Raw genomic sequence first — 72,089 nt, forward strand, 5'->3', positions numbered from 1 at the left:
TTACGTTGCATGCTATCTTAATTCTCGTGTCTATGTTATCAAATGTCTAATTCTTCTGGAATTCTTGTAGTTCATGCATCAAGATGTAGTTTTAGTAAGCGACTGCCAGTCATTAGAGGATTTTTTTTTCGTTTAGTTGAAAGAAAGGAAAATTCCATTCTATCAACTAATAATAGTTTCCAGCGATGAAATAAGCATAACAAATTTACATCGCTTTTGCATAAATTGCAAGAGTCAATTAATTTAAGCTAATTTTCGTTATGTATTTGAAAAAAAAAAAAAAAAAAAAACATCAAAGCTGTCTTCTGTCCCAAACCTTTTGTTTTGTACGTAGATAGATACCAAGTTACTCTGAACAGCGTCGCTAGCAAACGCTTCCTACGCAGTCGAACCTCAGGATTGTAAAAAAAAAACACTTTGAAAGGGTCTTGCTCTGTTGAAAGTATTCAGGTAAAAGGCAAGATTGTGAAGTAGAATTTGATAATTGCTTTTAGAAAGTTGTCTCAAATTATGTAGCAAACTTTTTAACAGTGACTATGCGCATATTGTTCGTGGTATCTTAGAATATTTATAGTTTTGATTTGATAGATGTAGGAGAGGTTGTGTAAAAAATGAAAAAAAAAATAGAGAGAGTATTGATACTCATTCTATACATTATTTTAACCCATCTAAAGGATATAAAAACTCAAGAAAATAGGTCAATATGCATATGATAGAATTAAATAGAAAATCTTTTTAATAAAGCATAGACTTGCAGGGTTACTAAGCAATGCTTTCATTTGTGGTGGTCCATGACTGCTGCCTAAGAAGCTAGTGACAAAATGGAAGATCAGAGCAGATACTTGAAATGTTGGTAGCCTACACTAACTAGAAGGATTGAGGGAGATAGCGGATGTGATGGAGAGGAGGAGGATACATATCCTAATGTGTGCAGAAGATGGATGGAAAGGAAATGGAATTAGAGAGATAGGAATTGGGTATAAGCTCTATTATAGCAGTAGGAGATAGGTAAGAAATGGAGTTGGGGTCTTAAAAGGTAATAACTCGAAGGAAAAGTAGTGGAAGTAAAGAGATTCCAGTAACAATAGGGGATCAGATAGTAAATATAATTTCAGCATAAGGCTGTCATGGCCAAGAACAAGAAAAAATTATATTGACAAGATTTTAAGGCAGCTATAAGAATAGTGAAAGAGGAGGAGAAGTTATTCAAAGGAGCAGACATGAGTGGCAGAGTGGTGAAGAGAAGGGATTGATATGAAGAGCTCCATGGAGGCCATGGGTTTGGAATTAGAAAAGATGGGTAGTGTTAGAGCAAGCCATCAGGTGATACTGGGAGGAGAGCCGAGTGAAAATAGCTTTATTTCAACAGATAGTGAGCTTTTATATAAGAGTTTCAAAGCTAGAAAGTCACAAAAATTCAAACACATCAATTCATGAAAAGACAGGCTTAAACTGTTTCTGTTAACAGTGAGCTGTAGAACGAGATATACAGTAAAGAAGAAATGTAGGCGGCTCATCTTGCAGGAGATACACAGGTTTCAGGCTATCAATGGAGACCCAGTATTCTTTGCCACACATGTTGATTAAGAAAGCCTTCAGATTGCCTGGGATCACAAAGAAAGGGCCCATTAGCAGTGACTTGCTATTGTCATTACGTTGCGGAGTACAAATCTGTCGGTATATGTTGCTTAGCTAGGGGCTTGTAAGTCTGGCAGCATGGAGTCAGTTTTCCCACAATGTGACATGGGCACTGGAGATTGTCGGGAGGAGGTTGCAGACCGAAAAAATTCGGCAGGGACGAACAATGGGTTGCCATACACCATTTCAGCTGCCGAGTCGTCCTTAGACCCAAGAGGACCCAGAGAAGCTTGGTAAACCAGTTGAAGTCCTTGTAGCTGGACATCAAAGCTGTTTTGAGGGCACAAAGTAAACGAACAACCATTCCATTGGCAGCAGGGTTGTAGGTGGTTGTCTGAATAAGGGTTATTCCCAAGAGATTCGCTAATGATGTCCACAATAGAGAGGTGAAAAAAAGTACCCCTATCAGAAGTAATATGCTCAGAGATACCAAATTTCGCTATCCATCCTGAGAGTGAGGCAGATGCACATTGGGCGAACGTTGCAGTTTGATATTGTTGTTGTGGGCGTGGAAGGCATGAGCTTTTATTGCACCTTGTTGAACATGACGAAGGGAGTACCTTATAAGAAGTAGCGAAAGTGGAGTGGAATATCCAGATTCTGCCTTGGACAGTTTTCTACTGAAGAAGGCCAATGGGTAGGGTAAGCCATTGATCACCTGCTCGAGTACTGCACCAATAGCAACGTCGCTGGTATCAGTGGAGAGAAGGAGAGGGGCATGTGGCATGGGAAAAGTGAGAGCAGCAGCAGTTGATAGGGCATTCTTTGTGTTGCAGAAGGACGCCTCTTGAATGGGACCCCACTTCAGGTCTTTTGGCTTGGCCTTGAGGGAGTCGTAGAGGGGGCCAAGAGTGGCAGTGGTGGCTGGCATGAAACGGTGATGATAGTTTATCATGCCCAAGAATTATTGCAGTGCTTTGACAGTCAATGGTTTGGGGAAGTTCTGAACGGGTGTAACCTTCTCAAGGCCGTTCTTTTGCCAGCAGTTGAGCACGATGCGTAGATGACTTGGGGTGTTCCTCTTTGGAGAAAGCGAACCTAAGTATGTCATCCACTTGACTTATACAGAAAGGAACGTCCCCTAAGATGCCATCCATGAGGCGTTGAAAAGTGGCCCCAGTGTTACAAAGGCCAAACAGGAGTAATTGAATGTTTTATACCAAAGGGGGCAGTGATGGCAGTCTTGCGGATGTCTCCTGTGTTCATGGGCACCTGATAATACTCCTTCAGGAGGTCAAGCGTGGAGAAAACCTTCACTTTGTGCAAGTAGGAGTTCATGTCAGCGATGTTTGGGAGGGGGTAGTGATCTGGATCTATCTGCATGTTCAGGTGCCTCTAATCCCCACACGAACGCAGAGAGCCATCTTTCTTTAGGACGATGTTTAAGGGTGACGACCATGGGCTTGATGCCTTTTGGCAAAGGACCATTTCATCCATTTCGGCGAATGTTTGTGTAGTAGCTGCCAAATGATCTGGTGCCAGATACCTAAATCTGGCGAACACTGTAGCCTCTGTAGTCTTGATATGGTGATAAATACTATGTTTGGCATGAACCGTAGGCGTTTACCAAAGTTCTGGACAAAAAACTTCCAGGTACAACGTAAGGAGGTGGGCATAAGCATCCGTGAGTGCGCTGTTGTGGAGAGTGAGGTCGTAGGGGCCGGGTTGAAGAGGTGTCGACGAGTGAGTGTCTTCGTTGACTAACCATCGGTGAGCAACATCAACCAGTAGGTGGGAATGAGAGACGGTCCATACTAATTACAGTAAGTTCAACCACCAGACATCAGGAGTAGAAGCCAAAAAGACAGTTTGTCTCTCGCCATAAACCCAGTCCGTCACCCTGCTGCCTGTAACTTCATTGAGATTTAGGGTGGCATTTCATCCACGCCCAAAGTTCTCGTTACTCCATCAGATTGTTCATCAGCTTATAAAACTGTTGGCAAACATGGATTACTAAGATATACTGCCTAGTACGGTAATATACTGCCTAGCACGGTACATATCGCCGAGCTTACTTGTCCAAAAACAACACTCCACTTGTGAGAGAAAATTGTGAGATAAACAATGGCAGAACTTTACAGCATTCCAGGGATGTTACCAGCAGTGGCGGCACCACTAGAAGACGTGTGTGCATTTCCAAGAGGAGTACTTTAAAGGTGATTACATAACATTTGGGAAATGTAGACAATTCTCTTCTTTATGAACCAACGTCGGATACTTTTTGAATGGACCTCGTATATAGTATATATAGTATATATAAAGAGAGACTCATTTAGAGACACACATATATACTATATATATGCTGCATTGGAATCTCAAAAATGAATCAGAATTAAGAAGGGAATATACAGTATTCAACTTCAGCAAAATTTTTACATGTATCCATGTCAAGTAAATAAAAACAAGAAGAAAAATTATTCTTGAAGTTATTGTGTAAAGAAACTGACACATGGTAAAAAGGTAATAGCATTTTCTTCTTGTAAAGGTTACATAAGACACTATACCTGATGACTTCAGAGATTTACTCCAAACTTACCAATACAACTCAGAACAGGGACCTTTGTGGTGCTCCTGATTGCTCAACAGTGAAACCGACTTCCTTGCCTTACATAAAGATCTTCCTAACACCTTTTACAGCATCAGTGATGGATTCACTATGATGAAAATATACGGGTCATTTGTCAGAATTCTCAATGGCATCATAGATAACAAGCCAATTTGTGACCAGGAACAATTAGGATATTTTGTATCTGAAGCAGAGAACGAAAAGTTAATTGCTGTTAAGTTTTCTGCTATTCAGCAGAATCCGTCTTTGATGCAAGAAGTCCTTTCAAGCGCAGAAGACAAAGGCCTCGGAATCCCTCCACTTTTAAAAGTTGAACCTCCTCCTGAAGGAGAAGATAAGAGCTACATAAAATTTGAGCCTCCTCCTGAAGGAGAAGATAAGAGCTACAATTTAAGGCACGTTTTAGACAAAGACAACAGAGAGATTCACTGAGAAATGTAAGGTGGAAAAGGTTTCAATTAATTCTGGTTTTACAGCCCTTTTTAATGCATCCTTGGTCGCCTTTTTGGTAGAAAATAAGTACATCAAAAACTCTTATAAGATATACAATGGTCATGTCATCAATTCACGTCGTTACTGGCCACCGGATCATTCTGATGTCATGGGATGCCATGCCCTTGCTCCTATAAGATAATGGATAAATGTACCCCGATACTTGCATAATAAGTTTTGGGAATTTACTCGAAGTCTCCATCAGGATATCCATCATCACGTAAGGGAGGAAACGGTTCTACTGTGGGAAGCATACAAAAAGTTAACCAGAGGCAAAGAACTTGATTATGATAAGATTTTCTACCCGTGTAATCCAGTGCAAGTTGACTGTGTCTTTTCCAATTTAGGAGATGTGACTCACTTCTTTGAAAACATTGGATCTTATTTAAAGCCTCAACTTTTAGTTCGACAATCTCCACTATACCGTACTGACCTGTAGAACATTGCATATTTTTTCCATACTTTTAGGGGAAGGCTCATAGTAAGCTTACTATATAATTCTAAATTTATTAGAAAGGCTGTAGCTCAAAAGCGCCTGAGTCAGATTTTTAGTATGATGAAAGATGTAATAAACGGTAGTTTTTATTAAATAATAACAAATAAATTGCATGCCTTTGGACTTATATCTAGATATTTTGCACTTTTTCTTCTATGGTAATTTCCATACTGGTAAGGTTCAGGTGATGAAGATTTCCTTTTATCCTAACTGTGGCTGATAGAAAGGTATATAAATAATACTTTGAAATAGTTATTTTCTAACTAAGTTGTCTTGGATGATCGTGTTTTCAAACAAAAGTAAGACTAGTGACAGGACTGATAGGGAAGATCATAGATATTGTAAATGTATGGGAGATGTTTGAAAGCAAAGGGGAAAAGTTTCATGTGCCATGCATAGTCCAAGAGGTGGTCAACACTAATCGAGATGACATTAAATTTCTCAACATAGTTTGAGAATTCAAACTTGGTTACTTAAAGTGCAACATGAACGTCCATGAAGTTGAGAACCCACTGATTCTTGTTAGCCAGGTACATACACCACCTACTGCTTGGTAAAGAAGTTGATGTTAATACTGCCACTATACATCCTGTCGTTCTATAGCAATGCATCTTTTACAGAATTCCTTGAGCTACTCCATAGATATTGTAAATGTATGGGAGATGTTTGAAAGCAAAGGAGAAGAGTTTCATGTGCCATACACAGACCAAGAGATGGTCAACACTAATCGAGATAGCATTAAATTTCTCAACATAGTTTGAGAGTTCAAACTTGGTTACTTAAACTGCAACGTGAACGTCCATAAAGTTGAGAACCCACCGATTCTTGTTAGCCAGATACACACACCACCTACAGCTTGGCAAAGAAGTTGATGTTAATACTGCCACTCTACATCCTGTCGTTCTATAGTGATGCATCTTTTACTGAATTCCTGGAGCTACTCCATATCAACAATGCTAATGTAATTGTAGCATGCTAGTTACCATGACCATCAAATACATCATCAAAAACACTTATGAAGTTGTTATGAAACTCCCATCAACATTTTACAAGCAACCCTAAAGGTTCTTCTTGTCATATGTTATAGAGGCTCCCTATGCATTCCCATGGGCTTGATTTATCGACAAATAATGGTTTTGCAATGAATTCTCCTTAGGTGTGCTCTTCTTGAACTCCTTGGATTACATAAAAAGTAATTCTGGAAAAAAAGGAACACCCCATAACATACTGCTGATACATCATTGTCATCTTTGGGAACATAGCTGACAGACATGCCCTCTCAAATTTCAAGGACATCATCAAAGCTGAGTCTGGTCTACTCTTTCCTATATAGGTGAGTGACAAAAACCAGCTCCTCTACCCCAATGTCCGTCTGATTCCTCTTTTCAATAACAATAGTACCACAAAAAAACCAAAGGCCAACAATTCAGGGCAGGGCATTAACATTTCCATCGATTGCTCCATACATTACCTGAAGCTAACTGATTGGGCATACATCCATTGTGTTCTGAATTGCAGCAGTTGGGCATCTGCTCTCATGGAACTCAGTAGGGCTGCCCAACATCTTATAGATGGTGCCATACTCAAATGCATGGGGAAGAGTACCCCAAAATAGACAGTTAATCATTGATATGGTAAGCAGCTATATGGGGAGGAAGAGAGTTTCAATTTAAATGGGGAGGTTGGAAACTCGAATAGGGCCCAAACCATGTCTGAAGCTGGGATAAACCCTGATGCTATATCACTTCAATGTTTTCTACCAGAAGATGCACAATCAAGCACGTCAACCGAAAATGAAGGATGGCGAGTACTAATAAGCCTCTGCAGCCCTCCCAATCGTACTGAAATTTGAGTTAGGGAAAGGAAAGTTTAAAACAAAACTGAAGTCGTATCATCATCACCCTACAAAAAGCAACTTCTTTAGGTCAATCATTCCTCATATGCTGCTGTAAAATGAGATTATAAAAAACAAATTCTTGGTCAATTTCTTCGGTAGATGAGGATTGTCTTAATCAGGTACGTGGAAATATATTCTCTTTCATTAAAGCCTCTGATAATGGTTGCAATGCAATTAATGCAAAAAAAAAAAAAAATGGTCCCATAAGGAATGCAGAAATAGATAGCCTCGGTAGCTTGTGCATGTCAACTGCAAATCAGATGATGAATGATTAAGAATAAATTAAAATTCATTTATGGGATAGTCCTCTTGATGAGTTAAAGAAGTTACTCTTTTTTTTATTGCTTGTGTTAATCGCGCTATAGTTTTCTTGTGTGCTATTCCTACTGTTATGTAAAGCAAGATTATAATTATATTTGTTTAATTTGTGTTATTCTTGGAGCTATGTAATGAAAGGCACTTTCTTTTTACCTGTTCTATGACAGATTTCATATAGAGGAAGTATCACTTTCTATTTTTGTTAATTCCAGTTCCCATGAATTTAAAAAGCTGTTGTTTACAAGACACTAAGAATTTTAAGTTATTGCTTGTTTATTTCAATATTATTTCTAAATCTATTTTTGTGGAAGATAAAATTTTTTGTTTGGCGAAATAAATGCTTATTTTTCAATATAGGTGATTGAAAAAAGCACTCTCCTTGGGCTTCTTATCCGAACCATGGGATAAAAGTTCTCTTGATTTTTCTTTGTCATATTTTTACTAAAATAAGTTGCTAACAGCGTCTCATAATTCTCAGGGCTGATACACCAGTAACACATCTGTTTTGGAAATATTTCCATTAAATCAGAGGCTGCAATACTGAAGATAAATTAGCAATTTGGGTTATCTTTATGGCGGGCAGCTGATTGTGTAACCCAAATGTTTATACATTAATGTCTGGATTCTCTTAACGACCTCGGGATCAGAGACCCAGGCGAAATCACACAGAGACAAGAGCTTGTGACTGGCCGGGAGCCAAACCCTGGTCCGGCAAGCTTGTACAGACAGTGACTTACCACTTGGCCACGAAGAAAGATAAAAGTCAATGACAATTCTTCTGTACTTATACCTGTCGAATTCAGGATCTTTGTACTTAGAATTGAAATCAACCCATCTTCACCATCGTAGTTAATTGGTAGTTTGTTACTTGGCATTCGATTAACGATAAATTTTGCACATTTAGACGTGTTTTTCATATTCAAATAAGCCATATATATTTTGCCAAGTGGTAAGTCACTGTCTATACAAGCTTGCCGGACCAGGTTTCAACTTCCGGCCGGTCACAAGCTCTTGCCTTTGTGTGATTTCGCCTGGGGCTCTGATCCCGAGGTCTTTAAGAGAATCCAGACATTAATCTACCAAAAATAAAGGGCTTATTTTGAATATATATATATATATATATATATATATATATATATATATATATATATATATATACATGTATATATATATATATATATATATATATATATATATATATATATATATATACATACACATTTATATACTATATGTATGTTCATGTGTATGTATATATGTTTACTGGAGGTTTAATGAGATGATAAGTAATTTTCAGCCCTCGAGTGGTTTGAATTCGCATCCAAGATGCTTATATTCAGTGTCACATATGTCCTTTCCTTTTACCAGACCACAGGATAGGAAGTGGAACCTATGTGAAGACTTAAGAAAACATACTTTTAGTGGTTATCGCATTGGGGTGTAAGGATATCAGTGATTTCAGGTCTCAAAAACAGAATGTGAGAAAATCTTTTGTTTTCATATTTTAGTATTTTGTTATTAACTATTGTTTGTATTTTAATGATTTTACTAAGTCCCTTTTATTTTGTTTACTCCATTTATAGCCCTGATGATGAGACAAAAAAACAATTTTGTCCCAAGAATCTGGTGAGCCATTATTATTGCGAAACGTTACGCTGGCTTTATTCTTTACTGTTCGTGCTTTACATAGACGCATATATACACATATATATGCATACACACACAAACATATATATATATATATATATATATATATATATATATACACACATATACATATATGTATATATATATATATATATATATATATATATATATATATATATATATATATAATATAACGACGGAGCCGGTATCAAAAGTAACTGTAGGAGAAGTAAAGAAAGCCTTCAAAGGCATGAAATTAGGCAAAGCATAAGGAGAAGATGGCATAACAATTGTTTTTGTAATAAATGGAGGTGGAGGATTTTTCATCGTATTAAACTCGCTGAACTTTACACAAATGCCTGTAAGAATGCTCTATACCTACAGCTTAGACAAAAAATTATCATTATACTAATTCACAGGAAGGAAGACATAAAAGACCTGAAAAATTACCGCCAAATAAGTTTACTCCCCGGTAATATATGAAATATTTACAAAGACCATGTTATACCGCATAGAAAGAAAGCTAGGCTTTGATCAACCAAGAGAGCAGTTATGCTTTAGAAGTGGGTATTCGCAACTGACCATATCTAAGTAATTACCTGCTAATGGAAAAATTAACAGAGTATGACAAACCACTGCTATGTATGGAATTTTTAGACTATGAGGAGACTTTTGATTTTGTCAAAACTTCATCAATAATGAAAGCACTTCAAAGCCAAGGAATAGATGAGTATGAAGTTAGAACACTTGAGGGACAACAAACTCTAGGGCTGAGTACAAGAAGGACCAATGTCAAAAAATGGCCGATTGAAGATAAGACCACCACTAAACTAAAAAATTTCCTCTGTATCAGTGCTATAAGGGTTAATGTCGTCCGTGGGTTCAGGGAGCTACACTTAGCGCTCTATTCTAGCCAAAGTGAGGTAACAAATTAAAATATTCATGCTAGAAAGGCCAATGTTGTGATTGGCCCTTGTTATATTCATTTACTACAACCATAGAGGGCCACGTGAGAGGCCAATGTCAACTTCAGCCTTTCTTGCACCAAACGATTTTAACAATTTATATGCGTACATAACTTTATAAATCGTTTCTGTTACTAACGTGGTTGGAAGCAATTACTATTTATTTAATATCAAAATCAGTATTAATGTGCGTAATATCAGTGAATGTATGTTAGAGTACATCAGACATTGTCAAGATGCAACATGAATGAACCTCTAGCCTAATTCCTGAAAAAGGAAGTATTCCAAAAGATATTTTTATCTACCTTTGGTATTACGCTCACGAGAGCTAGGGTTGTTACAGAGAAGATGCGACAGTCTGAAAGTGGCAATTTAGCACCAGATGGAAGAGGAAAACATGGGAAACAAGAAAATATCCCCCAAATCTGTAGAGATGATCAAGAAGCATATCAATCAGTTTCCAGCTTAGAAAAGTCATTATGCTAGAGCATACTCAGAAAGAAAATATTTGAATCCAGATCTCACAATAGCTCAGATGTATCGATTCTACCAAAAATACTGCCATGAAAACAATTTACTACCTGAAAAAGAATCAATGTAGAGAAAAATCTTCAATGAAGAGTTCAATCCGTCCTTCCATCACCCATACCAGAACACTTGTGAAAAATGTGATGCTTTTAAGGCATCCCTAATGACTGCTAGTGAGGATGATAAAAACTGCATTGAAGGAGAGAAATCAGAACATCATGAACTAGCAGAGATGGCTTACAATGAAAAGAGCTGATAAAAGAGTTTGCTCTTAAAAACAAAGGAATTGTTACTGCATCCTTTGACCTCCAGAAAATATTGCCTTGCCCACTGTTGCAGACAGGAATAGTTTACTACAAGAGACAACTTGCTGTTTATAACTTAACCATTTTTTAAAAAAAAGTATGGATGGAAATAGAGCACACTGCATGAAGTGAGATGAAACGATTTCAAAAAGAGGTGGCCAAGAAATAGGTTCATGTGTAATGAAATAGTTGCATGGCCTCTCAAATGACATTAAGAACATTCGACTATATAGTGACTCTTGAGGTGGCCAAAATATTATTTGCAGCCATGCTTATGCATGTTTCCAGGAGTAAGGGAATAAAAATAACGCATTCTTTCTTAGAACCCAGCCATACACACATGGAAGCAGACACAGTACATGCTTTGATAGAAAAATATAGAAAATCAGCTACAAACATTGAGGTGCCACGGGACTAGAGCACAACATTCAGAGCAATCCATAGCAAAAATAAGTTACAAGTGACTGAAATGCAAACAGAAGATTTCATTAATTTTAAAAGTGTGTATATGTCTGCTGGCCCCCTGGTGAATCGCCATAAATATAATAATGGACAACAAGTAAATGGGATGAAAATTAAGAAGATGGAATATAATCAAAATGAAATTGGTCAGATTATGTGCTGGACATCCTTTTTTCGAAAAAGGAAGACCACCCATTTGGATTCTCCCACAGCTTGAACAGGGACCAAGGAAAATTCCACCCAGAAAGTTGAAGGACTTGATTTCTACAGGAAGCAAACATTTTACAGAAGCCTGCAGGCGGCAGAAGATGCTTCAGATGATGTTTATTTAGATGATGAACCCAATATGTGAGTGTTATGGCGGATGACACAATTACTATGTATCATTACTTTCCTATTGGAACTCAACATGTCAAAAACTAATCAGATTTTTTTCCCTAAATTTAATTAATCTACTTGTTTGTAAATTAATCACTCATTTTTTTCACTTTTCTTTAGCCATTGATTTAGGATGTTAACATGCTAAAAATTGTATCAATTTTTGTTTAGTGAATTTGATTAATCTACTTGTGTTTGTAAATTAATCAATGTAATATTTTTCACTTTTCTTTAGCCATTGATTTAGGATGTTTTTTTTTTTTTTTCATTCTAAGCAAGAATATTATAGATATTGTAATGTATAATAGCTACTAGAAGGATATAGATTAACTTCAAAATGTTTGAAATACTTTTTTCCAATAATGCAATTTTTTTTTACACAATTTGCAGGCAATAAATTTTTCAAAGCTTGGTCTAATATATTTTTTTTTTCATCGAAATGAAAAACAATAATGCAATGCCTTGGTCTGTAAATAACAGTTTAAAAGACAAGCAGTCTAAACAAAAAAGAGCTTTCGTTTGCTGTAATTGCCTGATTTTTAATATAGGAAGCAATCTTTCAAATGCGTTTTTCTCAAAACATGGTTTTATGACATTGGCGCTTCTTGTACTCAGCCCTAGAACTAGAGTTACGGATGAACCTATAGAGATACTAAATGAATATATATACTTAGGACAGACATCAAGTGTTTCCCTAGGACAAAAGACCAAAATTAAAAGAAGAACAAGCATTGGATGGTGAGCTTTTAGTAAACAGAATTAAATTGAATTAAAATGCTGTTTTCTCCAAAAAGAAAAGTATTTAATCTGATAGTCATACCAGTATTGATTTATGCATCAGAAACTTGGAGACTTACTAAAGTCTTACAACATAAGCTAGTTACAACTCAAAGAACAATGGGAAGAATAATAATGGTAATAACACTAATAGAAAGAAAAAGAACAACATGGACACGATAGCAAACTAAAGTAGAGGATATTCAAACATGTAAGAAAAAGAAATAGAAATGGGCAGGACATATAATAAGATTAACAGGTAATAGATGGACATTAAGAATAACAGAATGTGTCCTTAGAGATTGCAAACGAAGCAGGAGAAGGAAGAGAAGACGATGGATTGACTAGCTAAGAATTTTTTTCTTTTTGGTATAAACTGGCATAGAAAGACATAAACAGACACGAGTGGAGGGAAGGTCATGTCTGAGGCCTTTGTCCTGCAGTGGATTAGCAACGGCTGATAATGATGTTATATATATATATATATATATATATATATATATATATATATATATATATATATATATATATATATATATATGCACATCATCTAAGTCTAACTATTAGAGGGGCATAAAATGTATAAATTATAATTGATGAATTCTAAAGTATAAGCATGTTTTTTTCATGTATTTATTTAATTTTCTTTCTGTAAGGAACCGTACGTATCGGTATATAATAGTGAAGTTGCCATCGTTTCTATTCTAGCAATCTATAAAACCTAGAATCTGGTTGAGATTAGTTCTTTACAGCCTATAACAAATACCAATATGTAAAGATGAAACGTGAAACTAGGGCGTGTCTAAGTCTGTGAAGTTTGTAATAGCTTTAAAAGGTGAAGAATGAAGTAACCAAGATAAACCCATCTGGCAACTTGATCACCAGCTTATCGATAAGTGCAGCACGAGAGGCTGGTTTCTGTGCCACATAACATTGTTTACTGTTGAGATCGGTGGTAGGTCCTTTTTTGCACAACAGCCAAGGTTCAGGTTTTGGGAGGAACATTGTCGAAAGTTTGTGTTTTTTAGATGTTTTGTTTGTGCTAGTGGTAGGAAATTTAACGAGATATTGATGATTGTTTTTAAAAAAAGGATAAAAAGATTCGATGTTCATTGTAATGATAATAATCGTATTATTTATCAAAAGTAGATAATAGCCTGATTGATTAGATTTGGACTTTAGTTATTTGGAAGTGTAATATTATGGTCTAAACTACGGCACAGTCGCACACAAACACTCAAACACAATTTTGCTGTGTGGAAATTTCGTATTCTCTGTGATTCTCAGAGCGCTGTTATGTTTCGGACCTTAATTGACAATGTCTCCTATATGGACATTGCAGGTGAACAAGCTAGGTTATATTTTATTCCCCTACTCTTGTTCAAATGGCTTTCATCCTTATCATACATAAGTCATGGCCCTTATACAAATCGCATGTCAATTATGGGAACTATAGTAGTTCAGAGTAACGTGTGCTGTAGCTTTTAGGCTACTCTGAATGTTAAAAAAAAATGTGATTCCATCTATAAATTTTCTTGGAAATTTACCTAGTAGAACTGATTATAAAGCCAAATAAACTAACGAACGTAAGACAAGTTGTGATGATTATCTGGATTTAGATAACGATTAAGTCATGCTCACTCGACAGTCTGTTGATATTCCGGGTACTATCAGTAAACTTACATTCAATGTTATATAGATTCTGAAGATAAAATTTTGTTTTTCAACAAAATTTCTCTGATTCCGCTGTGTCGTGTTTTATGTTAATCCGTTCTTGTATGTACCGAGTAAGGCCTTCAAGGGTATATCGCCATAAGATATAAGATTAATTTTGGGATTTTTTCTCTGACGATAAATGATTTGAAACATTATGTGTCGTGTCCACATGGAGAATAATCATGTTTTCGCTCCAAAGTTTTGAAATCTACTTAGAATTAATTAAGAATATTATTTTCCTTTCATCATATTTGATAACTCGATATTTGTGACTACCTACTTCTTTGCAAGTCAATGGCACGTGTGATAAGATTATGGGAATCATGTATCTTGTGTTTCTTTAACAAAAATAACAAAATCACACACACAGCTCCGTGAAATTAAGGAAAATTTATGTTTACATTAGTTCCCCTTCTAATATTATGTTTTTATAATATTCTCTAGTATCAAACTTTCTTTTTTTTTTTACAATAACCTAATACATTAATTACTATTTTTCAGCTTTGTGTTTGCATTTCACCGTTTAATATATGTAGTAAGATAAGCGTTTCATATTTTTATAGTGTGTTTAAAAAAATAACTTTTTTCTCTTTTTTTTATTATATCAGTATTTTTTTTTAATACTTACGACCATAAAGAGGCTTTTATACTATACGTTTGCAAGAAACCTATTGCCCAAAACATCGGTATCATTTAATACCAAAGTTTTCATGAAACCATCTTGTCTTTCTTATTCGTACACTTTTATCGTCAATTCGTTTGGAAGTTTAAGATAAGAGTTTTAGTTATATATTTCTTTTAAAAAGAATTGGCATATTAGGCAGTTGACTGCTTTATGTAGTAATTGCGCATCACTAAGACTTATGGTGTCGATGCTTTGGAAGGGTCTTAATACTATTTACGCTAACGGTCCAAAATGTTTCATAGAAATAATAAGTTCTGAAACTGTGAAGACCATTCATTTATGCTATTCTTCTTCCGTGGACAGAAAGCTATTTTGACCTGATTTAATCAATATGGAATCCGAAAAGGGAGAGTGGATCAAGGAAGCTTCTGATATTGAGAGGCTCTACGAATTGAGTCATAAAAGGAGAAGTTTCTTATTGGCTTATCAGTTAAGTTTGAGCAGTCTCCAGCCCCTTGAGGAAGGACATGTAAGAAAGGCCCTTATTCATCTTCACAGGTAATTATTACTTGTTCCTATTCAATGATACAACGCCTGTCGGTGAAACATTGCTTTTAGATGTATACATTTGCTATTTTTCAGCAAATATTATTTTATCCTTAGTTTCATTGCTTGAAATGAAAGATTTATTATTTCTTCCATAATGTTTTCAGGAAATGCCCCGCTCTCCGCATTTGCTTTGGTGAACGTAACGGTCAAACTTGGCTTCGATACATGAGGAAGGAGGAACTCGATTTTCAGGTACAGGTAAAAATACATCATAGAAAGGGATGGTTTTGAAATCAAAGTATTACTCATTATCTGATAATTATATTGGCCAAACTTCCCAATAACCGAGGTTGATGACTGCAAGACATGCAATCATAAAAACCCTCTGCCAAATTATAAACCATGGCTAATGCAATTAAAATTTTTATGCGACTAGGGCATCCCCTGTAAGTGATGCGCATCAGGATTCCCCTATTGGCGTGATAAAAGGATGAGGGGTACCACAGGGTTCATGGCTGTGACTAAATGCGCTAGTGACAAAAGGAAAGCTCTAAGTAGGTACTTGGAATGTCGGTACACCAACGGGAAGATTTAGGGAGATAATGGATGTGATGCAGAAGAGGGGAATACATGTCCTTGGAAATAGAACTAGAGATAGGAAATGGGTATAAACAGGTCATGAGATGGAAGAAGTGGACTTGGGGTCACAATAGGTAATAATTGGAAGGAAAAAGTGGTGGAAGTAAAGATAATAAATGATAGATTTTAAGGATTCCTATAATAATAGGAGATCAGATAGTAAGTATTTCAGCATATGCCCCGCAGATGGGTTGCCAATAACAAGAAAATAAATTATTTAGACATGAATTTGATGCAGCTACTAGAACAGTGAAAAAAAGGGGAAAAGACAATCTTAGGAGCAGGTATAGATAATAGATTGGGAAAGAGAAGGTAGGTTTATGAAGAGCTTGTAGAGGCCATGGGTTTGGAATTAGAATTGAAGATGTGGATAATATGTTAGAGATGGCTCAGAGTTTTGAAGTGGCATGTATGAACACCTGATTTCAGAAATTGGATAAGCAACTGATGACTTATGAAAGTGCAGGAGTGGAAAGCTAAATAAATAGCATCCTGGTTGGAAGAGTTAATAAAAACATTGTGATGAACTGTAAAATGATTTTTGGGAAGCATTTGTTAAAGAGCATAAACTGGTAGAGATGAATTTTAAAATGAGAGGTAGAAAACCGAAGAAGAGAAAGAGGTGATCTAGGTTTGGGATCTTAAAAGAGAAAAGGGTTTGCAATTTATGAAGATTTTGAAAGAGAGACGACTAGAGAGGTTGAACTTTAAGAGTGTACAGGTTAACCGAGTAGAAAATATTAAGGTGGGTATGAAAGAAATGTGTCGGGAAACAGGAATTAGTGGGAAGAACCAGTGGATATGGTGTGTAGAAAGGAGAAAATTGGTGATGGAATAGAAAGGTGCAAGTCAGTTAAAATAAAATCGATGGCATATAAGGAATTGAAAGTAAGGCATATACAGGGTGCGGAGGAACGGCACAGAGAAAAAAGATTCATCGAGGAAAGTAGTTATAGTTATTGGGAGAGCAGTAGAGTAATTAAATGAAAGCATAGGAACAAGGAAAGGAGAAAAGGACTACTAAAAGATTTCAAATTTGAGGTAAAGGTAAAGACAGGATTTGGGGCAACTGGGAATTATCAAGGATAAAGAGGGAAATATATATCGCATAGGGATAAAACCATCAAGAGGAGATGGAGAGAATATTATTAACAACTATGGAATACTGAGAGAGAGAGAGAGAGAGAGAGAGAGAGAGAGAGAGAGAGAGAGAGAGAGAGAGAGAGAGAGAGAAGCTGGGCGAAGCACAAATGGTGGAGGGGCCAATGATGGAGATATGGAATACAGAAGTGAAGGGGGCATTGAGTTAAATGAAAAATGGTAAAGCACCAGGTCCATCAGTGTTTCAAATTGAAATGGTCAGGATACTACCTACAGAGGGGGAAGAATGGATGCTATATTCATTAAGAGTTATATTGGGAAAGGAAATAATGCATAAAGACTGGGAAGAGAGTCTAATGGTATTTATATTTAAGAAGAAAGGTGATGTCATTGATTGTGGTAACTACATGGGAAGAGGATTTATGAGCGGGAGAGAGACTGAATGTCATCTTTATAGCAAACTACAAGAAAAGAGGCTAGAGGAAAACCAGAAGCTCTTTTGTGCTTTTGTAGATATAGAGAAGGCTTGTGATAGAATACCAAGAGTAGTGATGTTTTGGTAATTGAGGAAGATTAAAGTCCAGGAGAAGTTGGTTAAAATGGTAAGAGATTATGTACAAAAGATCAAGGACAAAATAACAGTTGTTGAGGAAACAGAAATCTTTAAAGATAGTGTTGGATTACATCAGGGGTCAGCTTTGAGCCCTATTTTATTTGTGGAGGTCATGAATGTGTTAAGTGAAGGGATCATATGCAGATGATTTGGCGATTACCGCTGAAAAGGAGGAAGACTTACAGGGAAAGGTTGTAGAGGGGCAAGGGACTGGAGAGTGGTAGCTTGAGAGTAAATCTGGATAAGACAAGCTATGGTGATCAGTGGGGAAGGTAATGACAGGATAGCTATGCATGAAAGTAAAGGCTTGGTTATAAAACAGGTGAAAGAATTCAGATACATGGAATATATTATAATTCAGAAGGGAGGATGTGAGCCTAAAATTAAGAATAAGATAAAAGTAGCTTGGAGGAAATGAAGATAGTGGGAGTGGTATGTGATAAGAAAATGCCAATTAAGCTAAAAGTTGAGATATATAGCACAGAAATAAAACCTGTGTTAATGTATGTATTGGAAACGTGGGCTTTAAAACAAAAAGAGAAAGCAAATCTTGAGAGAACAGAGATGAGAATACTTAGGTGGATTATGGCACAGTTTCAACTTATTGCTTTAGTTTGGTATAGAAATTTCACTTGGGGGTTTTTATTTCATACAAAAGTAAGCAGCAACATTTGGACACACTCCTTTTTTTAAAGTGTTTCAAGTAAAACTAAATAGGGAATTGTTATGATCTTTGTTGAATTCTTATAACATGATAGTGCTTTATGGCAGTTTTTTAAGATTAGTTGTGAAACGCAATTTTGTGTTCTTTTCCATAGGTTGTGAAAGATGCAGAACCTGACGAAATTAGAGATTTGTTACAGACTTATCGGTACAACTCCGAAGAAGGCCCTTTATGGTGTGCCCGATTACTATTATGTGAAAATGATCCTTTAGCCTTGGATAAAGAACTCCCCTACATCTCTCACTTATTCATTGGAATACATCACGGCATCTGTGACGGATTCACCATGATGAAAGTCTGTGGAGCTTTTGTCAGGATTCTGAATGACGTCATAGACAACAAACCTGTGTGTGACAAGGATCAGATTGGCTATTTTGTACAAGATCCAGAAACAGAAAAAATTGTTTCTGCCAAGATGTCTGCCATTCAAATGAACCCATCTTTAATGCAGGAGATCATTTCAAATGCAGACGACAAAGGCATTGGAATCCCATTGCTTTTAAAAGTTCAACCTCTTCCAGATGGAGAAGACAAGACTTGTAATCTAACACATGTTTTAGACAAAGACACCACATCAAGATTTCTTGACAAATGTAGAGCCGAAGGAGTAACATTTAGTGCAGGATTTTCTGCCCTTGTCAATGTGGCCATAGCATCGTTCTTGGTAGAAAACAATTATATCCAAGATTATTACAGAATATGTAGTGGTCAGCTCATCAATTTACGTCGGTACTGGACAGCTGATCGAACCGAATCTCTGGGATGCCATATCCTGGCTCCACTGTATTTATGGGCAAAAGTACCGATAGATTTTAGTACAAAGTTTTGGGATTTTGCTCGAACTCTTCATCGAGATCTTCTCCATCATATTAAGATAGAGTCGATTTTCGTACGCGAAGCTTATGCTAAGTTAACCAACAGCAAAGATCTCGATTATGATGATATATACTTCTCATCCAACCCGATGCAAATAGACTGTACGTTTTCTAATTTAGGAGACGTAACTGATTTTCTGGGGGACACAGGAGGCCACGTAAAACCTTATTTTTTGGGGCGACACATTTCACTCCATTATTCAGATATCAAAAACTTTTCATATTTTATCCATACATTTAGGGGTCGGTTCATAGTAAGTATACTATATAATACTAAGTTCGTTACAAAAGCTGTAACTCAAAAACACTGTGACCAGATCTTTACCATAATGGAAAAGGTCTTAAATGGTACTATTTATTAGACTGCCCTTTAGTAAATTAAACGTTGATATATTTTCACTAAACATTTTAGCTTCTAAATAAATTTGTACCTGAAAAGTGAATTATGATCAGAACAAGATTTTTTAAAAAATTCTTGTTCAAACACTTAAAAGGTCCTTTTAAATCAAATTTCCTTCTAACATATTTTGACCAGCTTTTGCTTTAGAATAAAACACAATAGATTACATGGAAATATTTTTTTCTTAGCAACCATATATTAAATCCTTTCTTCCTGAGTTTATCCTGTTTTTATTATATTACTGGCATAAATCAATGTACTCATTATGAACTATTAGTATTTAATAAAACTTTCAACATCATAGAAAATTACTGTTTATATGTTTAACTTAAAATTAATACGCTTTAATAATAAACCACGTCACTGGTCGTCAGTATTATGCAGAATAGATTAGGAGGTGAAAAATAGTTTTAAAGAAGTGGAGAAATCTATTTTTTACTTCTTTAGGCCTGTATTTATTGGTGACAAAAATGTGTAAAGCTTAGGTTACCCGTTACTATTTAAGAGAAATTGACTCAACTGCCTCTTCATATGAGAACCCAATAAATCAGACTTCATCAGTCACCCAGCAAACATCTGGAGCCTATCCCCTTTTCTCTTTCGTTGATGGGTATCTACCAGTCCTTTTTCTCTCTTCCTCATTGTCTATTGGAGCCGTTTGGTGGTTGGCTGTATTTATCCCACACAAAAATTTGCCTTGTATTCAAGAAAGAGTATAAGCATTCTTCAAAGTGGCACCCCACTCTAATATCGGCAAAACCAATAAATTTCTGCTGTTGACTCCAGCGTTTGTTCCAACACCCTCTCGTTGCCTTCTTGACCATATGAAGAAAAAATCATAAAGATGAAAATCTTCTTACGATTCACTTGGTAAAACTTTAGTCACATCACATCCCTAAGGAGAAAGCTTATGTACGATTTCTTATCAATACTGGTTTTAAAATGCTATGATTTATGAGTTCTTCATACTTTCTGGTGTTTTATAGTAGTTGAATGGGCTGCTTCGCCACTTGATATGTAGCTATCGGGAACTTTTTTCCAGTGTTCGTTGAATCACGCTTAAATATGAGTTTTCTTCCCTTTATTTTGTTTCTCTTTACATAATTAAATATCACACTTGACATCAACATATTATGATTCATTTTGTGCATCATATCTTATAATGCATAATCCTACTAGGAACTTTTAGGTAGGTGTTAAACCGTAGATGATATATAAATTGACTTAATATTCAAGATTAGGGTCAAATATTGACTCCTAAACTAAACTTGTACATAAACCCAGTAGACAAATACCACACATATGAGACCTTTTATTGTATTAGCTACTGAAGTATTTTTGAATGAAGTGTTGTACTCCTCGCTAACTTACTCAAAAGTCCACACATGCATAATCATACTTTACAACGAAAAACTTGGAACTTTGCATTGTCAAACATCTTCATCACTAAATAATTGTGTTATCTATACCATGCAGACTTTGTATTTACACCAGGCCCGTGTCACATATGTTTTTTAATCGTTTAAATGTCTCATTTGTCACCCATTTTCTCCACCACTTGACTTTTGTGATACTTATAAATTAGCATAATTACCTGCAAAACTTGATTTTGTATCTGATGGTTCCTGATTTGACTGTTGCCTCTGTTTGTTTGATTCTTTTTTCTCGAACCCATATGTTTGAGATGTTGTTGAAAAAAAAATATGGTTTTTCATTTCTTTCTGTCTAAAAATTTCATCGCAAACAAAGCAGAACTTTAGCTGAAAGGAACTGGAAAAATTACCATAGTAAATTCTCTGGCCTTGCAATCACAGGTAGCTAAGTTACATTTTAGTGTATTTCAGTAGGACACCCTCTTTCATACATGTTTCATGGAACAATATGGCTGCTTCAGTGATGCTAATTTTGTTAGACTCCTTTTCTGTTGCTCTAATATCCTTCATTTCAACAGCACTGCTTTCTTCCATTAACTACGCTATTCTCATTCTCAGAGAGGATATGGATATTCATGATTAAATTAACTAATTCTTTAACTTTAACCCTAGATAGGTACGGTCCTCGGACACCCCTTTAAGGGTATACTCGGACGCGAACGACCCCGACGCCAAAAAAATTCTTGAAAAATCAGTTTTTGCAGTAACCTCCTTTTTTCTTTTGCCAAAAAAAACTTCAATGAATGCTTAAAACAACTGTAAAGATAAATACTACTCATCTGCAAAAAAACTATTTATTATAAATATTTTAAAAAATTAAGTAGAAAAAAAAAAAGACCTGACATAAAAATTCATAAAAAAAAAGTTTATACATATATACACAAATCCTTTTAGGAATTGATTCTTGAATGTTTAGGACACATCTTGATGTATTTTGGATGAAGTCAGACCCATGGAGGTGAAGATCTGAAATGAGAAAAAAAGGGTAACTTTTTTTGGCCAAAAAAAATTGTCCAAATTTCATGAATTTTTTTGGGTACCCAAATGAAATAGGAAGTGGCTAATTTTTTTAGGGAATAAACATATGTTATCCTAAAATAGAAATATGTAAAAAAATCTTCATTATTTTGTAAATTACATTTATATCAGGGGCCATATCTAAAGGTAATTTTTTGAGTACTTGGAAATTTCGTAAAAAAATACATATATTTAATATATAATATGATATTTATGCAGGTAAAAATATACCAAAATATCACAAATTCTATAGGGAACAAGAATATATATAGATAGGGCAGCTTACGCTTCGGATATGTCCACAAAATGGCCCCCAACCACACTGTCTCAGACTCCCTAATCTGCCACTTGAAATGTAGGAAGGGTATGTCAATTTCAAGGTGTTATTTACTAATCTAATTATTATTGGATATGCATAAAAATTGTATGGTGGGTTGCTGGATAATTGTCGATTATTTTACGACTATAATATTAAAATTCTGACCCAAAAAAATTTTTTGAAGGGAAATAAAATCGAAAAAAAAAATGTAAAACAATATTTTAGCTAAAAAAATTTGATGATATTCAATCAAAAAAAAAGTAAACAAAATTTTCCGACAAATAAACATCTAGAGGAATCATTACTCTGTGATAGTTCCTTAGTACGTAGTAATTTTGAAAGAATTGGGAAAAAACGAAAAAATGGCAATCACCGGAAAATCGAACACATACCTATATATAGGCTACGCCATATCTGGCTAAAAAAAAGATAGGCATGGGTAGCCAGATCATCTAGAAACACTTTCCAACACTATAAAAATATAAGTTTTGCGACACTACTTGCCAATTCCTTACGGTAACATGACTAAGCAAAAAAATGCAAAACAAATAAAAAGGGGCACTCGTGGAAAAATGGCCATTCTAATATACGGCATTTCAGAAAAAAAAAATTTCAGCCACGTGCTAGGCAAACCATCAAGGCATATTTTCCGACAAATAAACATATAAATGAAATATTACTCTGTGATAGTTCCTTAGTACGTAGTAATTTTGAAAGAAATGGGAAAAAACGAAAAAATGGCAATCACAGGAAAATCGAACACATACTTATATATACGCCATATCTGGCTAAAAAAAAAATAGGCATGGGTAGCCAGATCATCTAGAAACACTTTCCAACACTATAAAAATATAAGTTTTGCGACACTACTTGCCAATTCCTTACGGTAACATGACTAAGCAAAAAAATGCAAAACAAATAAAAAGGGGCACTCGCGGAAAAATGCCCAACATTCTAATATACGGCATCTCAGATAAAAAAAAAAGACATGCACGTGTTAGCCCAACCATCAAGGCACACTTTCTAACACATAAACATGAAAAAAAAATCAATAATATACGGCAATTCCTTACTACGTAGTAAATTTTTACAAATATTGAAAAAAAACAGAAATTGGCAACCGCAGTTAAATACCCAATATACCAATAACTACGTCGTATCTGACAAAAACAAAATCACGCATGGGTAGCCAGATCATCTAGACACACTTTCCAACATTAAAAAAGCAAAAGTTTTACGACACTATTTCGCAATATCTTACGGAAAAATGACTTGGCAAAAAAATTAAAAAAAATTAAAAAGGGACACTCGCGGTAAAATGCCCGACATTCTAATATACGACATCTCAGATAAAAAAAAAGACATGCACGTGTTAGCCCAACCATCAAGGCACACTTTCTAACACATAAACATGAAAAAAAAATGAATAATATACGGCAATTCCTTACTACGTAGTAATTTTTACAAATATTGAAAAAAAAACAGAAATTGGTAACCGCAGTTAAATACCCAATATACCAATAACTACGTCGTATCTGACAAAAACAAAGTCATGCATGGGTAGCCAGATCATCTAGACACACTTTCCAACACTAAACAAGCAAAAGTTTTACGACACTATTTGGCAATATCTTACGGAAAAATGACTTGGCAAAAAAATGAAAAAAAATGAAAAAGGGGCACTCGCGGTAAAATGGTCCTCGTGGTGATGAACGACATTTTAACTAAAAAAAAAAAACATGCACATGGTAGCCAAACAATCCACCAAGACTTTCCACAACTGATAACCTATACAAGTTGCACCATTCTACGACAATTTCATAATACGTAATAACTTTGATAATTATGCAAACTACCTCAGAAGGGTAAACTCGGACGCGAACGACCCCGACGCGTCTCAGAAATCGGGGAAGGAGTACAGCTACAGCAATGCACATCTGGACACTACTAGAGCGTGTAGGGGAGACACCTCCTGCAGGTCGATCACCCACAAATTCAGTCACAGGGGTGAGTCACGTGAGAAAAACCTGTTTTTTTTTGACGCTCGGGGTCGCAAACGACCCACCGTACCTATCCAGGGTTAAAAGAGTACAGGGACGTTCCTTGGGTTCGGTGATCATTTTTTTTTATCGTAGTTTGGTAGTGAGGGTAAGTTGCATCGCTTTTCAAGCAACAAGATACATCTGCTTTTCATCAGGCTTGAAGAGTAATTGATAGATGAAAACTTCATAGCAGTATTTATATGGGTCCGAGTTTGTCCCATTCCGGGCGTCTGGCAGAAAAAAAAGTAGTTACTTTTTAAGCTATGTTATTTCTCGTTACTATGTTGTCAAATGTATGACTGTTCTAGAACTCGTGTAGCGTATGTATCAAGATGTAGTTTTAGTTAGAGATTGCCAGTTGTTATAGGATTTTTTTTAAGTAAAACTGAAATTGTAAAATTATTTTCAATTCTTTCAACCAATAACGGTTTCCAGCTGTGAAATAAAGAATAGAAAATTTACATGGAATTTGCCTAAATCTTAAGAGGTGAGTCATCAAAATTTATTTTTGATAAGTATTTAAAAACATTTAAAACTGTCCTCTGTGCAAGACATTTGGTTTTGTACTTAAGCTAAATACCAATTAATCTGGATAGCGCTGAAATACGTTTTGTGACGGGCCGAGAGAAGGTTGTGACTCAAAGGTAGGATGAAAGCAACTGAGTAAACTTCATTACAGCATACAAAACATAACAGGCCATTTCATGTTCAACCGAAAAGCTCACCGGTTAACAGTTAACGGTGAGAAAAACAGACATGTTATTTCAGGTTCTTATCAGTGCGAGGGGAGAGCGAAGATACAAGCATGATACATACAAAAAATGAAATGTCGTTACTATGTACGATCGTGTGACACACGTTTGGTACATGGCTCGCCCCCTAAAAATGACATACTGTACATGTTAAATAGGGCGCCCTGATCTAGAGAGGCGAACTGTAGGTGGGTCATCTGGCAGGAAATAAGCAGGTTTTAGACGATCAGTGGAGACCCAGTCTTCCTTGCAATGAATGTTTAGTAGGAATGTTTTCGGACTGCGTCGGATCAAAAGAAAAGGGCCCGTGTAAGGGGGCGTTAGCGGTGGCTTGCTAGTGTCGTTGCGTAGGAAGACGTGTGTTGCAGAGTGCAAGTCTGTTGGTATGTGATGCTTTGCTGGGGGCTTGTGAGTCTGGCGGCATGGAGTAAATTTTCCCACGACGTGACGTATGCGCTGGAGATCGTCGGAGGAGGTTGCAGAAGGAAAAAATTTGGCAGGGACGACCAACAGGTCGCCATACACCATTTCAGCTGCCGAGACGTCGAGGGCATCTTTAGGAGTGGTCCTTAGTCCCAGGAGGACCCTGGGAAGCTGAGTAAACCAGTTGGAATCCTTGCAGCGGGGTTGTAGGCAGTTGTCTGATGTAGGGTGATGCCCAGGAGATTCGCTAATGATGTCCACAATTGAGAGGTGAAAGTGGTACCCCTGTTAGAAGTAATATGCTCAGGGATACCAAATCTTGCAATCCATCGTGAGAGTAAGGCAGATGTACATGAGGTGGATGTTGCAGTTTTCATGGGAATGGCTTCAGACCAACGAGTGGAGCGGTCGATGATGATAAACAGGTAACGATGTCCTTGTGATGTGGGTAGGGGGCCTACAACGTCGACGTGAATGTGGGCGAAACGACGCTGAGGTTGAGGGAAGGTGCCCACTCCTGAATTTGTGTGTCGATGTACTTTGGAAGTTTGGCAAGAAGTACAGGCGCGGACCCAATCCTTATCATCCTTAGAAATGCCATGCCAAATGAACTTCGTCTTCAGCAGCTATGCAGTAGAATGGCATGAGGGATGTGAAAGGCCTGTCGATGCATGGGAGCGGGAATCCAAGGTCGCGGTCTACCAGTACTGACATCACAGAGGAGGTGGTGTTGGAGTCATCGAGGGGGATGTCTTCCCAACGGAGGGATGTGCAGGATGTCCTACATGCTTGATACTCTGGATCCTGTTGTTGGGCTTCAGCCAAGGCGTTGTAATCCAATCCCAGTTGAATGGCAGCCAACGTGTTTCTTGACAGGGCATCGGCAACGGGATTCATTTTCCCAGGGACATGTTGAAGGGTGCAATTGTATTCAGCCACAGCGGAGAGATGTCGGCGTTGACGGGCGGACCAGGCGTCAGACTGTCGAGTGAAGGCGTGCACCAGAGGCATGTGGTCTGTGCGAATGACGAAGGGCATACCTTCTAAAAAATGGCGAAAGTGACGGACAGCCAAGTGTACCGCCAGCATTTCGCGATCAAAGGTAGAATAACCCGATTCTGCCTTGGACAGTTTTCTGCTGAAAAAGACCAATGGGCAGGGCAAGCCGTTGACCACCTGCTCGAGTACTGCACCAATAGCGACGTCACTGGCATTGGTGGAGAGAAGTAGAGGGACATGTAGGATAGGAAAAGTGAGAGCTGCAGCAGTTGATAGGGACTTCTTTGCATTGCAGAAGGCCACTTCTTGAAGGGGATCCCACTTCAGGTCCTTTGGCTGGCCCTTGAGGGAGGGGTAGAGGGGAGCAAGAGTGGCGGCAATGGCTGGCAGATAATGGTGATATTAGTTGATCATGCCCAAGAATTCTGCAGAGCTTTGACGGTCGAGGACGTGGGGAAGTTCTGAACGGCTGCTACCTTCTCAGGGAGGGGATGGACTCCTTCAGGAGTGATGAGGTTCCCTAAGAACGACACTTCATTGGCGCCAAAGGTACACTTGTCATACCGGATTACAAGGCCGTTTTGTTGCAGGCGGTCGAGCACGATGCGCAGGTGACGGAGGTGTTTCTCTTTTGAGGAAGAGAACAAGTATGTTGTTCACATAACATACACAGAAGGGGAGGTCCCCTAAGATGCTATCCATGAGACGTTGAAAAGTGGCCCCAGCATTACGAAGGTCAAAACAGGAGTAATTGAAGGTGTATGTACCAAACGGAGTGGTGATGACGGTCTTGGGGTTGGGTTCTGGGTTCATAGGCACGTGATAATACCCCTTCAGGAGGTTGTGCGTGGAGAAAATCTTCGCTTTGTGCAGGTAGGAGGTCACATCGTCGATGTTTGGGAGAGGGTAGTGATCCGGTTCTGTTTGCATGTTCAGGCGCCTGTAATCCCCGCACGGACGGAGGGGGCTGTCTTTCTTCAGAATGATGTGTAAGGGTGACAACCATGGGCTGGAGGCCTTTTGGCAAAGGCCCATTTCCTCCATTTCGGCGAACGTCTGTTTGGCGGCTGCCAATTGTTCTGGTGCCAGACATTTGAATTTTGCAAAGACTGGGGGTCCCGTTGCCTTGATATGGTGATAAATGCCATCCTTGGCAGGAGCCGTGGGCGTTTGGCGAAGTTCTGGATGGAAAACTTCCTGGTACGACGTGAGGAGGTGGGCGTAGGCATCCGTGGGTGTGCTGATGTGGAAAGCGAGGTTAGAAGGGGCGGGTTGAAGAGGTGTCGATAAGTACGAGTCTGTGTTAACCAACCGTCGGTGGGCGACATCGGCCAGAAGGTGGAAATGAGAGAGGAAATCCGCACCAAGGATTGGCAATGTGACATCAGCAACGAGAAACTTCCAATTAAATTTACCTTTTCCAAACTATAATGTGAGGTTCTCGTAACCGTAGGTGGGTATCGCAGATCCGTTGGCAGCTACCAGGCGGACGTTGGCAGACGTAGACAGACTACGTCATGTCCTGAAGAGTTCCCTTGGCAAAAGAGAATGACAAGCACCCGTGTCTACCAAAAATCGCACGCCCGTTCCTGCATCATGTAAAAAGAAAAGATTAGAAACATGGGAGGCCACCGCCATGAGCGATGTCCTACTTACACATTTTTTGGCCACTGACAATCCTTGGCACATTTCTTCGAGGCTGCCCCGAATCTGTTGTGGTAGTAGAAAAGCTGCGGCTGATGGGAGGCAGTAAGTGTCTGTAGAAGTCATTGGTTGGGGCGTGATCGAGTGGTGGGTGGTGGCTGGCTTTGTCGCCGCTTCGGCACGTCACGGGGTAGGAGTGTATGTCCTACGGCATTCACGTCATCTTCGGTTGACGTTGACTAGGCGTCCTCTTTGTCAGGAGTGGATGCGTTGATGGAGGTCTTGAAGGTCGTGAAGTGGCTTTCCATAAGGGCGTCGGCTTTGGTCATCAAGTCCTTTATGGGTAAACTATCGACATCGAGTATGGCAGCGCGTACAGTTTCGGGTAAACGGCGTATCCAAAGGGCACGAAGTAGGTTCACCCCACGAGGAGAGCCGTCTGCGGCAGGTTGCAGGCGAGCGATACTGGTCATTTCCCTGAAGGTGAGCAAAACCTTTGGTCCCCCCACGGTTGTTGAGAGAGCTGAAAAAGCTTTGCTATACTGCGGTTGGCGACGGTGAGTACTGCTGCAGAAGGTATGTTTTGAGGGCGTCATATGCTATTGGGGTGTCTCCTTGTTCACAAAGCCAGTCGGATATTGTCAGGAGTGGAGCCGTTGATGGAGGTCTTGAAGGTCGGGAAGTGGCTGTCCATAAGGGCGTCGGCTTTGGTCATCAAGTCCTTTATGGGTAAACTATCGACATCGGGTATGGCAGCGCGTACAGTTTCGGATAAACGGCGTATCCAAAGGGCACGAAGTAGGTTCACCTCACGAGGAGAGCCGTCTGCGGCAGGTTGCAGGCGAGCGATACTGGTCATTTCCCTGAAGGCGAACGAAGATCTTTGGTCCCCCAACGGTTGTTGAGAGAGCTGAAAAGATTTGCTATACTGCGGCTGACGACGGTGAGTACTGCTGCAGAAGGTATGTTTTGAGGGCGTCATATGCTATTGGGGTGTCTCCTTGTTCACAAAGCCAGTCGGATATTTCCGTGAAGGTGTCCTCGGTTATCGCCGCGAGAACATAATCTGCTTCGGTGGTTGAGCGAGTCACGCCCTTGATGCGAAACTGGACTTTTGCGCGCTGGAACCAAGCAAACGCCTCTTCGCTGGTGTACGTCAAAAGTTTCAATGGGCCAGCGCCAACTTCCATGGAGTCCGTCATAATACCAATGACGGAGGGGCGAGGGGGGGTGGAAGGCGGGAGGAGCGAGTCGACATCTGGGGTCACCAATGTGATGGGCCGAGAGAAGGTTGTGACTCAAAGGAAGGATGAAAGCAACTGAGTAAACTTTATTACAGAACGCTCCTTTTTATATATATAAACCCCAGGCAAAAGGGGCATACAAAACATAACAGGCAATTTCATGTTCAACCGAAAAGCTCACCAGTTAACAGTTAATGGTGAGAAAAACAGACATGTTATTTCAGGTTCGTATCAGTGCGAAGGGAGAGCGTAGTTACAAGCATAATACATACAAAAAATGAAATGTCGTTACTATGTACGATCGTGCGACACAGTTGGTACAGTTTCCTACGCAGCTAAACCTCAGGATCGTATAAAAACTCTTTGAAAGGTTCAAGTTCTATAAGAAATGTTCAGATCAAAGGCGAGATGTTAAAGTAGAATTTGATAATGGATATTCGAAAATTAGCTCAAGTTATGTAGTAAACTTTTTTAACGGTGATTATGCGCATATTGTTCGTGATAGCTTAGAATATAAATAGTTTTGATTTGAGAGGTGCTGGGGAGGTTAATTAAACCCAGAGTTTAATGGATGCAAAAAAATTATCTAGGAGCTATTAATACTCATCCTATACATTATTTCAACCTGTCTGATGAATATAAAATCTTGAAAAATAGACCAATGAGCATATGATAGAATTACTTCAAAAATCTTTTAAAGAAGGCACAGACAACCAGGTGTAACTAAGCAATGATTGTATGTATGGTTGATCGTAAATTTCTTAGTAAAACTCTTTTGAATTTATTGAATAGGTAATAAAACTATCGTTTTAACAGTTTTTACCTCTGTCAATCTCAAGATGCATGCCTAGATCTGCTCAGAGTAAATCAATATTAAGTCCTTTGTTGATTCTGAAATAGGTTTCACCTTATGGCTTACATAATTCATCCCAACAAAGTTTCAAATCAAACAGTCATGATATATGATCGTGAAAGTTTTAGGTGTCTTTTTAAGTTCGTGTCTGAGATTGCTTTCAGAATCGCCGATTGAGCTATAAATCATGAAAGATCTTGCGTTGTCATGAATGCAATATGTAGTTGTTTTCTAAGGCACCCTTCATCTTTAATCAATTGCATTGAAAATCCACATTCGTTGTATAATAAAGTCAGTGTATAATTTTTCAATACACATATTCTTTATTTTAATGCATGTCTTCAACAAGGTCGATTTTCTGTACGACCATCATCACCATATGAAACAATTTAGCTTAAAACCCTCGTGTCAACAGATATATAAAATCCTATAATAGTTTGAAATCCCTGCCAGCGTATTAAAATTGTATGTTGCAGTATGCAAATGATGCAACACTTTTTAGTGATTCATTATCCCTGATGGCAATATAGTAACTGTGAGTTTGTTTGCAGCATAAAAGTAAGGTGGAACAGTAAGTGATGTAGTCCTTGAGAGTAGGATGTGAACCTGAACTCAAAATATGTTCCCAATTCACAAATCAATGTTTTCTGGTAAAATTATAATCAATGATTCCTAGTATGTGACAAAAGTTGGTATTACCCTCCCAAAAAATATTTTGTAAGCATTTAAAAACTTCCAAACTTTGCTGAAGCAAAGTATTCTATTCATATCGACAAAGACGAAGTTGACTTATTTGTGTCCTATTGTTCCGTTTGAAAATCGCAGATCCTCTATTATGTGGTAAAATTCGCTCCGACAGGCGGTTTCTTTGTTTTACACTAGCACTGCCAGTTAAGACACACAAGATCGCCATATATTTTTCTTTTGTTCCATTTTACTCAAAATGTATTTTGTTTATAATGGAGAGCATCAGCATTTTTTTGCTGTTCGGTAGTCCTGTCACCGTAAAACTGGAGCCGTCTTTCGTGAAGTATTGTTGATGTAAGTTTGAGATTCTGTATGTTACTTCAAACTTTCCTCACCTTTTGCTAGATTTTTCACACTCACGCCTCTTTTAAGAGAGAATACCTCGATGTAATCATTGGGCTGTAGCCCGGAATATCATTTCTGCGTTGAAGCCTTGCATAAAGGCCGGTCATGAATGGCAGAGACAAGGGATAGTGACATTGCCCTAGCAAGCAGGACAATGCCATTGAGACTAATCGTATATAAATATGATCAGCGCTCAAGCCCCCTCTCTACCCAAGCTAGGACCAAGGAGGGCTAGGCATTGGCTGCTGATGACTCAGCAGATAGACCTATAGGCTCCCCCAAACCCCCCATCCTTGGCTCACAAGGATAGTAAGATTGCAGCGACCAAAGGAATGAACAAGTTTGAGAGGGACTCAACCCAAGTCGCATTCACGAATCAGGGACGTTACCACATCGGCCACCACAACCCTCGAACTGGGGAAGGATTTTTTTTTTCTCAGTTTGACTTTAAATTTCTCTCATTCTATTTCTATTACCTTATTTTGAGGTTTTGAGCACACAGTTCTTTTATTGTTATTATCTGTTAATAGATCCGTTCCTTTCCGTCAAGTTCTCTTGATTATTATTATTATTATTATTATTATTATTATTATTATTATTATTATTATTGAACAGAAACCCAACTGCAGCAAAATAACCCGAAATACCGCTCTGCCTAGGGGAAATCAATGTCTATTGCCCAATTATTATTATTATTATTATTATTATTATTATTTGCTAAGCTACAACCCTAATTTGAAAAAACAGGATGATATAAGCTTGAGGGCTCCAACAGGGAAAATAGACCAATGAGATAAGGAAATAAGGAAACTACAAGTGAAATAATTAACCATTGAAATAAAATATTCCAAGAACAGTGACAACTTTAAAATAAATCTTTCATATATGAGCTATAATACTTTTAAAAAATAAGAGGAAGAGAAATAAGATAGAACAGTGTGCCCGAGTATACCCTCAAGCAAGAGAACTTTACCCCAAGACAGTGAAAGACTATGGTACAAAGGGCATGGCATTATCCAGGACAAGAGAACAGTGGTTTGATTTTGGAGTGTCCCTCTCCTAGAAGAGCTGTTTACCATAGCTAAAGAGTGTCTTCTACCCTTACCAAGAGAAAAGTAGCCACTTAACAATTACATCCCAGTAGTTAATCCCTTGAGGGAGGAAGAATTGTTTGGTAATCGCAGAGTTGTCAGGTGTTTGAGGGCAGAGATGAATATGTAAAGAATAGGCCAGACTATTCAGTGTATGTGTAGGCAGAAGGAAAATAAGCCATGACCAGAGGGAATGATCCAATGTAGTACGGTGTGGCCAGTCAAAGGACCCAATAACTCTAGCAGTAGTATCTCTACGGGTGGCTGGTGCCATGGCCAACCTTCTACATACATAATTTAATGGAATGTTAGTAGTCTTAAAAACCGTTTAAATCTAAGGGCAATTCAAATAATAGTAAAATTAAAATCCTATTGCAATATGCCTACAGAATACTAATGATGCTGCTCCATCAATAGGAAATTACAACCTAGCATCTCTTTCAGTCCTTTCTTCCAAAATAAGAAGCAATCACTCTGAATTTGTATGCTGTGGAAGATATCTATTATAAAAGAAGATTTACTAAGGAGGAGCTTAAATTTGTAATATCAAATTGTAGTTCATCGTCCCCTAGTAAAGATAATATCAATTTTGATATGATAAGAAATCTAGCCCCTTTGGTAAAGGCCTATTTATTGAAATTTTATAATCATCTTTGCATCAAACATATATTTCCAAAGAGGCATGGAACCATACAATAGTAATTCCAATAGCTAAACCAGGAAAATTCCCCATTAACCCAAACAATTATGGACCAATTTCACTGTCCAGTTTTGTTTGCAAATTATCGAAAAATTGTAAATTACAGACTAAATTGTTGTATACATCATAAAAACATTTTATCAGCCTAATAATTTGGCTCTTAATCAGAACGATATATCTTGGATTCCCTTAATCATTTGGAAAATTATATACCTGTCCTAATCCTTGTATGAAATTTTTTTAGAAGTATGTGTTATATACAGTGAGATTAATGACCTTTTTAAGAGTACCATGACTGTCAATAATTGTGGTGCGCGATCACTGAACTCTGCTATAGGCCACGTTTGTGAAGTCTGATTTCTGATGGGTTATAAGCCTATTGGTGACAGTATATTTCCATCACTGGATAATTCCACAAAATCTAACAATTTGGCATATTGACAGAGCAATATTCTATTTACTTGCAGTACCTCTCGAGCGATCATTGGAACAAGGTACTGGTCTGAGAGTATCGGGCTGTGTAAAGTGTATTACCAAACCTTTTTGTAATAAAGTGAAAAAACCAATGTTCCGATGTCTCATTATCTGTCAACAATTGACATACGTAGAGGTTTTGAATGAAAGCTAATCACAGTAGCCATATTTTTTTGACACTCAGAAGGCAAACAATACTACTTGAGGCATACAATAATAAAATCCCTATATGGTAATGATTTTCGAGGTACCTCCTATTTTTACTAGAAATTTTATTGGTGGAAAAACATTCCAAACTCGTATAGAGAATATTTTTTCCAAACCTCACAACCCAGGGTAGTGTTTTAAGTGATACTCTCTTTGCATTGGCAGTTAATGGCATATTTTTTTCAAATGCCCTGCCCCAAGGAGTGCAAAGTAATATTCACGTGGACGACTTAGCAGTGTACTACTCTTCAAACAGCCTTCGCCATCTACAGAGAATTTTAAACAAATCCATTCGAAAAATAGAAGTTTGGATTGCGTCTGTTGATTTCAGACTTTACAAAAAAATTAAATCAAGCAATAATGTTTTCTAAGAATATTAGATGTTAGCAAAACCAAGAAATAAACCTCAACATTAGGCAAGACTCAAATATAATCCCAAGATAGGATTAATTATTATCGGATACTCACCTCAATTGGAAAGTTCGTGCATCTTACGTCAAGTTCAATTGTAATAATGCTCTAGACCTGATGAAAAAGTTGTCTAATACAATATGGGGCACAAAACGATCAACTTCACTAATCTATAAAGCATTTGTGTTATCGAGAAAAGATGACGGTAGCCCAATATGTCGATCAGAATCTGAAGCTGGTTTGAAGCCTTTAGATCCAATACACACTCGAGGCCAGAGACTGTAGTGGAGCCTTCAAATCTTTCCCAAATATCTCGGTGCTATGTGAAAGTGGGGAACTACCTTTGTCCCTAGACCGAAATTTTTTAACCATTCGAAGTGCATTAAAGATCCTATCCACCAATTCTCCAACAAAGAAGCCATTCAACTACAATCATGTATTTATAAACAATGATGAACCACTTTTCCCAATAAAAACAAATAGACTATCAAAATCTACAAAAATTAGAATGAGCCTTATTCAACAATCTCTCCTCCACCTTGGACCATAAGGAAAACAAAAATATGCTCTCATCTTTTCTATTTGTCAAAGAAATATAGCTGTACTCCGAGTCATCATAAACAACATGCCTTGGAACATTCTAAGGAAAGGTCCTCATTATGTATATATACTGATGGCTCAAAATCTCCAATGGGTGTTGGCAGTGCTGCATTGTCCCCAGACAAAATTAGTCAGCTCCTTTTACCCTGTGAAGCTTCAACATTTACATCAGAACTATCTACCATTATATTAGCAATTGAGATTATTAAAACAATTACAGATGGAGCAAAACATAATTTTATGATTATACCGATTCAAGAAGTGCCATAGATGCCTTAAAGGATTACACTCAAAAGAATAATTTGATATTGGAAATTAAAGAGCCCAGGTCGGGTTTTGGGTATTAAAAAATCGTTTGCTCTAGGTAAATCTTCAATCAATTCACCAAAACAAGCTTTTAAATTACCTGTGAAAGATTATATAACCCACTTAAAGCTTTTCATATCTACAAAATGGCAAGATCGGTGGAATAACAAATCTGATGGTAATAAGTTGAAAGAAATGAAGGCAATTGTTTATGGGAATCTTCTGTGCAAAAAGAAAGACTCGAGTAATTTTAGCCAGATTGTACATAGGTCACACAAAATACATAAAACATTCACATGGGTAATATGATGCGCACACTCCTTGAAGCAGCATCCAGCTGCATTGAATGTGACTGTATTTTTACCATAAAAAATATTTTTAGCAATTGTAAACTTTATGAAAGAGTAAGAGACTTATTTTGGTGAGCAATGTTTTGTTGACCTTTTAGATTTAAATTTTTATTAATCATGGATTTTTACCACATAATTTTTTGTCATTTATATTTACTATGATTTTATTTTATTCATTTTTACCATTAATATAAATATTTGTATTCCCGAATGTAATTTGGCCAACTGTAAGAGTGGAGCTTGACTCATTAGGCTGGCAAATCACCTATATATATATATATATATATATATATATATATATATATATATATATATATATATATATATATATATATATATATATATATATATATATATATATATATATATATATATATATATATATATACATATATATATATATATATATATATATATATATATATATATATATATATATTACATGCCTATGTGTTATATGATGATGGCTCCCAGGTCTGGGCACCAAAAATATATTATACAATGGTCCCATGTCTGAGAAGCAAACATATAATATTATATATCTATATAACGACTGGCAAGCTATACAACCTCTCGAATTCCAAATACACCTGTTTACTTTTCCATTGAATCTGTTACACTTGAAATAAATTAATAACCGAACTCTGAGACAATTATACAACTCCCAGACTGCAGTATATAAAACACTGAATATCAAAAGGTCTCTAAGTACACTCAAAACTAAACTGGGTAATTATTCTCAAGAATTATTTAAAACCATTACTTACTTCAATTCTTTACAGGTTTTGAGCTAGGTTGTAATAAACTGATGATTGAAATAATACACTCTTTACAAAAATTAATATATTCTAAATAAATTACAATACTTCTCCCTTACTGCTGTGCTTTACAGTTTAATGATGCTGCCCTTCGACCCTGACTCTTCTATCAACGCCACACCCTTTAAACTACCGCCTCTCGTCAGTACAGAGGCATTCTCCTGACTATGTTTTCACGGCGATCCCCCAAGGACACTTCCAGAAATCTCAGTTTGGCTTTACGATCAAGGGGACACCCCAATAGCATAAGATGCTCTCAAAACATACCTCCTTGAACAGTACTCACCATTGCCAGCCGCCCGTACAGCCAAATTTTTTCAGCTCTCTCAACAACCATTGGGGGACCAAAAGGATTCGCTCGTCCTCAGACCAAAAGGCTTCGTTTGCTCTCAGGGAAATGACCAGTATCACTCGCCAGCAACTTACCGTAGGGAACTCTCCCCGTGAAGTGAATCTGCTTCATGCCCTTTGGGTACGGCGCCTACCCAAACCTGTATGTGCTGCCATCCCCGATATTGATAGTTTGCCCATGAAGGACCGTGTGACCAAGGTCGATGCCCTTATGGACAGCCATTTCACCACCTTCAAGACCTCCATCAACGCCTCCACTCTTGACAAAGAGGACAAATATTCAACATCAACAAAACTGACGTGAATGGGGTAGGACACAGATGCCCACCCCGTGAAGTGCCAGAGTGGCGACAGTGCTGTCCACCTCCCATATATACCAACCCTCACACCCCAATCAATGACCTCTCCAGCCACTTACTGACGCCCATCGGCTGCAGTTATGCTACTACCACTTCAGATTCGGGGCTGATAAGAAAAAAGCTGCGATTGGTTGTCAGTGGCTAGAAAATGTGCAAGTAGGCCCGTTTCCCTAAACTTTCCTTTTTACATGATGCAGGTACAGGCGTGGGATTTTTGGTAGACACGGGTGCTTGCCGTTCCCTTCTGCCAAGACCACTCTCCAGGACACGATGTAGTCTGTCTAAGTCTGCTGACATCTGCCTGTTAGCTCTCAATGAATCTGCGATACCCACCCACGGTTATGAAGCCCTCATATTATTCTTTTGAAGAGTCAAATATAATTTGAAGTTTCTTGTTGCTGATGTCACTTTGCCAATTGTTGGTTTGTATATACTCTCCCATTTTCCCCTCTTGGTTGATGTCACTTACTGAGGATTAGTCACCATGTACACAATACTCCTCGAAACCTCTTCAATCCGCCCCCTCCAACCTCGCTCTCCACATCAGCGCTCCCACTGATGCCCACGCCAACCTCCACATCATACCTAGAAGTTTTCTGTCCAGAACTTCATCAAATGCCCACGGTTCCTGCCAAACACGGTATTTATCACCATATCAAGATAACAGGGCTCCCTAGTTTTGCCAAATGCAGGCGTCTGGCACCGGACCGTTTGGCAACAGCTAAACAAACGTTTGGTGAAATTGAAGAAACTGTCCTTTGTTAAAAGGCCTCGTGACCTTGGCCGTTACCCTTACATATTGTCCTAAAGAAAGATGGCTCTCTGCGCCCGTGTGAGGATTGCAGGCACCTGAACATGCAGACATAACTGGATCACCACCTCCTCCCAAACATTACTAACGTGACCTACTTGAACAAAGCAAAGGTTTTCTCCACTTTCGACCTCCTGAAGGGGTATTATTAGGTGCCCATGGGCATCGCCACCGCCTGTGGTACATATGTACACCTTCAATTCCTTCTGTTTTGGCCTTTGTAATGCCATGATCACTTTTCAACACCTCATGGATGACATCTTAGGGGACCTCCCATTCTGTGTATGTTACGTGGGCATCATACATGCGTTCTTTTCCTCCAAAAAAGAACACCTCCATCACCTATGCATCATGCTCGACCACTTACAACAGAACGGCCTTGTAGTACAGTACGACAAATGTAACTTTGGCGCCAATGAAGTATCATTCTTAAGACACGGTATCAGTCCCTGAGAAGGTAACAACCATTCAGAACTTCCCCACGCCCTCGACAGTCAAAGGACTGCAAGAATTCTTGGGCATGATCAACTATTATCCCCGTTTCCTGCTACCCGTCGCCGCCACTCTTGAATTGGGGTCCCCTTCAAGAAGCAGCCCTATCAATTACGGCTGCTTTCACTTTTCCTGTGTCACATGCACCTCTCCTACCCACTGATGCCAGCAATGTCGCTATTGATGCAGTACTTGACCAGGTGGTTAATAGCTCACCCTGCCCATTGGCCTTCTTCAGTAGAAAACTGTCCAAGGTGGAATCCAGCTACTCTACCTTCGACTACGAATTGCAGGCGGTGCATTTAGCTGTCCGTTACTTTTGTCTTTTCTTGGAAGGTACGTTCTTCATCATACGCACAGATCATATGCGTCTGGTGCACGCCTTCACTCGATAGTCCAAAGCCTGGTCCACCCGTCAACGCCAACATCTCTCTGTCATGGCTGAATACAATTGCACCTTACAACACATCCCTGAGAAAATTAATCCCGTTGCCAATGCCCTTTCAAGAAATACATTAATCACCATTCACCTGGGATTGAATTACAACACCTTAGCAAAAGCCCAACAAAATGATCCAGAGTACTAGCATGTAGGACATCTTGCACATCCCTCTGTTGAGAAGATGTCCCCCTCTATGACTCCAGCGCCACCCTCTTCTTTTGGCACAGCATTACTGAGGATGCTAAGGATTGGGTCCGAGCCTGTTCTTCATGCTAAACTTCAAAATTGCACCGACACACGAATTCAGGAGTGTGTACCTTTCCTCAACCTCACCGTCATTTTTCCCACATTCACGTTAACATAGTAGGTCCCCTACCCACATCACAAGGACATCGTTACCTGTTTACTGTCATTGACCGCTCCTCTCGTTAGCCTGAAGCCATTCTCATGGAAACTGCAATATCCTGATAAGGGTGCCACTTTCACCTCCCAATTATGGACATCTTTAGCGAATCTCCTGGGAATCAACCTACATCAGACAAACTCCTATAATCCTGCTGCCAACAGAATGGTTGAAGGTTTTCATCGCACCCTCAAAGCAGCTTTGGTGTCCCGCTGCAAGAACTCCAACTGGATTACAGAGCTTCCTTTGGTCCTCTTGGGACTAAGGACCACTCCTAAAGATGCCCGGGATTTCTCGGCAACTGAAATGGAGTATGGGGACCTGTTAGTTGTCAATGCCAAATTTTTTCATCTGCAGCTTCCTCCAAGAATCTCCAGCGCCGACTTCATGTTTTGGGAAAATTTACTCTATGTCGTCAGGCTTACAATCCCCCAGCTAAGCAACACATACCGACAGATCTGCTCTCTACAACACATGTTTTCCTGCGCAACGACAATAGCAAGCCACCGCTAACGCCCCCTTACACGTGCCCTTTTCTCATGATCCGTCGTACACCAAAGGTTTTCTTCATCAACATTCATTGTAAAGAAGACTGGGTCTCCGTTGATCGGCTAAAACATGCTTATCTCCTGCCAAATGACTCGCCAACAGTCCACCTCTCAAGAGCAGGGTTCCCTATTTCACATGTATGCCATTTTTAGTGGGGGATCCATGTACTGCATGTGTTTCATACACACTCGTACACTGCGACGGTTTTGCTTTTTATCTTATCACTCGCTCTTCTCTGCACTGTTGATACACCAACCTATATAAACCTGATAGCTGATGTTTAATTTTGTTTGAATTTTTTTTACGTTCTTGCTCGCAAGTCCTAGTATTTAAGCTCGATGTCTTTATATATATATATATATATATATGTGTGTGTGTGTGTGTTTAATGGTCGCGCATGAGTAGCAGAGGAAAGGGATAGTGACAATGCCATAGAAGGACAATCCCCTAGAGACTGACCATATGCACATACGATCAGCACCAAAGTCCCCTCTCCATCTAAGATACGACCAGGTACGGCCAGGCAATGGCTACTGGTGACTCGACAAGTAGACTTATAGGCTCTCCCAAAATCCGCATCCTTAGCTCACCAGGGTGGTGAAGTTGTATACACTACAAGAAACGATTGAGTTTGAGAGGTTCTTGAACCCCAGTCCAGCAGATCGCCAGCCATGGACGTTTCCAATAGGCTATCACAACCCTCTACATCAGTGACTCTGAACCTGGGGTCTGCGGACTCTTGGGGGCCCGCAAAAATAATACAACGGGTCCGTGAACGAATTTGAAACACACGCAAACATATTTATATAATTATGTCTGATCTCTTTCTCTCTCTCTTGCCGAATTAATAGAATTGGTCAAAAATGTACCGTATCCACTAAAAATAATTTTGAAATGAGTTGGGGAGGAAATATAATTCAGTATATATAATGAATGAATAGTAAATAGGGTGTAGAAAGTGGCAAACTACACAAGGGAAGCCAGAATTGATGAATCGTAAGACCACCGTTTACCAAGTGTGATATGGGCATGGGTACAAAATAGCCATTGCAACTGGTAGATTCTCTCTCTCTCTCTCTCTCTCTCTCTCTCTCTCTCTCTCTCTCTCTCTCTCTCTCTCTCTCTCTCTCTCTCATATTTCCAAGAGTTGCAAACATACCAGACCCACTAGGAACATATTTTATAGATGAGATACGGGAAAATTATAAAGTTCAATGTATAATGAATTAAGTAATTTATGTAAGAGATATAGATTATATTCTAATATTTGTATATTTACCAGTAACTTTTCGTTTTCATGGTGTAAGAATGTTGTAGGAAACAAATATCTCTTCCACGGATTCACCCGTATTTTAAATTAACCCCCCCCCCCAAAAAAAATGAAAAAAATCCCGGGATTTGAAATAAAAAAAAAATTACCAAAAACCTTAAACAGGAGCTTTATTCACGTCTAGTGAAAGATCAATCTTCAACAATATCTCACTAAACAAATTTAGGGTCGTTTTGAAACGTTTGAACAGACAATCAGATAAAGATATTTAGCTTCCATACTATTGGAGGATTCCATAGTATCAACAAAACAACATAAAATCATTTGTTTTGTTTCTATATTTCTTCTTTTATTTAAATTTACTCGTTATCATATTTAGGAATCTAGTAAGAGGAGTTAGTCAAGTTAGTATGTCAAGTTGATAGAACTTACAATATCCAAGGGGTCATTGGAATACTCATCTAAATAAAAGGGGTCCTTGGTAGTGAAAAGATTCGGAATCACTGCTGTATATGCACAGTCTATATATATATATATATATATATATATATATATATATATATATATATATATATATATATATAGGTGTCAGGTAAATTTCTCGAAGGTAATTGCTCGACAGTAAATTTCTCGAACCCAATTGCTCTAAAAATAATTTCCCTATGCATCAATTTCTCGAATGCTATTTTTCTCGATAGTACATTTCTCAATTTCTCGAATGTAGTATTTCTCGATAGTCAATTTCTGGAGTACAGTTGAAACTCGCATTCCCCGAAAACTGTCCAACAAGCACTAAAGACCAATTCATAAACACTCATCATTTCTGCGAAAGATCACGTTTGTTTAAAGCAAATATTTTTTCTTTCCTAATTTAACTGAAAATGGCCACAAAGTACGGCACGACAAAGATGCCAAATTTGCTCTTCAAGTTCGTCTGTTATCGGCATTGGCATTTCTACAAGTTTTCAAGGTTGAAGAAACATTTGAATATTTGATTACAAACGAAATTTTTCCCGAGGAACTCCAAAGTGTGGTTGACTCTTTTGAAGATACTTGGATTAGGCGGCCATTTAGAAATAATCGTAGACGTGTTCATGTGTTAAGTCATGAATTATGGAACTGTTATGTTTGTTATGGAAGATATACCCAAGACAAACAATGCAGTCGAGGGCTGGCATAACAGTTTCGATCAGCAATTAAGTGCTAGTCATCCATCCATTTGGAAATTTATACAATGATTACAACGGGAACAAAGTTTACAGGAGTTACGAATTGAACAGTATTTGGGTGTCAGTATCCCTGTAAGCAGAAAAAAGTATCGTTCCGTTGGAAAAAGGTTGAAAGGCATTGTAATGAGTTTTTTTGCAATATAAAATAAAATTATAAATATTAACCTTAATATTATCTTTCATTCATTCCTTTTCTTAATTTACAATAGAATTATAACCCTTTTTTTTTCGTTCTTTCTTACTAATATATATTCATCAACTATCGTCGTTTTTTGACACCTCTGCTTCTTTAGAAAAGCATAAGGATCATTATTCTGAATTCAGTGGTAGAGGAGATCATTTAACGCACAGCTAAATTTATCAATTAATATTGGTTTTAAGAAAATACATGTAAATTTATCGAATTCATATTCTCGAAAAAATAGATATTGGTTTTCGAGGAATATGGCATTCGAGTAAATGATAGTTCGAGAAATTATTTTTCAAGCAATTTAGTTCGAGAATTTGGCTTTCGAGAAATTGGATTCGAGAAATTTACATGTAACCAATATATATATATATATATATATATATATATATATATATATATATATATATATATATATGTGTGTGTGTGTGTGTGTGTGTGTGTGTGTGTGTGTGTATTTATAAATATCTATCTATATGTAAGTGTGTGTATATATATATATATATATATATATATATATATATATATATATATATATATATATATATTTATATATATATATATATATGTATATATATATATATATATATATATATATATATATGTGTGTGTGTGTGTGTGTGTGCTTGTTTGTGTGTGTTTGTGCAATTATCATGTTAATAAATATAGATGAACCAGCCGTGTACAGTAAGTATATGAAATGGCTAATAATGAAGAATGTCTACACCCGGTTATAACTTGAATACTTAAGTGGATTATCATTTCAGCGATAGTTGTCTTGTTTATCTTCTATATAATCAGATAATATAGACATCAATGACCTGAGATGTCAGGATGCCGGAAAACTCCAAATCAATGAATTAATTTCGATATAATGCACCGTCAGAGGAAACGGCTTAATGGTGAATATAAATGTAATTTTATTGTGGGGTTAGTTTTGAATATGGCTTCGTAAATCAAGAGGTAACTGGTTATATTATTTTGCGGTCCTTTTGTGTCTTGGTAGGAATTTTTGGTAATGAAGCGTTCAAACACAATTGGTGTTAGTGAGGCTAGACATCCGACTTTTCAGTACACGTACTCAACTTTTCAACTATCATCCTAGATCCTGGAAAAAAAACTTTTATAGATTACCCGATATACTTAAAACAGTAGGAACTGAAAGCCTCAAGAATCGAAATGGTGAGTCTCCTTTACAATGTTACTGAGTTATACTGTGACAAATCAAAAGTTCTTTCTCAAGTGATATATTTTTTCATATTTCAGGAATATCAAACCAAAGTATTACTTCCTCCATCAATGAATAAAAAGTGGCATTAGAATATTCAAGATATATCAATTGTCCCAGAAGCAGACAATAATAAATTGAGAAAAATTTCACAATTATAAAAATAGGAAAAATAATTGCACAAGGAAGCAATGTTAAAGCCAAGAAAGAAACCAGCTCTGCTAGCAAATTGGTTGATGATATACCTAGATATCTATTCAATAGAATAATTGAAGTGATCTGGTGGCATCCGTTTTTTAATGCCACATATGTCTCTTCCAGTTACCAGACTACAGGATAGGAGGTATAATCTATGTGTAGAATAATTAAGAAAACGTGTTTTTAGTCGTCATCTCATGGGGTGTAAGGATATCAATGATTTCAGGCCACTAAGATAAAATCTGAGGGAATTCGACATACTAACTTTTTTTCTATAATAAAAGCTCTCAATTAATAAAAGCTCTCAATTAATAAAAGCTCTCAATTAATAAAAGCTCTCAATTAAAGTTTACGTGCTCTGGATGATGGAAGTTGGCAATTATATATCTTAGACTGTTTTCCAAACTATTGTTTTACCGGTTTTAAAATTACAATAGTTTACAATCTATGTTTTTTTATATGTTTTTATATCTATTATTATTATTATTATTATTATTATTATTATTATTATTATTATTATTACTTGCTAAGCTACAACTCTAGTTGGAAAACCAGGAAGCTATAAGCCCAGGGGCTCCAACAGGGAAAATAGCCCAGTGAGGAAAGGAAAAAAAATGAAATATCTTAAGAACATTAACAAAATTAGAATAAGCATGTTCTATATAAACTATAAAAACTTTAACAAAACAAGAGGAAGAGAAATAAGAGATAATAGTGTCCCCGAGTGTACCCTTAAGCTAGAGAACTCTAACCCAAGACAGTGGAAGACCATGGTACAGAGGCTATGGCACTACCCAAGACTAGAGAACAGGGGTTTGATTTTGGAGTGTTCTTCTCCTAGAAGAGCTGCATACCATAACTAAAGAATCTCTTCTACCCTTACAAAGAGGAAAGTAGCCACTGAACAACTACAGTGCAGTAGTGAACCCCTTGGATGAAGAAGAATTTTTTGGCAATCTCAGTGTTGTCAGGTGGATGAGGACAGAGGAGAATCTGTAAAGAATATGCCAGACTATTCGGTGTATGTGTAGGCAAAGGAAAAGTGAACCGTAACCAGAGAGAATGATCCAATGTAGTACTGTCTGGCCAGTCAAAGGACCCCATAACTCTCTAGTAGTAGTATCTCAACGGGTGTCTGGTGCCCTTGTCAACTTACTATATATCGTATTTCAGAGTATTATTCATCACCATCATATTTATAATTTGCATACGTATTTGTAATTACTGTGCGTAAGAAGTGTATCATTCCTGTTAAAAATCTTCGTCCACTAATCAATGTTGAGGAAAACATGAGACTTATATCACAGTATGCCCCAGGCTCTACAGAGAAATTCTACATCAAACACATATACCCAAGAGTTGCTAAACTTTGTATCTTAAAGTGAAGTGTTCTCTCTTGTTATTTTTATAATTTTTGATCTTGAAAAGGAGTGACATTAGATTACCCCTCCTATTTAACCAAACTTTAAGAAATTAACACAATCGGAAAAAAATAGTTTGACACTAAACGCAATATCAATTCAGTGGTGAGATAAAGGTCTACCTACTGAGTCATAGCATCCATATTCAAGCCCCGGTTGGGTGGTGGCCTTGTGCGCTAATGCTCATGGAGTCATGGGTGACCTTCAGATCTTTAATAGAGGAACTTTAAACACTGGGAGTTGTCCTTGGGTTGCAAGTTATTTAGCTTTTTATTAAAGTTTAATAACTCAGAATACCACCGAATGTGTCTAGTTTTCATGGTAGTAGAAAAAGTACTACTCAATTATACAGTATCTTTGGTGCTACTATAGCGTGAGGTCTACCACACTATAGCGTGAGATCTACCTCCCGTTAGTACAATAGCGTGAGGTCTACTGCTGAATTATTCGTCCCTCATAGATAAAGCACATTTCATACATTTGTTTAAGCAATAAACACTCAATTTAAACATTAGGGCAATAGGGAGGGGAGAATAATTGTGTACTTCCAGAGATCAGATCATTTATTTTTTCTTTTTCCTGAAAGATATGAAATACGAATTAGGCAGATATGTGAAAAATAAAATAATATAGTTAAAGTCTCAAAGTCAGATAGATATTTGTTATTAACTTGTTTAAGTTTATTCGTTGAATATACTGATATTATGATAGGGTTGCCAGAGAACCGTTAGTGCTCACATTTTCTTTGTGCTGCAGTTCTCCATATGAGGCATAGATTTCTTCAGGTTTATTTAAATGTTATTTTCTCTAAAATTCATGCTCTTAATTTTTCTTATTAAATATTGTGAGAATAACTTACATTCATGCTCTTAATTTTTCTTTATTTAAAGGTTATGAGAGTATTCAATGGTATTATAATTATAAGGTTTGAGCGAATATTTTAGCTTCTTAATGAAATAGAAGTATCAAAGAATTGGTTGACTGTTGTGATATTCAGAATTTCTGAAATGTCATTGAAAGGAACTGTTTATTAATTTAATTGTATTTTAATTTACGATGGTCTCTAGTGACGGAATAAAAAACAAATTCGTAAATCGCATTCTTGAAAATATTCGAAGATTACATAAAGGGAACGTGAAAATTAAAATGCCCTTTATTTGGACAATGAGTTACAGTTGCCATATGTTAATTTTAAGTAAACCGTGAGATAGCTTAAAGATATTCCTTTCTATCTTTTCAAACCATGGTGGTATCCAATGATGAAATAAGAAGCAAAAACATATATCATTGCTGAGAATAATTTAGATTTATGAAAAATCAAACGTGAGAGATTTCATGTTATATGTATCGTGTGTTGGTTGCACCGAATGGTGTCCAAGGACTTCTGTTGTCACTAAGCCAGATACAAATACTGAACTGTAGTTTACTCTGGTCGCCAGTGGGATCTTCACATTCAGCCGAAGGTCGAGTTCTTAGAAATACTTTTACACTTATTTGTGCTTTGAAATTATTAGTTTTAATTGAAATTTACTCAAACTATTAGGAATATATTTAGTGCCATAACTGGTTGTTATATACCAAGATTTACCTCGCTAAAACAAGTAGCAAACTTCTAAACGCATGAAATAAGGTAAACTACGAGAGATATAATATAACCTACAATCTCTTGCATATAGTACTAACAATAATCTATAGATGTAGTGCATTACTTTAACGTACATTTTTCAATATTAAAACAAATATTTTACGTGGTGTAAGCATTATTTTATTTCATTATACACTCAACATTGATCTGTATTGATATACAGAAATTGACATTTGCCTTTGTGGAGTTACCGGTAGTGCTCGTATGTAACAGTGTTTTTGTTATTGTTTTTTATTTCAAATTATAATTCGTTAGATACAGTTGTTCAATAACCTTATGTCATAAAACAAATTTTTGGGCTCAAGCCATGTCGTCGTGATGGAAGTTCCTTAAAGTAGCTTCCTAAGGGAAATATGTACTACAGTGATATTCCCAGAGAATTTTACCTTTAGGTATCCAGAATTCTAACTCCTGGTGCAAATATCCTTAAAATTTCTCCCAAGGATTTCCCATAATATCAGTGGACGCATTCTTGACACGCCTCCATAGCAATCTGCACCCCAAACAGCGTTTTGGCTTCGAGGAGGATGGCAAAATAAAAGGGAGCCGTCCAAAGGCTCTCCCCGCTCTCGTAATACTATTGGGAATACAACAGCGCCATTCCCACGATGGCAGACATTCCTTTTTTTGTAGCGATCTCACTCGGTGATATTTCTTGGTGATCTAACTTTTCGATCGTTTTACAGGATTATTATTATGCTTTCTCCATCTTCTTCCGCCTCTGGAAAGTTGAGTATCGGGTCTTTACTATGAGTATATTTTAGTTCCTGTTTCACAATGAAATTAGAGTATTTTATTGTGTTTAAGAGCTAGGCCAGTTACTGGAGGCGCCATGGCGCCGTCGTTCGTTAGGCATGTGTTATTTAGATAGCAGAACGACTTCCAGTTTTTAATAGCTTTATTTAATTATTTTAATTATTTAGCTATTTAGGCAATTATTCTTGTAAAGTTTCGATAATGTGCATAATTTTTGTTTCCCCCTTTTCTCTGTCGATCGTATAGTTAGAGTTTCGGTGATTTAGGTAACCGAGATCTCGTATAGCCTAGGTAACCTTACCCAGACGTTTTACTATACGTTCAGACTTTCCCCGGTTACTCTCGTGTATTGTTTTCATTCAGTGGAGACTGATACCTCCTAGAATGTTATGAAACATTACACGTCTCTTCGGAGACTTAAGGGTAATCTCTTTCCCTCTGAGTGTAGCCACAGGCTACAACCCTAATAGCCGTGCCTTGAATTTTATTCAGACATGGCTAACTTAGGGTTTGTCCTGCCTCTTCCCTTAAACGTTGGTTGTGGTATACCATCGGGTTTTGGGATTTAGTCAGAATCTCAGAGTATTTAGTCTTATGTCGGCGACCTGCCGGCAGGGCGAATGGGTTGTAGGATACTATCATTCCCCTGCCGGATAGGTGGCTGGCAATGGAGGTTAGCCCTCATTAGCCGCACTTGAAGTTATGGTAGGATACCATCTTCTCCTTGCGACTAAAAGACTAGTCCTATGCCACAGTACTCTGGGCTGAAGAGTAATTTTCTTTAGCCTAGGATACGTGGCACTGGAACTCTGTTTCTTCTTTGTTGAGAGGAGGCGGCAGTGCCGCCATCCCCTTAACTGTGTCGGCAATCTCTGGGATGGAGAACTGAGTCTCTCCTGTTCCCTGGGATTCTGCCGATACCGAAACAGAGTTTCTTTTACAGGTGGTAGGACTGACAATTTTTGCCAGTTCCTTTCACACTCGTTATAGGACCCTGTTCCCTACCCCTCTGTCCTCTTTTGATGGCTGAGCCATTGTCTTTCTTTAGGCCGGCATCTTGAAACCTTCCTTTGCTGGTAGGTTGCCGGAGCCAGCCAGACTCCCTCTCTAGCCATGTCTTTGGCTGACGGCCGAGCATACTGCCACCAACCACATCATCTGTCGGCAATTGCCGGCCTAGCTGGCAGCCAAGATGGCTGCCGGCGACCATGAGGGCCGTGAGAGGGAAGTCCCTTCTGTTCCCAAGGTTCTTCAGTCCTCCCTTGGACTGCTGCTACAGGTCCTGTTGCTGGGGTACTGCCCGGCCAGGCCGGCACAGATAGTGCTGACTCAGTTGGCAGCATGCCAACTGTACTGGTACTGCTGGACTTGCCGGCCGGCAGTGTATCGGCGGTACCTTGTCGGCAATAGTACTGTAGCTGCATGGAAGCCTGAATGGTACATTCTCCCCTTCTATTAGAACCTTCTTTCTGGAAAAAGGCAGTCAAATTAGACTTTTACATCCTTAATTACTGTATACATTCACAGTAAGGAGTTGCCTTTTTTCCATGCTATCTCTCTCTCTCTCTCTCTCTCTCTCTAGCTAGCATGCCGGGTATGCCGGTAAGACCTAGCTATGCCGGCTGAACTACTGTATATTTAATACAGGTACCCAGTATATCTGCATTATAGAATATACTGCAGATAGAAAACTACTATATAGTTTATACTAGTAGTTATTTCCAATATATTTTGGATATCCAACACAGGCATTTGCTGAGCCCAATCCTGTATTGAATGAATATGATTTCTTCAATATCCTGATTAGAAATCAGTATTAGAATTACCCTACAATATTAAAAACTTCAAGGCAGGAGTAATACACTCCTAACCCTTAAAGGGTGGAGCCTTTTTCCTTGAGTCTCCCTGATCAGGAAACTCTATATTTTAATATAGTAGGAAGACTATAGCAAATAGGCAGAGTGGGATATACAAATATATGTCTTTATTTTCCTAGTCCAGCTGGCTTCATGCTAGATGGACCATACTGTCATATGCTACTATGAAGGCAGCATAATGACTAGACTACAATACATGATGTACAGTAGCCAGTAAATTGCAATATAGACTTACTGCTATTAGAAAACTACAGTACCATGATACAGTAGTATTTTCTGACATACCTTGGGTACCCTTGTACGAGCATTTGCTGGTACCGTTCATATATTGAATGAATAGTTTTCTTCAATATTCTGATCGAGAATCAGTCATCCTGACCCCACAGTATTAACATTATTTTGGGACAGTGATTTGATACTTCTCTACCCCTAGGGGTAAGAGTCCTACTACTTGGAGTTACTCTATAGAGAAATATCCATGTATTTAATACTGAGGGGAGGCAACAGCATTTGCTCACAGGGGTACACAAGTATGTATCTCCTACTATCCTTTTATAGCTTACTATCCTAACCTACTCTATTGTAAAGGACATTTGCATGTTGATTGTCAAGGAGATAATCCATTGTATACTCATTTGGTTTTCCTTCCTTTACAGGAGGAACACCAGATACCTTGTGCTGCAGTCCTCTGCAAGGGCAAGAGTAAGTATTTTGACGGTCATAATACTTGCAGGTTTCATGCCCCCTGCAATATTATTTCCAGATCCCTACATTATTGGAACCCACAGGTTTGCAATATATGTCGGACATTAATGTCCGAAGGTTTTGAAAATCCCAAGTCTACAGAGACTAGGGATACAGCTCAATATAAATTACGCAACTGGGTAAGAGGCTTTCAAAAGATCTCTCCGGGACCTTTCCTACCTAATGACGGGATGCGTAAGCTACTATTTCCGGAAGCAAGTGAGGAAACAGTAGTGCCTCAGGAGCTAACTACATCCCCTGACGGCCAGAAAACCTTTGGGATTAAGGGCAAGAAATGCCCCAAGGTAGAAGAGGAAAATGTTGCGTCGGAATTTCCTCCGCTTGTGCCGGCTTTAGAGACATCGATGTCGACATCTTCGTCTTCTACCCCTAATTTGGATAATTTGGTACAATTATGTATCCAGCTGAAGAATCAAATAGAGAGCTTTCGTAGACAAAACGAAAAGCAGGAAGTAAAACGCAAGATAAATCCTTGTTAAGTTTCTCTTGTCGCTTCCCAGGGTTCAGTCAAACGACCCATGAATCAAGACCTAGCAATATGCTCCATAACCAATCCCTGGAGGTTCGCGGAGCAGATGCCAATTTCAAATGGCAATCTCTGCATCTCAGAGAAAATAGGTGCTGTTCCTTTGGACAAAATTCAATTCTGGCTAAGCTTTGATGCTTTCCCTAATTGTTGGGTTCGACTGAAGTACGAACCAAAGTCAAGAAAAGGAACGGAACCAAAGGAGGTCTTGATTCTCGACCATGATAAGGCACAGACTATCCTTTCAGGTAGTCTAAGAAAGGTGGGTTATTCAGAGTCGAAGGTATTCTCACTGAATAACGGACACCCTTCCTTTCTTGCTCCTACTTCACTCTCATTCCCCTTTATGGGGAAGGCATTTACTTCTCTTGCCAAAGCGGTAGAGGCGGGTAAGCCATGTCCCACACTCGATGAGTGCAAGCCTTTGTCACCAGCTTTTCCCTGATAGGAAAAGGATTGGAAGGAAGTCCATTTGACATTTTCAGTAGGAAAATTAGACAAGGACGTCGCAAGTCGACAATTCAAGGTATGTCTCCCTAAATTGTCTGAGTTGCTCTTGTGTAATGAACAGAGAGTCAAAGGACAGACTTGCGACATCCCTTTCTCTACAAAACTACATAGAGTTGTGTTCAACCTACGAAAGTACCCCAGACACGCTCATGGTCATAGCCAAAAGGCATATGGCTATCTTGGTGAAGGACCTTTACGCCTTTATGAAGGCTAGGAGAGCATGTAGAGAGTTTGTGTTCGCTGATGCAACAGTAAAACACGAAACAAGGAAGCTAATATCTTCCAACATCTGGGGTAAAGACCTCTTCCCACACGAGGTCACTAAGGAAGTAATTAAGAACGCCATCATGGAGAACATAGGTCTTCTCCAAAAATGGGGCATTCCTTCAAAGAGAAAATCTTCTGTGGTTGTGGGTCAACCAACCTAAAAAGAAGATCGGAAATGCTGGAAATATCCGGGCTGCTCAACAACATCCCACTATTCCAGTGACCACGGTGCTACAGGCAGATGGTCAAAAGTCTAAGCCTACTGACTACTCGAAGCATAAAGACGCTTCGGCTAGGAGGAACTTTCCCTCAGGATCGCAGGACCTTCGATCCTTCGGTCCAATGCCTATTCAAGATGAGCCATTGATGGGAAACAGAAATGTCCCTACCATCATTTCCTTACCTTCTCCTACAGTTCAAAACCCTCCTGGAGGAGTATACCCAAGAGCTATAGAGCATACAGGTAGTAAGAAAACTTTAGCTCATCGAGTTCCAGGGAAGGCTGCTTCGTGTTCACGAGAAGGACTCAAGATATCAATGAGTCATTCTGAAATTGTCGCCACTCAACAAGTTCATAAAAAACAGCAAGTTCTGAATGATAATCCTTCCAGTCAACCACCCCCCTTCCTCCTATCTAAAATTCATGTTACAGAGAGTAACATTCATCCTAAGGAAGATACGTGTCGGACTCACAGCCCTAAGTATCTTCAAACGATTGACGAACTTAATCACGTCAAATTCAAGCCTAGAAATAGTTCAGGTATTAATATACCTGATCAAGAGGCTGGAGTGGGCAGCACCCGAAGTGTCCGGCCAATGTGCATTCAAAGAGATGACCCGGTTCCTGGGACATCACGGATGCAAGATAACCTTCTAGAAGTCTCGACTTTCTCCAGCTCAGGGGTTTTGATGTTTTAAAAAACCATCGAAGCCCTCAGACACATCAACTCTCCTCTCCTTTGGAAATATAAAAGGAGCTCGTGAGGTCTGTTAAGAGACTCAGGTATTCAGTCAGAATTCCAAAACGCCAACAGGAAAAAGCGCTAAACTTTCCCCAGTTCGCTATAGTGACAGACCTGGTGCTAAGGGCACACCGGAAAGATGCGTTAAGAGCTTGGAGAAAACACGCATCAAACGCTTGAAGAGATAAAAAAAGACTGAGATCGGTCCCTCTTTAATCGCTTCTCTAACAGAAATTAGAGCACGAAAGTCCCAAGACTCTGCTGGTCCTTTCATGGGTGGGGAAGTCCCCTCCACACAGATCAGACTCCCTACGACTGATCTGGGACACCGAAGCGATAATAAGATGTCACATTCGAACGTCTCATTCAGTCTTGGTAAAGTTACCCATCCCTCTCTTAAAGGGACGGCACCTACCAGCAGTTCATTTACAACTGATCCACGATGTGACGGTGGATACTCTATTTCGATACAAACCGATAGAGTTGGAATGGTCCATGGGCGCAGACATATTCCCTCCCAGATGGGAACAAGTCCCGGAACTGCAATTCGACCTCTTCTTCACGAGCGTCTTCAAGAAACTACCTCGCTATATAGCCCCATACGAGGATCCTCTAGTGGGGCTGATAGACTAGATGAGGCTGGTCCTAGCTCTGACCCTAGGTATATTTCCGAAGATTCAGAAATTAATTGCCTTAGTTTTATCACAGAGAACCCAAACCCTTCATTTCATGATTTTCTCACTCTAGCGGTTAGAAAAAGGTTTGGGATCTTAAAAGGCAATATAGAATTCTTAGAAGAATACAAGGCTAAGTCAACTAGAAGACAATATGAGTCTTCCTAGAAAAAGTGGGTTGCGTTTGTCAAAGCAAAAGGACCGAAAGAAATTTCAATGAACTTCTGTCTGTCCTTTGTCCACCTTCATAGCCAAGGTCTGGCAGCCAATACGATAAATACGTGCAAGTCAGCCTTGACTAGGCCTCTCCTATATGCCTTTCATGTGGATCTGGCGAATGAAATCTATAATAAGATTCCGAAGGCATGTGCTAGGCTTAAGCCCGCGGTACCACCAAAGCCCATCTCTTGGTCTTTAGACAAGGTCTTACATTATGCCTCATCTGTGAACAATGAAGATTGTTCTCTTAAGGATCTAACCCAAAAGGTTATTTTCTGTTTGCTATCGCCTCTGGGGCTAAAGTTAGTGAAATAGCGGCCCTATCCAGAGATGAGGGTCACATTCAGTTCACGGAAGTGGGAGAACTGAATCTATTTCCTGATCCATCCTTTCTCGCTAAAAACGAGCTACCCACTAAGAGGTGGGGTCCCTGGAGAATCTGCCCTCTGAAGGAAGATGTCTCTCTATGTCCTGTAGAGTGTCTAAAGGTCTATCTTCGTAGAACTTCAGACTTCAGGGGAGGACAGCTCTTTAAAGGAGAAACTTCTGGATCAAATTTATCCCTAAAACAACTAAGGACGAAGCTCACCTACTTTAATCGTAGAGCAGATCCGGACAGTACTCCCGCAGGTTATGATCCGAGAAAGATTGCTTCATTACTGAACTTCTTTCAGTATATGGACTTTGAACGCCTTCATTCATACACTGGATGGAAATCATCCAGAGTGTTTTACAAACACTATGCAAAACAAGTGCATGAACTGAAACACTTTGTAGTGGCGGCAGGTAGTGTATTAAAACCTGCCCCCTAATTACTGTGGTAAACAGTTTATGGTTTGGGACCTCACATGTCCTTGCACATGTAACGGATGAGAATCATCCAGAGTATTCTACATACACTATGCTAGACAAATCCATGATCTGAAGCAATATGTGGTGACGCCAGGTAGAATATTTAACCTGCCGTCTAATTCTACGATGAACAGCTAATTGACTGGGACTGTCAATTAAAGGGAGAAGTGGTCACCCTTCTTAGGTGTGACTTCTTTTAATTAAGTGTTACCATGATAACACTAGCTCTGTTCAAAATCCCAGGTGTGGAATTATACAGATAGCACTAGTGCCGGTGTACGAAGTACACAGTGCAGATAGAAGTAACCAGTACAGGAATTATGAAGAGAAATTGTTTTATAATTTTTCTTCAGTCTGAGAGTGGCACTCATCATTTCTTCCTTCAAGAAGGAAATATAGTCTCTGTACTTGTTGCAGGTATAATCCCATTGTCATACTACATTTGTTTTACTGAACATCTTTTAGTCATTTATTAGTAATAAATGTGTATTAGAATGTAGTGCGTCCACCTTCGCCAGACAATTGTATGTATACATGCCAGAGTTCTTCAGCTTACCAAAGTAAGTATCCCTCATATATTTGTATGCATCAAATTTCAGATATAAGAGACACTGATGTTATTTTAGCAAAATATACAACTATGAGACTATTTGTATATTCAGTGTGTACTTATGTTTGGTCATACTATGTATGTTAACCTCAAGATCCCTTTTCTACTGTCTAGAATGACTCTTCCATGTAGGAGGCAGGAAGCACTAACATTGGTTATGATTAGTGATGGTGACGAATAACGGTAACGTCCCTTGTCTCATGTGGTCCCCGTGACCATAGAAAAGGTTGCTATAAGGTTAAGGCACTGATTAAAGATCCACAGATACACTAATGCTCTGGTATGCTTCCATCACGACGACATGGCTTGAGTCCAAAAAACGGATTTTGAGCGAAACGAAAAATCTATTTTTGGGTGAGATGGCCATGTCGTCCTGATGGACCCACCCATCTCTTCTAAAAGAAAAGATCTTCACAGTATCCCTCCCGTGGTACTGTATCTGTAACACCACGCTCAATGCTACAAGGAATGTCCGCCATCGTGGGAATGGCGCTGTTGTATTCCCAATAGTATTACGTGAGCAGGGAAAGCCTTTGGACTGCTCCCTTTTATTTTGCCATCCTCCTTGAAGCCAAAACGATGTTTGGGTGCAGATTGCTATGGAGGCGTGTCAAGAATGCGTCCGCTGATATTATGCGATATCCTTGGGAGAAATTTTAAGGATATTCGCGCCAGCAGTTAGAATTCTGGATACCTAAAGGTAAAATTCTCTGGGAATATCACTGTAGTACATATTTCCCTTAGGAAGCTACTTTAAGGAACTTCCATCAGAACGACATGGCCATCTCACCCAGAAATAGATTTTTCGCTTCGCTCAAAATCCGTTTATTTTCCATACTCATCTGTTTTTGGTCAGTTGGTTCCTTTTTCATTCTCAATTCCATATTGAATGACATCCCTTTACCCTTCTCTGTGTGCCTGTACATAAATTACTAATTTTTCATGTAATTGCGCATAAAAATTTTTTTCCCCAACTCTTGTTTGTTGACTTTTACAACCCACAAGTACAGGACACAAAAGCAAATTTTAAAGGAATCGTGCAAATGATGATACAAGCAGAGCATTTTGACACATTGGTTCTCCAAGTGATACCAATCAAATCTAGCCGATTGGCCAATAGAAAGTCCAAGATGACGGGCATTTTTTGAGGTGACCACCAAATTAGTCGCCCGATATTTATGTTTTGCTTAGAAGTATTTATAATTATCCGAGATGCATGATCTAGATATTAATTCCTATTTTTTCAAGTGTACTGAAGTAGACTTTAATGTTCATAAAGCAAAGTTATAAATATTTTTCAATATTTTAATGTTTGTAAAGCAAAGTGACATTTATTTAAAGATTTTGCTGTTTTTTTTTCTAGATGGCTACCAGATTTTCCGTTATTTATAATTTGTAAGCTTTGACCCACAACGTTCAAACCATGCCACTGGTTCTCCAGCTGCTATTGCTCACATATGTAGATAATGTAGCTGCAGTGATGTGCAGGGAAGCACTAACTGTAAGCACTTTCATCACCCAGAGCAGCCTTTCTTACAAGAACACTTTTTTAGTTCCTAACAGCTCACTGCAATTGTGAGAAGTGTTTTCCAACATATCTGACATGTTGCTATTTTTTCTGTATACCCCCATTCAACAGGTCTGCTCGTGTCTGGACTGGAGATGTTTTTTCTGGTCCCAAATGATCCCAGCCTGCTTCGTTGCACACTTTACGGTTTCTCTGGGGCAGCCTGTGTTGGTGAAATTGAGTTGTATGGTCTCAGCTTGTTGGCAAAGACATATAGTCTTGCTTCATTCGCACTGGCAGCTGCACTTAATCTGTTGTACATGAAAACAAGGAATCTCTATACCCTCTGCAAGTCAAGATCACGAATCAATGTTGGAATGAATGAATGAATGATTTGAAGTTCTCTGGCATCCACCAATGTTGCATGCTGGCTGAGATTAACAAATGTTTCAGAAACATCATAAAATATGTTACAAGTCTGCCATGTAGATTTCTTTCCTTCCCCATAGAAAACAGACGTGACGTCACATCCAGTGAATGCAGGAAAGTATAATATCCCTCCAGTTTCTAAACCCCTGTTGCAGAAATTACCTCATGGACTGGAATCCATCAAATCTTGGCTACTTGGCCAAAGACATTCCACATTATTTCAAAAGATAGTTCCTGTATGGATAACCAATGTAACATGTCCGTGTCATTGGCCTTAATGATAGTAAAATTTCTCTCATCTGTTGTCACATCCTTGGCATGTACAAATATTAGTGTTTCAGCTTCCTCAGGAAAACATGGGGACACTGCATCCAGAGACTTCGTTGTGTTTCTAATGGCTTCCTCCTTTGTGACAATGACTGTGCTTGTCGTCTCTGCTTTACACATCACAAGGAGGTAAAACAGCTGTCTTGTTGCTTGTATGAAGCTTTGCCAAATAACTGATGTCTTACTTGTTCTTGCCCCTCTTCTGCTTCTTTATCCCATTTTCGGCCACCTCTCGGATTTCAGACTTGACTTCTTGTATACATCAAAGACTACGTCTATCCACTTGTACCTGGCACCATAGTTTTTCAATTTTGGGATGCTGTCATCTTTAGCTTAGTCATAAAATGCCTTTGAAGTACATGGAGTGCTGATCCATCAGTGTTGATTTCATTGGAATTTTGTTCTCGGTCTGGGATATTCACTTTCGCTTCAATAATTTCCACCAGCTGTGGTTCCTGACATTAATGAAGCTTGCCACTATCACATAGATGCAGGGTGTGGCAGAGTCACATGCTTAAAAAATTCTAGCAAGTCACACTGCCTGTTCTATCAGAAGGTTGACAGTTTTGAGAATAACTGACAGTCGTCTTCGAGGATTTTCTCCCCAGAAATTTTCTCAGCCTGTTCTTGTTTGAAGAAAGAAACATGTTTTTTCTTGATTGGATGATAGATAGGACTGTAACCTGCATCATCTAGCCCTTCGATGAGTGATTTGAACTGTTCTTTGTCCTTCCAGTAATGTGTAGTTATCATTTCTGCTAGGGTTGGGTCTGCAATATTCTTCATGTCTATCACCAGCAGGATGGTTGATTCCTCTTGGAATGGGTTGTCCATATCCTGCATCACTTCTTCTTTGTCTACATCTTTTCCCACTTCTATGTGGGGTCGATGTTTCTGGTCAGCTTTCTCTATCTACCTCTGTCCCACACCTCATCACCGGTTAATCCCTTTGATTGAAGGTCATCCTTGATACAGTCCAGCCACCTTTGCTTTGGTCTCCCTCTCCTTCTCATTCCCTGTACCTCCATTTCCATCACTCTCCTCCCAATATACTGTTCATCTCTTCTCATGATATGACCATACCACCTCAGTCTACTTTCTTGGATCTTATCTGATAGTTTTCTAACTCCTGTGGTATCCCTAATTACCTCATTCTGTATCTTCTCTCTTCTTGTCAACCCACACATCCATCTCAACATTCTCATCTCTGCCACATCCAACTTCTCTTCTGTCTTCTTTATTGCCCACGTCTCCGCTCCATACATCATTGCCGGTCTCACAACTGTCCTGTGTACTTTACCTTTCAACTTAACCCCTATTTTCCTGTCGCATAGTACTCCACGCACTTTTTTCCAATTCTTCCATCCTGCTTGTATTCTGTGGTTTATTTCTGCCCCCATATCTCCATCCTCTGCAACTGTTGATCCTAAATATCTGAAATTTTCAACTCTTTTCAATCTCTCTCCTTGTAAACTAACTTCTCCATTCTCACCATTTTTCAATCTCAAATACTCTGTCTTTTTCCTGCTGATCTTCAATCCCTTATTTTCCATTTCTCTTCTCCACTCCTCCAGTTTCTCTTCTACTACCTCTCGCCTAGTGCTACACAGTATAACATCATCAGCAAAAAGCATACACCAAGGAGACTGATCTCTAATACCTAGTGTTACTACATCCATGACCAGATTAAGTAGGTAAAGGCTCGATGCAGACCCATGATGTAGTCCAACATTTACTGGGAAACTTTCTGTTAGGCCTATACTGCTCTTAACATTTGCTTCTGCCCTTTCATGACTATCTTGTGTGATTCTTAGGTATTTCTCAGGGACTCCCTTTTCTCTCATACATCTCCACAGCTCCTGATGTGGTACTCGATTGTATGCCTTCGTTATGTCAATAAAGACCATATGTAATCCTTTCTGTTTCTCCTGATGTTTTTCTATTGTCTACCTCAAAGCAAATATTGCTTCTACAGACAGTCCCTCTCCAGGCATGAATCCAAATTGTTCCTCACCAATTGTTGTTTCATCTCTGAGTCTCTTCTCAATGATCTTCTCCCATATTTTCATAGTATGGCTTATCAGCTTTATGGCTCTGTAGTTGCCACATTCCTGTATGTCTCCCTTCCCCTCATAGATGGGAATGATTAGGCTTCTTCTCCATTCCTCTGGCATCTTTTCCTAATTGAAGATCATCTGCATCGGGTCCCACAAGATATCTATGCCTTTTTCTCCAAGACTCTTCCATACCTCTACTGCTATATTATCCGGTCCTGCAGCTTTATTATTTTTCATCTTCTTTACTGCTTGTTCTACTTCTCTTCTAGTCACTCCTATGGTAACTGTCTCGTTTGGGAGTCCATCTTCAAATACTGTTCTTGGGTTCTCCTCATTCAATAGTCCTTCAAAATAAGTTTCCCACCTTCTTTTAATTTCATTCTCTTCTGCTAGAACTATACCATTGCTATCTTTTATTTGCTTTTGTGTCAGGTCTTTAGATGCAGCATCTCGGGCCTTAGCAATTCGTAATTTTTTCTTTTCTCCTGGTGTTTCCATCTCTTTATAGACTTCATTTAATGTCTCTGCCTTTGCCTTTGCTACTGCTCTTCTTGCTTCTTTCTTTCTTGTTTTTAGTTTTCTTTATCCTGCTCTTGTCCTGATAGATCTTCCTTCTTCTTGGCTTCTTTCTTGGTTTTTACCAGTTCTTGCACCTCATCATTCCGCCACCACGATTCTTTATCATTTGGGGGTCTTCTTCTTTGATGACTTTCCAAGTACTTCCTCACTGATCTGTAGAATCACTTTACTATTCTCGGTCCCCCAGTCTTGTACATCATCATGTAACCTTACCGCTTCCAGCACTCTTTGCTTAAACAAAACTCTCGGTTCTTCCTCTTTCAATTTCCACCACTTAATCTTTGGGTCCATTCTCGTCTTTTTACTTCTCCTACAATTCCTTAGTCTGCAATCAATTACCACTAACCTGCGTTGCGCTGCTACACTCTCCCCATTTATCACCTTGCAATTTCTAACTTCCTTCAGATGGTCTCTCTTACACAGCAGCAAATCTATCTGGCTCTCCCTGCCACCACTACTGTAAGTAATCAGTCTGTTAATCTTCTTCTCAAAGAAGGTGTTGATCATTGCCAATGCAAAATCAATCATTCTTTCTCCCCCATCATTTCTCTCACCCACACCCCAACCTACATGCACTCTCTCAATCCCTTCCCTATTAATTCCAAAGTGGCCGTTCAGATCTCCTCCTATAATTACTCTTTCCCTTAAAGGAATTATTCTAAGCTCCTGGTCCATCTCCTCCCAGAATGTATCCTTCTCCTCCTCTGTACATCCAGTTTGCGGGGCATAGGCACATACCACATTGACTATTGTTGCTCCCAGTCCTAGCTTTAAACTCATAATTCTGTAATTTTTCCTATTCACCCCAATCAATTTTTTCTTCAACTCTTTCGATAATATTATTCCTACTCCATTTCTTCCTTCCATATTTGCTCCACTGTCATATAATTTTCAACCTTCGCCTAGTTCTCTTGCGTTATTTCCCTTCCACCTGGTCTCCTGCACACACAGCACTCCAATCTTCCTTCTTTCCATGAAGTCAACCAGCTCTCGCCCTTTTCCAGTCATTGTCCCCACATTCAGAGTTACTACTCTCATCCTCTCCTCAGATATTTTCCTCTGAACTTGCCTCTTTAACCCAGCCCGCCCATGACTTGGTAGCCCTTGCCGATTTTTTGGAGGGATCAGGCCAGGTCCCAAAGCGTCGCCTAAGGTGAACGCCCTAGCATTATTTTCATTCTGATTATACTCACTGACTATAGTTGTTTTGGATAATTTTTCATGGCCGGATGCCTTTCCTGACGCCAACCCTCCCCATTTACCCAGGCTTGGGACCGGCACCAAGTTGAGGCTGGCTTGCCCCCCTCAGTGGCTGGGTTATCTCCTGCATCACTGTAGAAAGTGATTTCACCTTTTCAAAGAAAGACTGCTAGGCACTCATACCTGGCACCATAGTTTTTTCAATTTTGGGATGCTGTCATCTTTAGCATAGTCAAGAAATGTCTTTGAAGTACGTGGAGTGCTGATCCATCAGTGTTGATTTCATTTGAATTTAGTTCTCGGTCTGGGATATTTACTTTCGCTTCAATAATTTCCACCAGCTGTGGTTTCTGACATATATGAAGCTTGCCACTATCACAGAGATGCAGGGTGTAACAGAGTCGCATGCTTGAAAAATTCTAGCATGTCACACTGCCTGTTCTAGCAGAAGATTGACAGTTGTGAGAATAACTGACAGTCGTCAGTTATTCTTGTTTGAAGAAACATGTTTTTTTTTTTTCTTGATTGGATGATAGATAGGACTGTAACCTGCATCATCTAGCCCTTTGATGAGTGATTTGAACTGTTCTTTGTTCTACCAGAATGTGTAACGGTCATTTCTGCTAGAGTTGGGTCAGCAATATTCTTCATGTCTAGCACCAGCAGGTTGGTTGATTCCTCTTGGAATGGGTTGTCCATCTCCTGCATCACTGTAGAAAATGATTTCACCTTTTCAAAGAAAGACTGCTTGGCACTTGGTGTCTACTCATGGTGTCTGCTGCTCCAAGTGGCATCTTTCATGCCAGACACACCCCAGTATTTAGACCACTAACTTCAGGTCCAGCGACCACCCACTCATGAAACTCAGACACATCTGTCAACCCAATTACTCCTCCGTCACCTTTGATCACTGTGTTATTTTGCATGTGTGCTTGATTGATTGCTAAGGCAGAGAATTCTCTTCTAGACTTATTGTCGGGGAAGTTCCCTTTGTAAAACTCCCAGGTCACATCTGGATGATGTTAATCAAATGATATCATGTCTCTGAGGTAAATTGGGATTCAGCACTCATAACTGACAATTTTATTCGCAAAGAAGTAAGTCACCAATTCTAAAAGTGTCTCAAAAGTACAAGTTGAAGTCACCCTCTCTGAAGGAGCGGACCAAGGGAAATATGGTGAGCTCCGTTTTCAGCACCGGAATCCAGAACTTGAACTGCAGGCTCTGTTTCCTTCGTTGTTCACACCAATCCTCAAAGGTTTTATCTGATATGCCATACTCTGTTTTCATAGGCATGTACAAGTTGCATGCTGTGATCTGGTGAACCTGTCTTGTCCTGGTGACACTGGATGCAGACAGGTAAGACTCTGGAGATCACATCTTCCACAATAGCACTGGTCGAAACATTGTCCCATTGTGATGTTCCTATTGATCTCAGTTCAGCCATTTCTATATGAGGTCCACTGAACAGGATCATGAATTTCTTCACTCCATATTTAGGCCATGTCCATTGTATTTGTTTGCCTAGAGCATATAATGGTTCGTCAGCAGCAATGACAGGTGCTTGCCTTGTGTTCAGGAAAGCTACTGTATCACAGACCTTTGGCATAGCATGCCTCATTGTTGTAAGAGAGTGGGCTTGGTCTCGCCACAGAGGCATCATTGCTGAAATGCTTACTTTAAATGGTTGGCTCTACTTCTGAATTGCATAATAGACTGACCATGTGATGCTGATGGCATCATCCACATTCTCAGTGAGAAAGACTTTATCTAACCAAGGATACTCTTCTTTCAAGTGTGACAAAATTGACTGTGATGCTGATAAGGATTGACGTGCTACTGGAGGAGGATTGGGTTATTATGTAATGTATGCTGGTCGAATATAGGCATATGTTCCTGGAAGCTCTGGATCGTTCTCATTGTTGACTACAGCTTGAGAGACTTGCAACCTATGCCTACATTTTCAGTGCTGCTTTGTTGGAAAATGGACACCTTGTTCCATGGAAGGATGTTTGAGCACACTTGTACCATGGAATGATGTTTGATTACACTTGTACCATGGAATGGTGGTTGAGCTGTGGTTGTTGTTAGATTATGGTCTATGTTCTACACTGCTGCAGTTGTGAACAACTGCTCTCTCAGCACTGGGGGACAGGTATCTCCATCTTCAACATACTGAGTATCAACTGTTTCTCCTATCTGTACTGGTATTTCTAGGATCCTGTCATGTGATGTGCTGAGCCCATTCTCATGGAGCATTTCATGGATTTGTCTCTTCCTTATTTTGGCAAATACATAGAGATCCATGTAGACTGCATAAAGTGTTTCATGGTTATTTTAATGCCTGTGTTCATCCACTCGTTCCATGTATTTTGCAAAGTAGCTCTACTATAGAAGTTGTGACATAGGAAAGTCAAATTCTGATTCTCCATTCTAGATTTAGTGCTTGATGTCTATACCATGTTCAGTCATGCATACAAATTTCAGCAGTGATGGTGGTAATGTCCATAGCATGTCAATGTCATGAAAGGTGCTTCTGAAATTTGACTAATGATGGAGCATGTCTCGTCTTATTATCTTAGCAGATTTTGTTAGATAGATCACTATACTGTACTTGGATGTTTGTAAGATGGTTGAGCCTACATCAATTTCTAAAGCGAGCAGAACATCTTGCACTTAGCAATAATCTTGCAGGTTGGGAATGTGTAAGAGCAACTGGTCCTTGATTCAAGTAAAATGATCGTCAAACGATTCAACACCAAGCTGTTGCAGCCACTGATCTGGAAATATAGTCAAGTCAGAAAGCTTGAAAATGAGTGGACCTCTATTGTCACTTGCATTTTTCATCTCAGTTATACAATGCCACCTAGCAGGCAGGGTGATATTTCAGTTCTTTTGCTATGACATATCTTCTGCACATAGTTAGGCAAGGAGTTTCTTATCATGGAATGATTCTGCAAGTTTATTTATTATCTTATTCATTTGCTTTGCCATTACTTTTCTAACCTTCCCGCCCCTTGAATCTTGCAAAAGAAACATTTGTGTGTTTTAGCTTCTTGAATCTTTAGTGGGATCTTACTTCTATTACCTTCATCACTGTTACTTGCAGAGGTTGATATTTATTCAACTCTGCTTAACTTTGGGTTGTTAAATATAAGTCTACAACAATTATGATGTATTGGCTTCTATTGTCGTAAGGTTTCTTCTATCCCACCACCCTCGTCAAGTTTTTCAGAGTCTAACCTGGTTGGCAGTGTGTTGAGTGAGTGAAACAGAGGAATAATCTTTGTTAAGTTCATATATCCCCCATTCCCTCTTCTGGCAGGACTGAGCTGAGGGGTGGGCTATCTTCTATCTTAACCTCCTGATATAGACAACACGTGGTCCAATCAGTGTTCCATGATTTTCCAGTAAACCTACGGTCCATGGTCAGTATGAGCATTTAGAATAGTAGCAAGTTGTTGCAGTTTAATGTCAATATGTATTTCCTACTTAGCTGATACTGAACCACATGCTTAGTTTCATAGCGATGATGTTGCAAATAAGTCTTAGTTAGTACCCAACAGTCACTCTCAAGGACTTCATTCACTTGAAAGTTTTGGAGCTAGATGTACTTTATCACACGCAGAGACCCGGTGTGTGCTACCCGTATCCAGTTTGGCATGCGAACCAATGCCGTTTACCACGAATCCGCAATAAGAAAAATATTTGTCAGGTGCTGTACAAACAGTAAAATATTGAAACATAAATATCAGTTTACTGTACTTTATAAACCATAAATTCTTTGGAAAATGTGTCGGTTTGCATTATGTGAATTAAAATCCACTTCAGTAGCCTTGAAAATATAGGAATCCATATCTAAATCCTGCAACTCGGACAACTACATCTACTTCTAAGCAAAATGTCAACTTCTTCAGGCTCCTAATTTGGCAGTCATCTTGGCTGCCATCTTTGATTTTCAGTATGCCAATCGACCAGATTTGATTAGTATCACTTGAAGAACAAGTGTGCCACATTTGATGCTTGTGTCATCATTCGCATGATATTTCTGTCATCTCCCGCACTACGAGACATTTATCACTACAATCCCTTCCCCCTCTAGGTCATTATTCTCATACCACAGTTGATCCACTTTTATGTTTTCTCACAACCCAGTAAGACAAAAGAACTAAAATCCTTTTAACAAGATTACTTATCGGTTGTACGGAATTAACCCATGGATTTTTAATATGCACGCCACATGGGTTAGTTCCCAAGTGTATTAAAGGTGGTACATTGTTAACAGTAATACATACATATCTTATGCTGGTGCCAAGTTTCTAAAGACAAGGAAATCGACTCTTTGGTTAGAAAACAATCAGATTCTGAGATTTTCCGTTTTTATGATTTTAACGTTTTAAGGAGTTTGGATATATATATATATATATATATATATATATATATATATATATATATATATATATATATATATATATATATATATATATATATATATATGTGTGTGTGTGTGTGTGTGTGTGTGTATATATATATACATAAAATGTGTGTGTAGTATATATAAAACCTATTTACATAACTGTATGATTAATCTTCTACTGACAAAGACTATGGTAATTCCTTCCCTTTGTCACGTTGTCCCTTTTCCTTCCGTTTGTTCAAGTCTGTACACCTACCCGTTATCAAAACACCTCTTAAAGAGATAAAGGCATACCAGTGAAGCATAGCACAGACGTAGATCATTGGATGTAGCTGTGAATAAAGGGAGACTGGTTGTCTATTCGTGTGTCAATATATCTGTCAAGTTTACCTTAGTTATCCCAACTCCCTCACACGGATTAAGTGATATCAGGTAGAATTACTGTCCAGACAATGTGAGAGAGAGAGAGAGAGAGAGAGAGAGAGAGAGAGAGAGAGAGAGAGAGAGAGAGATTTGGTACAACATTACCGCATCATGTATCGTTCTTCTTGCTCTTTTTATTTGTTATTGTCGTTGTCAACTTTTTATTGCAACTCCTTGAAGCGATTATAATCAAATTTGGTACGTACAAAGACACGCCATCATGCATAGAGATAGATTATCTCTTATAGTCCATATTCCAGGCAGAATATCGGTACCAAATTGGTGAACAGATCCGTTTAAGATTTTTGGGTAGTATGGTTTTTAGTGTCCAAAAACTATTGAACGACTTTTGAAACACTGCTTAATGCCACTTTGGCGGTCATCTTTAAAAATGGCAGAAGTTTGTAAAGAAAAGACCACTATCATCTCAAGTTTATTTTTAAACACTGCAAATGAGATTGAAATGTTCTTTTTTAAATTTAACAACTGTTATTGCTAATAATGTAAAGTTTTGTGAATTAATACTTAAATATGATAACAGAAAAGAAAGGAAAACTTACATCTTTTTACATATATATTTTGATAAATTTTACTAAAAGATTCGATTCATTACATATATGTCTTTAGTTGGAAAATAGTAGTATTTAGTACTAGAAATCAACACATAAATCATAAAAGCAATATTAAGTTTCATTTTTTAGGAATTGTTTAGTATCAAAATAAAATAAAGTATGTGCGTCTAAAAAACGAAAGTAATTTTCTATAATACGAGAAATAACAAAATGACTTCCTTATACAATTTGAGCTTAATATTTGGATCTCATCTGTATTTTACAGTTTTTTAATGCGAAGAATTGAGTAGAAATTATAGTATTCAATATATGTAAATGGTGATGAAATTCTAACATAAAATGATCAGCAGTGTTATGTTTTTTACACATACCATCATAAAGTTCGAAACCTACGTTTAAAATAAAACTATGCACAACCTGAATCAGCACTTTTAACTACCAAAAATATTTCCACTAGGCAGTTTTCTAGCATTATAGATATTTTCAATAATCCTCATCCTGTTCTCCATCACTGTCGTCCGTGTCATTTGGCCAATCATCATCATCTTCTAAATTTGCATAGTCTTGTAACTTACATGCTGGATTGCAAAATAATCCATTTCTCACACATGCACAATCTTCACCACAGCATTTTGAGCATTTTCAAGACATTAGTTCCAAAACAACATCTTGGGCTGGTGCTATTGTAAACCAACATAGCTCAAGCATTTGTCAATTTTTGCCATGCCAGCCATGACCATCAGTTGCACTTGGAATATGAGGTGAATGCTGAAAACTCCTTTGCAATATGGCATCTTGGTAATTTGCCCGGTTTGTATGTTGCCGCAGTGAATCACTACATAGAGGAAGCTGATCAGAAGACATATCGCCACTTTTAGCACGAAACAGTTCATATCTGAGTTCATTCACGAACTTGATGCTTGTGTTGGTACAATACATGGTGCAAATGATGTGAATAGTTCCAGGTATTCACTACACTTGTTATTTAGAGTTAGGGCTTTGATTTTGCCCTGTCCGGAAAATAAACTGACTGTGTCACATCCGGTATAAGCATGGACACCAATCAAAGCGGCAAAAATATCTTTTCCCAGAAGGACCCCAGGTCTTTGTGTGTCTATCAATCTCACTGATTTTTTTTTTTACCGCGTCTGAAAAATATCCTTGCTGGAATCTTGGAATGGAGAGAAAAAAGAATGAAAAGAACATCTGTGTCTTCATATATTATTATAACTTTGTGATAATTGGTGGCTGCATGTCTTGCATGGATCATCATCCTAATATCTGCTTCCCCATGTGTTGATTGCAACTCAACAATCTCTGTGAAACTATCTTCTGATAATCTGAAACAACGTTCTCGCTCAGTCGCCATCAATATCATTTAACCAACTTTTCCCATATGCACTCTTATTTCCAGTTTTCAGCAAAGAATACAATGAATTTAGATTTGCTTTCTGTGCTAGTCAAGATTCTTGTCCAGTTCTTGATACGATGCCCTGGCTTTATCTCACTGACCTTATGCCATCCTGTAAGCCTCGTTTCATCCGTCCATAGTCGTAATTGAATGCTGCTTGTATATGTCGAACACCACTTCAATGGAATCACTTCCTTGACCATCACTTAATACTTTCTTTAGGATTGCATTAGACAGTTCTTCAAATGTTAGGTTCTTTTCATAAGCCATTTGCACAATTGCCATGCCATCAATTATTGTCTCTCTTGATCCAGGTGGTAATTCAACATTTGCTACATCTTTCTCGAGTTGCTTTCCTAATATTGATTTCCCTGTATTTTTAGGATACCATCTGCATTTTCAAGAGCCCATGGTTTTGGTCCTAAATGATACTTAAGAACATCTCTCATATCCAATTTCCTGTTTTGTGCAGTCAAGAGCATTCGTCCAACTAGTCGATTGCCCGCCCTTAAAACTACTTCTCTATTTCTACCAGTTTTGAAAATTGTACCTTTCGTCGAAGAGCTGAATGTTTGCAAATTAATCTTCTTGATAGGGTCATGGAAATCACAACCCGCCTCTTTCCTATAAATGTCTTGAAAGCCTCTTTCCCCTTATCAAAAGTGCTTAAAAGAAAAGATTCATGCTTATTACTGGTGTTGCTGCTACACCTGTTGATGTACTCACTAAATCAGAAGGTTGAGCTGAAAAAGGGGTTGTCCAGTTGTTTTCTAACATATCCTCAGTGGCCGTCACTTCACTTTCATTTCTTTTGATTCTGCATGTCTGAAGTTCTATATGACCAAGCCCAGCTTGACCTCATGATGAGACCAAGGATCTAAGCTGCTTCATTGCTTCTGTCGTGTGTTTAGACGTCCCATAAAGCCATTAAGTACATTTTTTTCTTTAGATGAATCCCTTGGTTCCTCCTGGTATCTGTGTGTCCTTGTTTATCGTTTCCTCTAGTGTCTGGTCTACTGCAACTCTGCCAAATGGGCTTCATGACCCAATTTGCACTGAAAATCCACCTTTGAGGAAATGTGAATGAAGCTCAGGACATTTCTCTTTGAGTTGAGACATTTCTGCTAAATAGACTGGGAGGTAAAGAGCATAGTTAGTTTTGTTCAATGCAAAACGCCAAGTAGTAATTTTCTGTAAACTTTCTAAATGTAAACCCCAATTTCCTTCTCGATCTGCTCCTTTCATTGGAAGTAGTATCTCAACCATGTCAACATACATCTTACAAAATGAAGCGATGTTCCCTCCCCCCCCTTTTCATTCCTCAGACTGTCCAAGTAACTTTTCCATAAATTCAGGATTCTTTGACAAGAATCATTAGCCAGACAAGATTTCAAGGAGGCAGCCCAAATGTCATTTATCACCATCACAATCCGTACCGTTTCATCTAAATAAGACAATTCAGAAGTATGACTGCTTTCAAGCCATTCAGTAAAACTTTTCCATGCAAGTCACATGAGAGCCTCATATATCAATTTATGGAGTCTAACACCTCTGTTGTATTGGTTACCCTCTAGAACTCTCTCAATTGACCCACCAGCTATCACACCAGGTTCCACTTTTAGGTTTCCTAGTCCTGCATCTCGAAACAATTTCCCTATTTCTGACAGCATATTGCATATTATATAAAAGTTGCCCATCATCAACTGGGTACTATAAAATATCTATTGTTGCTGCCAAACAACTTCAGTTGCTTTTGCATAAAGAGCATGATCTGTAACTACATCAATCTTGTTTAGACGAAGTCTCTCTTGAATACAGACAGACTGGTAGAGAAGTTCTTGCATAGTTGACAATTATGTCACTGACACATTGATAGTAGGTAAGTACCCAATGTTATCTGGCTCAACTATTACATCATCTCTGGTTTTGATACTGAAGCCAGTCCATGAGCTCCTTATTTGATTTGCTGTATCATGGAGATGTGCCAATAACCACAGATAGTATTTCTGCTTTGCTCTATCTATTTCATTTTCAAGTGGGAAGCTTGCCACAATCAATGGTAGAGGACCAGCTATTTTGATAGAGATGTATACTGGAAGGAGTTGCTCATGCACATTTAATGTTCTACTTTTTGCCTTTCTGTGGACATCTGACTTTTTCTCTCGTGCACATGTTTTTGTTTGAGATTAGACAATAATTCTGTTAACGTGATGGGATCTGCCTGCACCATTAAGTATTTCTTCCTGCTAGTATAGTTGGAATGTGGGGATGTGCCCATGTGTCCATGATGGAAGCGCTGGCTGGTTTTCATCTGCATTTTGCATCTCCTCCATACAAAGGGCGGTGTCAATCTCAAGTAGTTTAGTGTATGAACATCCATTTCCAAGACGATTCAGTGTCCTAATGAGTTCAACATTGCCAGTTAAAGTGGTTTTCATCTGCATTTTGCATCTTCATGCAAAGGGCGGTGTCAATCTCAAGTAGGTTAGTGTATGAACATCCATTTCCAAGACGATTCAGTGTCCTAATGAGTTCAACATTGCCAGTTAAAGTTTTTATGGCCCAGGGTAAGGGAACATGCTTAGGAGTAAGAACCTGTGTATTTGTAACTGCACTTATTATATCTTGACCAACTAAGAATGATAGCCAGCGAGTTTTTTCAGAGGTGATTGACCGTTGTCCACATAAGAGCACAGTCAAGAACTGGATAAGGCAATCTGGAAATTCTATGTAAGTTTGAGTTGCTCTTGCGGATGAGGTGGCCAGGTTTGTTCCTTTATACTATGTGTAATCTCCTCTCTCAAGACTAAGGCCACCTGAAAAATCAAATGCTCGCATTCTTCACTCTTTGAGCATATGTCAAGTTTTTCTTTTACACTCATATATTCCTGAGAAATAGCATCTGGAAAAAGGTTATATTGTTTAACATAAACTTTGTTACTACCTGTTGAGAAAAAGTGCAAATTTTCTCTAAATTCTTTTTCAGTGTTTCTGCAAATATGCTTCTTTGTGGATGATCGAATGTCTTCAACTCCTTTTTCCTTCATTACAGATACAACCATTGAAGTAAGGTCTATTAAGGACATAATCCAAGCATTTAAAAACAAATTAACTCTAATGTACATGTACAAATTTTCTAGTGCTAAGGCTTCCTTAATTTTAGTCATACTCCTGAAATTGGGAATCATTAGATTTGTTACCTCTTATTTTAGTGTACTTTTTGTAACATGACACATGGTAACAGGCCTCAACTGCTACAATTTATCGTGAAGTTATTGCAAGAAACTTATCACCTTTCTGGGTAGCAACATTTCTGAATGTCACATCTGCATGAAGGTCTACTGCTTGAATTAAAGAGTCTCATGTTCCCGTACCTTTTAGACCCTTGCTGCTGGATTCACAGAAGATACCTTTTATTTATATACCTTAGTTTTTTTTTGTAACTCCTTGGCGTGAAGAATATGATTGTTCTAAGAATATATTTTCAGTTACCTCAGCAAGCTTCTTTAATCTAGAAAGTTCCTTTTTGTGAGTGAAACTAGATCGACAGTCACGTTGATAAAATACTTCTGGTAACCTATTGGAATTATCCTTCTTCAGTTTCCCATTACTTTGCATCTTTTGGTTGAACAAGGGATGGCATTTGCGTCTCTTGCCCACAATTGATGCAGGACGCTAGGGTTGATTTTGATTTTGGGTGTTTGACTGGGACAGGGGAATCGTCCATAATAGTATCACCAGTTCAACTTGTAAAAAAGTAAAAGGATTGTAATTATACCTAAAAATACTCCTTCAATGGCAAAAATGCAAACAGTCAAATTGAAAGACAAACAGGGAAAAAAATATATATATTTAAAAGAAAAGTATATATTTGGTTTTTGTTTTTCGATTCTGTATCTAATACAGAACATGTGGAATCTAATGAAATTATATATGAAAAGCTTTAGATTTTAAAGAGGAACATTTTGAACTAATTTTCAACTTGATAAGTTTAAAAAGGAAAAAGTTATGAGTAATTTTCTGAAAATACTTGTATAGCAAAATCTGCATCACCCATTTTCAAATATGGCCACCAAAA

The 72,089-nt window shown here is 38.3% G+C and overlaps 2 protein-coding genes and 1 pseudogene across 5 annotated transcripts in view; all 3 read left to right on the forward strand.

The window, feature by feature from the left end:
* The first annotated feature begins 1,254 nt into the window (after positions 1-1,254).
* LOC137620158 (uncharacterized) lies at positions 1,255-5,285 on the forward strand (annotated as a pseudogene).
* Positions 5,286-13,381: 8,096 nt separating this feature from the next.
* Positions 13,382-21,400, forward strand: LOC137627134 (uncharacterized). Of its 3 annotated transcripts, none has more exons than XM_068358221.1 (4): positions 13,382-13,424; positions 15,174-15,368; positions 15,524-15,617; positions 18,531-21,400. In XM_068358221.1, exons 2-4 carry the CDS (start codon positions 15,202-15,204, stop codon positions 19,671-19,673), a joined length of 1,404 nt encoding a protein of 467 aa, XP_068214322.1. In that variant the 5' UTR covers positions 13,382-13,424; positions 15,174-15,201; the 3' UTR covers positions 19,674-21,400. The 3 variants fall into 3 exon arrangements, with proteins under 3 accessions (XP_068214322.1, XP_068214317.1, XP_068214326.1); XM_068358216.1 differs by lacking the exon at positions 13,382-13,424 and adding an exon at positions 13,427-13,482; XM_068358225.1 differs by lacking the exon at positions 13,382-13,424 and adding an exon at positions 13,433-13,482 and having other exon boundaries at positions 15,524-15,611.
* Positions 21,401-46,774: 25,374 nt separating this feature from the next.
* LOC137627155 (uncharacterized) overlaps positions 46,775-72,089 on the forward strand; it is a 35,668-nt gene continuing 10,353 nt past the window's right edge. The window contains exon 1 of one of the 2 annotated variants that reach the window (XM_068358232.1): positions 46,775-46,889. The gene's annotated coding sequence lies outside the window, so the exon portion shown is untranslated. The remainder of the gene's footprint in view (positions 46,890-72,089) is intronic. The other variant, XM_068358239.1, reaches the window with a different exon arrangement.

The sequence above is a fragment of the Palaemon carinicauda genome, chromosome 2 (genome assembly GCF_036898095.1).
Source record: "Palaemon carinicauda isolate YSFRI2023 chromosome 2, ASM3689809v2, whole genome shotgun sequence".
Classification (NCBI taxonomy): Eukaryota; Metazoa; Arthropoda; class Malacostraca; order Decapoda; family Palaemonidae; genus Palaemon; species Palaemon carinicauda.

Coding starts and splice junctions, on each gene's coding strand:
- LOC137627134 (XM_068358221.1), top strand. CDS start 15,202: ATGGAATCCGAAAAGGGAGAGTGGATCAAGGAAGCTTCTGATATTGAG. Junction 15,369..15,523: donor GCCCTTATTCATCTTCACAG/GTAATTATTACT, acceptor TAATGTTTTCAG/GAAATGCCCCGCTCTCCGCA. Junction 15,618..18,530: donor AACTCGATTTTCAGGTACAG/GTAAAAATACAT, acceptor TCTTTTCCATAG/GTTGTGAAAGATGCAGAACC.